General features: G+C 44.5%; 4 protein-coding genes across 9 annotated transcripts in view; 2 read left to right on the top strand and 2 right to left on the bottom strand.

Annotated features, from left to right (window-relative positions):
• Positions 1–31116: 31116 nt before the first annotated feature.
• On the bottom strand, positions 31117–35061 carry LOC129847403 (collagen alpha-2(IV) chain-like; the record flags this gene model as incomplete). Its single annotated transcript, XM_055915186.1, has 1 exon — positions 31117–35061. A coding segment is annotated over one exon (3402 nt), but the record flags the coding sequence as incomplete, so codon positions are not given.
• A 40-nt stretch (positions 35062–35101) lies between these two features.
• LOC129847406 (uncharacterized) lies at positions 35102–41355 on the top strand. Its single transcript, XM_055915194.1, has 3 exons — positions 35102–39892; positions 40013–41030; positions 41239–41355. The coding sequence occupies exons 1-3, from the start codon at positions 35907–35909 to the stop codon at positions 41353–41355; spliced, it is 5121 nt and encodes a 1706-aa protein (XP_055771169.1). The 5' UTR covers positions 35102–35906.
• A 1423-nt stretch (positions 41356–42778) lies between these two features.
• On the bottom strand, positions 42779–58026 carry LOC129847405 (endonuclease domain-containing 1 protein-like). Its single transcript, XM_055915193.1, has 4 exons — positions 57940–58026; positions 56748–57099; positions 46180–46436; positions 42779–44286 (listed from the first exon to the last, which is right to left on the bottom strand). The coding sequence occupies exons 2-4, from the start codon at positions 56755–56757 to the stop codon at positions 43597–43599; spliced, it is 957 nt and encodes a 318-aa protein (XP_055771168.1). The 5' UTR covers positions 56758–57099; positions 57940–58026; the 3' UTR covers positions 42779–43596.
• Positions 58027–67715: 9689 nt separating this feature from the next.
• Positions 67716–72089, top strand: part of LOC129847404 (endonuclease domain-containing 1 protein-like) — a 6761-nt gene continuing 2387 nt past the window's right edge. Inside the window, exons 1-3 of one of the 6 annotated variants that reach the window (XM_055915190.1) lie at positions 67716–67947; positions 69208–69576; positions 71985–72089. The exon at positions 71985–72089 is cut by the window's right edge and continues 161 nt beyond it. In XM_055915190.1, the coding sequence (XP_055771165.1) occupies positions 72026–72089 (64 nt within the window). In that variant the 5' untranslated portion in view covers positions 67716–67947; positions 69208–69576; positions 71985–72025. Of the gene's footprint in view, positions 69577–71984 lie in introns of all 6 variants that reach the window. The other 5 variants (XM_055915189.1, XM_055915188.1, XM_055915192.1 and 2 more) reach the window with 5 other exon arrangements.

Here is a 72089-nt window from a genome sequence, read left to right as displayed (position 1 = left end):
GACTACTGTACTGACCTGCTTTAGTAGACTACTGACCTGCTTTAGTAGACTATTGACCTGCTTTAGTAGACTACTGTACTGACCTGCTTTAGTAGACTACTGACCTGCTTTAGTAGACTGCCTGGGTGTGGCTGGAAGCATTGAGTGACGTATTTAAAGGGAAAGTGCATTTTGACCCCACGACCCAACCGCTCCCTGTTTCTTCAGCTGGTGGTCAGGACAGCACCATTTATATTCAACTGAAGAAGAAGGAGAGAAGATAAGAGAAGAGGGAGAGAAGAGAAGAGAAGAGAAGAGAAGAGGAGGGAGAGAAGAGAAGAGGGAGAGAAGAGAAGAGAAGAGAAGAGAAGAGGAGGGAGAGAAGAGAAGAGGGAGAGAAGAGAAGAGAAAAGAAGAGAAGAGAAGAGAAGAGAAGAGGAGGGAGAGAAGAGAAGAGGGAGAGAAGAGAAGAGAAAAGAAGAGAAGAGAAGAGGGAGAGAAGAGGGAGAGAAGAGAAGAGTAGAGAAGAGAAGAGGAGGGAGAGAAGAGAAGAGAAGAGAAGAGAAGAGAAGAGAGAGAGGGTAGAGGCAGGGGCCGCATCAAATTAGCAATTTAATTAAAAGTTAATCTTATTAAATTGACAATATTTATATAATTACTTCTGTCTATACACAAATCAATAAAATCATTGACAATAGGTTAACACACCAGCAAGCATCATTTGGCCACAGATGATCATTCGCTTATTTATAAAACATAAGACGTGGATTGTTTTAAATCACAGCCTACAGTTAGAAGGTCCTCAGTTTATGCAGCAAATACAAAACATAGATGATGGTTGAGTAGCGACTGTCAGTAGAAACCAACTTTTTTTTTTTTCTTCTTTTAGTCTTTTCAGTCTTTTCTAGGTCTATACTACCCTGTGTCAGCAGTAGACTATAGGTCTATACTACCCTGTGTCAGCAGTAGACTATAGGTCTATACTACCCTGTGTCAGCAGTAGACTATAGGTTATACTACCCTGTGTCAGCAGTAGACTATAGGTCTATACTACCCTGTGTCAGCAGTAGTCTATACTACCCTGTGTCAGCAGTAGACTATAGGTCTATACTACCCTGTATCAGCAGTAGTCTATAGGTCTATACTACCCTGTGTCAGCAGTAGACTATAGGTCTATACTACCCTGTATCAGCAGTAGACTATAGGTCTATACTACCCTGTGTCAGCAGTATACTATAGGTCTATACTACCCTGTGTCAGCAGTAGACTATAGGTCTATACTACCCTGTATCAGCAGTAGACTATAGGTCTATACTACCCTGTATCAGCAGTAGACTATAGGTCTATACTACCCTGTGTCAGAAGTATACTATAGGTCTATACTACCCTGTGTCAGCAGTAGACTATAGGTCTATACTACCCTGTGTCAGCAGTAGACTATAGGTCTATACTACCCTGTGTCAGCAGTAGTCTATAGGTCTATACTACCCTGTGTCAGCAGTAGTCTATAGCTCTATACTACCCTGTATCAGCAGTAGTCTATAGGTCTATACTACCCTGTGTCAGCAGTAGTCTATACTACCCTGTGTCAGCAGTAGTCTTTAGGTCTATACTACCCTGTGTCAGCAGTAATCTATACTACCCTGTGTCAGCAGTAGTCTATAGGTCTATACTACCCTGTGATTTTTGTTGTAATAAAAAAGATTCTTCGAATTTCTGGAGACATAAAGTGTTGTAGAAATGCATGACGTCATCATCTAATTAATTGCATGACGTGTATCTTCCAAGATGGCGTAGCAGTCGGACGTCTGTTTGTTTTGTCCCGTCCCGTCCCGTCCCATGTATATATGTATATATAATATCACTTTCCATCTACGGGCTGAATATACTCTCCTGCAACCCGCCTCACCCGATGTGGTACGGATCTGCTATTTTTATACTTAAGAATCCAGAACTCCCATCAAAAGCTAGCCAGCTTACTGGCTACCAGCTAACTGGCTACTAGCTAACCACGGCCCGCTAGCTGTCTAAAGCACATCGGACTGTTAGCTTAAGAGGCCCATCGGACAAATTCTTTGGCCACTATACCTAGTTTGCCAATTGGCCTGGTTTACCACACAGAGCCCTGCTGATCCGTCCTCCGAACCGGAACCCCAATGGAAGCTAGCCAGTTAACTAGCTATTAGCTTGTAGTAAGCTAGCCATCTAACTAGCTATTAGCTTGTAGTAAGCTAGCCAGCTAACTAGCTATTAGCTTGTAGTAAGCTAGCCACTGCTTGCGGTCCTCTTGGACAACTTTCGCCAGTCTGCACAGCACAACTCAAACCAGAGCTAATCGGACGTATTATTATTTTTTTCTTCTCCATATCAAGCTCTGAACCTTTTTGGTTTGTTCTTCACCTGGATCATCTCAATTAGCTAGCTGCTATCCAAGTGGCCACTCCTGTCTAACGTCCCTGTCCAGAAGCAATAACAAATTAGCCTGGAGCTAGCCTTGCCAGGCCCATCTGCTAAGCCAATCTCCCTGCTAGCCAAAAGAGGTCCATCAGCCATTCCCTGGGCTACAATTACCTATTTTGCCAACTGGCCCGGTCCCCCGCCGACCCATCACGACTGGACAACCGACGTGATTTGCCTGCGTCGTCCCCCTGAATGCCCATCCGTTAGCCTGTTAGCCGCAGCCTGCTAGCTGTCCAGAGCACATCGTACTGTTAGCTTAAGAGGCCCTTCGAACAAATTCTTTGGCCACCATACCTATTTTGCCAATCGGCCTGGTTTACCGAACGGAGCCCTGCTGATCCATCTGCCGACGTAATAGCACGAGGGGGCCACAACAGACTTTCGTCCTTCGCGACATCCCTCCATGGCCCTTTCTGCTAGCCCCGGCCCGCTAGCTGCCTGAAGCCATTCACTGGACTCCTATGATTCACTCGGCTATGCATGCCTCTTTGCTAACGTCAATATGCCTTGTCCATTGCTGTTTTGGTTAGTAACTATTGCCTTATTTCACTGTAGAGCCTATAGCCCCGCTCAATACGCCTTATTTAACACATCACCTGGTTTAAATTATATTTCTAGAGACAACCTCTTTCATCGTCACTCTATGCACAGGTTTACACCCACTGTATTCACATCCTACCATACCTTTGTCTGTACATTATGCCTTTAATCTACTCTACCATGCCCAGAAATCTGCTCCTTTTACTCTCTGTTCTGAATGTACTGAGCGTCCAGTTCTTTTAGCCTTTAGCCGTACCCTTAACCTACTCCTCCTCTGTTCCTCTGGTGATGTGGAGGTTAATCCAGGTCCTGCAGTGCCTAGCTCCACTCCCATTCCCCAGGTGCTCTAATTTGTTGACTTCTGTAATCGTAAAAGCATTGGTTTCATGCATGTTAACATTAGAAGCCTCCTCCCTAAGTTTGTTTTATTCACTGCTTTAGCACACTCTGCCAACCTGGATGTCCTAGCCGTGTCTGAATCCTGGCTCAGGAAGACCACCAAAAACCCTGAAATTTCCATCCCTAACTATAACATTTTCCGACAAGATAGACCTGCCAAAGGGGGCGGTGTTGCAATCTACAGCAGAGATAGACAGAACTCTGCAGGCTATCCAGGTCTGTACCCAAACAATTCAAGCTTCTACTTTTAAAAATCCACCTTTCCAGAAACAAGTCTCTCACTGTTACTGCTTGCTATAGAACACCCTCTGCCCCCAGCTATGCCCTGGACACCAAATGTGAGCTGATTGCCTCCCATCTATATTCAGAGCTCGTGCTGCTAGGTGACCTAAACTGGGACATGCTTAACACCCCGGCCATCCTACAATCTAAACTTGATGCCCTCAATCTCACACAAATGATCAATGAACCCACCAGGTACAACCCCAAATCCGTAAACACGGGCACCCTCAGATATCATCCTAACCATCTGCCCTCTAAATACACCTCTGCTGTTTTCAACCAAGATCTCAGCGATCACTGCCTCATTGCCTGCATCCGTAATGGGTCCGCGGTCAAATGACCACCCCTCATCACTGTCAAACGCTCCCTAAAACACTTCAGCGAGCTGGCCGATCTAATCGACCTGGCCCAGGTATCCTGGAAGGATTTTGACCTCATCCCGTCAGTAGAAGATGCCTGGTCATTCTTTAAAAGTGCCTTCCTCACCATCTTAAATAAGCATGCCCCTTTCAATTTCTTTTTAACAAGGAACAGATATAGCCCTTGGTTCTCTCCAGACTTGACTGCCCTTGACCAGCACAAAAACATCCTGTGGCATTCTGCATTAGCATCAAATAGCCCCCGCGAAATGCAACTTTTCAGGGAAGTTAGGGACCAATATACACAGTCAGTTAGGAAAGCTAAGGCAAGCTTTTTCAAGCAGAAATTTGCATCCTGTAGCACAAACTCAAAGTTCTGGGAAACTGTAAAGTCCATGGAGAATAAGAGCACCTCCTCCCAGCTGCCCACTGTCCTGAGGCTAGGAAACACTGTCACCACCGATAAATCCACTATAATATAGAATTTCAATAAGCATTTTTCTACGGCTGGCCATGCTTTCCACCTGGCTACCCCTACCCCGGTCAACTACCCGGCACCCTCCACAGCAACTCGCCCTAGCCTCCCTCATTTCTCCTTCACCCAAATCCAGATAGCTGATGTTCTGAAAGAGCGGCAAAATCTGGACCCCTACAAATCAGCCGGGCTAGACAATCTGGACCCTCTCTTTCTAAAATGATCGGCCGAAATTGTTGCAACCACCATCACTAGCCTGTTCAACCTCTTTCGTATTGTCTGAGATTCCCAAAGATTGGAAAGCTGCCGCGGTCATCCCCCTCTTCAAAGGGGGAGAAACTCTAGACCCAGACTGTTACACACCTTTATCTATCCTACCCTGTCTTTCTAAGGTCTTCGAAAGCCAAGTTAACAAACAGATTACCGACCATTCAGAATCCCACCGTACCTTCTCCGCTATGCAATCTGGCTTCAGAGCTGGTCATGGGTGCACCTCAGCCACGCTCAAGGTCCTAAACGATATCATAACCGCCATCGATAAGAGACATTACTGTGCAGCCGTATTCATCGACCTGGCCAAGGCTTTCGACTCTCAATCACCACATTCTTATTGGCAGACTCAACAGTCTTGGTTTCTCAAATGATTGCCTCGCCTGGTTCATCAACTAATTCTCTGATAGAGTTCAGTGTGTCAAATCGGAGGGCATGTTGTCCGGACCTCTGGCAAACTCTATGGGGGTGCCATAGGGTTCAATTCTCGGGCCGGCTCTCTTCTCTGTATGCATCAATGATGTTGCTCTTGCTACTGGTGATTCTCTGATCCACCTCTACGCAGACGACACCATTCTGTATACTTCTGGCCCTTCTTTGTACACTGTTAACTAACCTCCAGACGAGTTTCAATGCCATAACTCTCCTTCCGTGGCCTCCAACTGCTCTTAAATGCAAGAAAAACTAAATGCATGCTCTTCAACCGATCACTGCCCGCCCATCCAGCATCACTACTCTGGACGGTTCTGACTTAGAATACGTGGACAACTACAAATACCTAGGTGTCTGGTTAGACTAAACTCTCCCTCCAGACTCACATTAAGCATCTCCAATCCAAAATGAAATCTAGAATTGGCTTCCAATTTCGCAAAACAAAGCATCCTTCACTCATGCTGACAAACACCCTCGTAAAACTGACTATCCTACTGATTCTTGACTTCGGCGATGTCATTTATAAAATAGCCTCCAACACTACTCAACAAATTGGATGCAGTCTATCACAGTGCCATCCGTTTTGTCACCAAAGCCCCATACACTACCCACCTGTCACGATCGTTCTCCTCCTCTTCGTCTGAAGAGGAGAAGCATGGGTCGGACCAATACGCGTCGAGGTATGCAGTCATAATGAATTTATTTAAATGAAAGACGAACACTTAATACAAACTATACAAAACAACAAACGACCGTGAAGCTAAATAACGTTGTGCACTACACACACAGGCTACAAACGTTCTGACATAGACAATTACCCACAACCAATGAGAGCCTATGGCTATCCTAAATAAGGCTCCCAATCAGAGACAACCGAAATCAGCTGTCTCTAATTGGGAACTCATTCAGGTAACCATAGACTCTCCTATAATACTAACCACCATAGACAATGCTAAACATCTACACTCAACACAAAACCATATACTACACCCATTAACCCCTTTACCAAATAAACACCCAAAACAAACAAAACATAAACATTACCCATGTCACACCCTGACCTAACTAAAATAATAAAGAAAACCAATAATACTAAGGCCAGGGCGTGACATAACCCCCCCCCTTGAGGCGCGAACTCCGGGCGCACCATACACAGTCTAGGGGAGGGTCTGGGTGGGCTTCCATCCACGGTGGCGGCTCCGGCTCTGGTCGCGGTCCCCACGTCACCACAGTACCTAAACACCTCCTAGGCTTCCTCCAAACGACCCCCCTCCACCTTAACCCCATTGCATTCAGGGGCAGTTCCGGACTAAGGGGCAGTACCAGGGTAAGAGGCAGTACCAGGGTCAGGGGCAGTACTAGGGTCAGGGACAGTACCAGGGTCAGGGGCAGTACCAGGGTAAGGGGCAGCACCAGGGTAAGGGGCAGCACCAGGGTAAGGGGCAGCACCAGGGTAAGGGGCAGCTCCGGACTGAGGAATGGCAGCTCCGGACTGAGGGACTGCAGCTCCGGACTGAGGGACTGCAGCTCCGGACTGAGGGATGGCCCATGGCTGGCTGACGGATCTGGCTGCTCATGGCTAGCTGACGGATCTGGCTGCTCATGGCTAGCTGACGGATCTGGCTGCTCATGGCTAGCTGACGGATCTGGCTGCTCATGGCTAGCTGACGGATCTGGCTGCTCATGGCTAGCTGACGGATCTGGCTGCTCATGGCTAGCTGACGGATCTGGCTGCTCATGGCTAGCTGACGGATCTGGCTGCTCATGGCTAGCTGACGGATCTGGCTGCTCATGGCTAGCTGACGGATCTGGCTGCTCATGGCTAGCTGACTGATCTGGCAGATCCTGTCTGGTTGGCGGCTCTGGCAGATCCTGTCTGGTTGGCGGCTCTGGCAGATCCTGTCTGGTTGGCGGCTCTGGCAGATCCTGTCTGACGGACGGCTCTAGCGGCTCCTGTCTGGCTGGCGGCTCAGTGGGCTCATGGCAGACGGGCGGCTTTGCAGGCTCATGACAGACGGGCGGCTTTGCAGGCTCATTGCAGACGGATGGCTCAGATGGCGCTGGGGAGACGGATGGCTCAGATGGCGCTGGGGAGACGGATGGCTCAGATGGCGCTGGGGAGACGGGCAGTTCAGTCATTGCTGTGCAGACGGCAGACTCCTGCCGGCTGAGGCGCACTGTAGGCCTGGTGCGTGGTGCCGGGACTGGTGGCACCGGGCTGGGGACACGCATCTCAGGGCTAGTGCGGGGAGCAGGAACAGGGCATACTGGACCCTGGGGACGCACATTAGGCCTAGTGCGTGGGGCCGGAACTGGTGGTACCGGACTGGGGACACGCATCTCAGGGCTAATGCGGGGAGCAGCAACAGGATGCACAGGACTCTGGAGACGCACAAGAGGCTTAGTGCGTGGTGCCGGAATTGGTGATACCGGGCTGGAGACACGCACCATAGGACGAGTGCGTGGAGGAGGAACAGGGCTCTGGAGACACACTGGAAGCCTGTTACGTGGTGTAGGCACTGGTGGCACTGAACTGGGGCGGGGAGGTGGCGCCGGAAATACCGGACCGTGCAGGCGTATTGGCTCCCTTGAGCATTGAGCCTGACCAACCTTACCTGGTTGAATGCTCCCCGTTGCCCGACCAGTGCGGGGAGGTGGAATAACCCGCACCGGGCTATGTAGGCGAACCGGGGACACCATGCGTAAGGCTGGTGCCATGTAAACCGGCCCGAGGAGACGCACTGGTGGCCAGATATGTAGGGCCGGCTTCATGACATCCGGCTCAATACTCAATCTAGCCCTGCCAGTGCGGGGAGGTGGAATAACCCGCACCGGGCTATGCACACGTACAGGAGACACCGTGCGCTCTACTGCGTAACACGGTGTCTGCCCGTACTCTCGCTCTCCACGGTAATTACAGGGAGTAGGCGCAGGTTTCCTACCTGACTTCGCCACTCTCCCTTTAAGCCCCCCCCAAAGAAATTTTTTGGGTTTTCCCACAGGCTTCCTACCGCTTCGTCGTGCTGCCTCCATTCGCCGGTATCCCTCCTCGCACTGCGCCAGAGAATCCCAGGCGGGCTCCGGCACTCTCCCTGGGTTGATCGCCCACCTGTCGATCTCCTCCCACGTAGTGTAGCCCAGATCCTTTGTAGGTTCCTTTTCCTGTCTCCGAGCTAGCTCCTCATATCGCCGCCTCTCTGCTTTCGCTGCCTCCAGCTCAGCTTTGGGGCGGTTATATTCTCCTGGTACCTCCCGGTCTAAAATTTCCTCCCATGTCCATGAATCCTTGTATTTCTCCTGTTGCCGCTGGTCATACCGCTTGGTCCTATGGTGGGTAATTCTGTCACGATCGTTCTCCTCCTCTTCGTCTGAAGAGGAGAAGCATGGGTCGGACCAATACGCGTCGAGGTATGCAGTCATAATGAATTTATTTAAATGAAAGACGAACACTTAATACAAACTATACAAAACAACAAACGACCGTGAAGCTAAATAACGTTGTGCACTACACACACAGGCTACAAACGTTCTGACATAGACAATTACCCACAACCAATGAGAGCCTATGGCTATCCTAAATAAGGCTCCCAATCAGAGACAACCGAAATCAGCTGTCTCTAATTGGGAACTCATTCAGGTAACCATAGACTCTCCTATAATACTAACCACCATAGACAATGCTAAACATCTACACTCAACACAAAACCATATACTACACCCATTAACCCCTTTACCAAATAAACACCCAAAACAAACAAAACATAAACATTACCCATGTCACACCCTGACCTAACTAAAATAATAAAGAAAACCAATAATACTAAGGCCAGGGCGTGACACCACCACTGTGACCTGTACGCTCTTGTTGGCTGGCCCTCGATTCATACTCGTCGCCTTACCAACTGGCTCCAGGTCATCTACAAGTCTCTGCTCGGTAAAGCCCCGCCCTATCTCAGCTCACTGGTCACCATAGCAGCACCCACTCGTAGCACGCGCACCATCAGGTATATCTCACTGGTCACCCCCAAAGCCAATTCCTACTTTGGCCGCCTTTCCTTACAGTTCTCTGCTGCCAATGACTGGAACGAACTGCAAAAATCACTGAAGCTGGAGACTCATATCTCCCTCACTAGCTTTAAGCACCAGCTGTCAGAGCAGCTCACAGATCACTGCACCTGTACATAGCCCATCTGTAAACAGCCCATCTATCTACCTCATCCCCATACTGTATTTATTTATCTTGCTGTTTTTCACCCCAGTATCTCTACTTGCACATTCATCTTCTGCACATCTACCATTCCAGTGTTCAATTGCGATATTGTAATTACTTTTCCACCATGGCCTATTTACTGCCTTACCTCCCTTATCTTAACTCATTTGCACTCACCGTATATAGACTTTTTGTTTTCTTTAATCTACTGTATTATTGACTGTATGTTTTGTTAATTCCATGTGTAACTCTGTTGTATGTGTCGAACTGCTATGCTTTATCTTGACCAGGTCGCAGTTGTAAATGACAACTTGTTCTCAACTAGCTTACCTGGTTAAATAAAGGTGAAATAAAAAATAATAATAATTTAAAAAATAACACAAAACGAAAGAAGAAATGTATCTGATATAGCCTATAGCCTAGACCTGCTCTAAGAAATGTATCTGATATAGACTATAGCCTAGACCTACTCTAAGAAACGTATCTGATATAGCCTATAGTCTAGACCTGCTCTAAGAAACGTATCTGATATAGCCTTTAGCCTAGACCTGCTCTAAGAAATGTATCTGATATAGACTATAGCCTAGACCTACTCTAAGAAACGTATCTGATATAGCCTATAGCCTAGACCTACTCTAAGAAACGTATCTGATATAGACTATAGCCTAGACCTACTCTAAGAAACGTATCTGATATAGACTATAGCCTAGACCTACTCTAAGAAACGTATCTGATATAGACTATAGCCTAGACCTACTCTAAGAAACGTATCTGATATAGCCTATAGCCTAGACCTGCTCTAAGAAACGTATCTGATATAGACTATAGCCTTGACCTTCTCTAAGAAACGTATCTGATATAGACTATAGCCTTGACCTACTCTAAGAAACGTATCTGATATAGACTATAGCCTAGGCCTCCTCTAAGAAACGTATCTGATATAGACTATAGCCTAGACCTACTCTATACCACTATACGCTCAACCATGCATTGAAAACTGCAATCTGTTTTGCCAACAGTGTTTGAGTTGTTATTATTCTAAATTATGGTAATCTACTACTGGATAATCTACTACTTATCTACATCACCTTTGGAATATTGTGCTATCTTATTTAAATAAGTCTGTGCTATCTTATTTAAATAAGTCTGTGCTATCTTATTTAAATAAGTCTGAAAATATGATGATTGATGCATTTATTATAAAGGTGCATTTTTACTGTGAAAATGAGCTTCATCAAACTCACAAGCCACCTATGGGAGGAGAGGGACAGAGAGGGACAGAGAGGGACAGAGAGGGACAGAGAGGGATAGAGAGGGAGGAGAGGGACAGAGAGGGACAGAGAGGGATAGAGAGGGACAGAGAGGGATAGAGAGGGATAGAGAGGGACAGAGAGGGACAGAGAGGGACAGAGAGGGACAGAGAGGGATAGAGAGGGACAGAGAGGGACAGAGAGGGACAGAGAGGGATAGAGAGGGACAGAGAGGGACAGAGAGGGACAGAGAGGGACAGAGAGGGAGAGACCCGTCTTAACTCATACTGTCTTTCGTACAGCAAAGCGCGTGTCCAACTACAAACCCCACTACTGAATAGATTCATATCATGAGAGCACAGTTGACAGAATCATGCTGACTGTGGCCCATATATAAATATCCAATGTTTTCTCTCCCCTAATCTCTCCCCTTCCACTGTAAAGTCCACACCTATAGTATTCGGCGCATGTGACAAATAACATTTGGTTTGATTAGGGGAGAGAAAACAACAGCTGGTGCACGATATCTAAGGAAGTGTCGAGTCATTGCTCGACTGAGGTAGAGTTTCTCATGATAAGCTGTAGACCACATTACCTACTGAGAGAGATTTTATCTATATTCTTTGCAGCTGTTTACATACCACCACAGTCAGAGACTGGAACCAAGATAGGGTTGAATGAGCTGTATTCCGCCATAAGCAAACAAGAACAGGCTCACCCAGAGGCGGCGCTCCTACAGGGAAACTTAAATCCGTTTTACCTAATTTACATCAACATGTTAAATGTGCAACTAGAGGGAAAATAACTCTGGACCACCTTTACTCCACACACAGAGACGCATACAAAGCTCTCCCTCAACCTCCATTTGACAAATCTGACCATCATTCTATCCTCCTGATTCCTGTATACAAGCAAAAATTAAAGCAGGAAGCACCAGTGACTAGATCAATAAAAAAGTGGTCAGATGAAGCAGATGCTAAACTACAGGACTGTTTTGCCATCACACACTGAAATATGTTCCAGGATTCTTCCGATGGCATTGAGGAGTACACCACATCTGTTATTGGCTTCATCAATAAGTGCATCGACGACGTCGTTCCCACAGTGACTGTACGTACATACCCCAACCAGAAACCATGAATTACAGTCAACATCCGCACTGAGCTAAAGGCTAGAGATGCCGCTTTCAAGGAGCGGGACTCTAACCCAGAAGCTTATGAGATATTCCTCCAGTCCCTCCAACGAACCATCAAACAGGCAAAGCGTCAATACAGGACTAAGATTGAGTCGTACTACACCGGCTCTGACACTCGTCAGATGTTCAACGGTTGTGGCAGGGCTTGCAAACCATTACAGACTACAACGGGAAGCACAGCCTAGAGCTGCCCAGTGAAACGAGTCTACCGGACGAGCTAAACTACTTCTATGCTCGCTACGAGGCAAATAACACTGAAACATGCATGAGTGCACCAGCTGTACCAGAAGACTGTGTGATCACGCTCTCCACAGCCGATGTGAGTAAGACCTTTAGACAGGTCAACATTCACAAGGCTGCAGGGCCAGACGGATTACTAGGATGTGTACTGCGAGCATGCAATGACCAACTGGCAAGTGTCTTCACTGACATTTTCAATCTCTCCCTGTTTGAGTCTGTAATACCAACATGTTTTAAGCAGACCACCATAGTGCCTGTGCCCAAGAACACTAAGGTAACCTGCCTAAATGTCTACCGACCAGTAGCACTCACATCTGTAGCCATGAAGTGCTTTGAAAGTCTGGTCATGGCTCACATCAACACCATCATCCCAGAAACCCTGACCCACTCCAATTTGCATACTGCCCCAACAGATCCACAGATGATGCAATCTCTATTGCACTCCACACTGCCCTTTCCCACCTGGACAAAAGGAACACCTATGTGAGAATGCTGTTCATTGACTACAGCTTAGCGTTCAACACCATAGTGCCCTCAAAGCTCATCTATAAGCTAAGGACCCTGGGACTAAACACCTCCCTCTGCAACTGGATCCTGGACTTCCTGATGGGCCGCCCCCAAGTGGTAAGGGTAGGTAACAACACATCCACCATGCTGATCCTCAACACAGGGGCCCTTCAGGGGTGCGTGCTCAGCCCCCTCCTTTACTCCCTGTTCAGGCACGACTCCAACACCATCATTAAATTTGCCGATGACACAACAGTGGAAGGCTTGATCACCGACAACAATGAGACAGCCTATCGGGAGGAGGTCAGAGACCTGACCGTGTGGTGCAACAGAGGGATGTGCGTACGGCCCAGGTTTCCTGCCATCCAGGACCTCTATACCAGGCGGTGTCAGAGGAAGGCCCTACAAATTGTCAGACTCCAGCCACCCCAGTCATAGACTGTTCTCTCTGCTACCGCACGGCAAGCGGTACCGGAGTGCCAAGTCTAGGTCCAAGAGGCTTCTAAACAGCTTCTACCCCCAAGCCATAAGACTCCTGAACATCTAGTCAAATGGCTACCCAGACTATTCACATTGCCCCCCCTCCCCTCTCCACACCACTGCCGCTCTCTGTTGTCATTTACATGTATGCAGAGTCCCTTTAATTAACTCTACCTACAATGTACATACTACCTCACCTAACTGGTGCCCCCGCACATTGACTCTGTACCGGTACCTCGCTGTATATATTCTTATTTTTTACTGCTCCTCTTTTATTACTTGTGACTTTTATCTCTTATTCGTATCCATATTTTTTGAAACTGCATTGTTGGTTAGGGGCTCGTAAGTAAGCATTTCACTGTAAGGTGAAACATGTTGTTCTCGGGCGCATGTGACAAAAACATTTTGATTTGATTTGATCATTTATATCAATCATGCAACTGGTTTTAAAAATACATATATGTATAATTTATATATATATAAAACACCACAAATGATTATACCATCTCACCACCAGAGGGTGTTGCAGCAACTCCAGCTCCCCTACTTCCCTCGGCTGTAGTATATTCCATGAGAGACATGTAATTTTCTACACTGTGTTGGTGAATCGTTGGTAGGTAGGCTGCTGGCAGGCTTCAGCTGCAGCACAGCAAAGCCAAGTCAGCCCGTACTCATTGTTCTCACAAGGGAAGGGAACTGATAGGCTACAATGACTCTGCTCATGATGTACGTCACAGATGACGTAACAACGTGTACATCGGACACGAATCACCAATACAAATGTAACAATAGCACAACAAAATCGATAAACAAGTTCCTTCAATATTATTATGCTGGTGCGTGTAGTGAAGCAAGACTTTAGAGGAATGGGGTTCTCAGAGTGAAGGAATGGTAGAGGAATGGGGTTCTCAGAGGAATGGGGTTCTCAGAGTGAAGGAGTGGTAGAGGAATGGGGTTCTCAGAGTGAAGGAGTGGTAGAGGAATGGGGTTCTCAGAGTGAAGGAGTGGTAGAGGAATGGGGTTCTCAGAGTGAAGGAGTGGTAGAGGAATGGGGTTCTCAGAGTGAAGGAGTGAGAGAGGAATGGGGTTCTCAGAGTGAAGGAGTGGTAGAGGAATGGGGTTCTCAGAGTGTAGGAGTGGTAGAGGAATGGGGTTCTCAGAGTGAAGGAGTGGTAGAGGAATGGGGTTCTCAGAGTGAAGGAGTGGTAGAGGAATGGGGTTCTCAGAGTGAAGGAGTGGTAGAGGAATGGGGTTCTCAGAGGAATGGGGTTCTCAGAGTGAAGGAGTAGTAGAGGAATGGGGTTCTCAGAGTGAAGGAGTGGTAGAGGAATGGGGTTCTCAGAGTGAAGGAGTGGTAGAGGAATGGGGTTCTCAGAGTGAAGGAGTGGTAGAGGAATGGGGTTCTCAGAGGAATGGGGTTCTCAGAGTGAAGGGGTGAGAGAGGAATGGGGTTCTCAGATTGAAGTAGTGAGAGAGTGATGGAAGTAGGGAGGAGCGTTTCTCTGTCTGGAATAAGTAACCATTCTTAGTGTCTATGTCCTTAATGGCTCCCTATTCCCTATGTAGTGCAGGTATGGCCTAAAGTAGTGTCCTAAGTAGGGTTCAAATAGGCCCTGGTCTAAAGTAGTGCACTACATAGTGTAACTGCCAGTTAGACTTACAGGTTATGTCGTTGTTTTGTGTTTGAATTGTTTACGTGTCTGCTTTCCGGGAAATGATAAGAGAAGCGGAACTACGTAGCTAATAACCGTTGTAACGGGGATCCTTATTGTAGCAACACACTTTTGGAGGGAAGGCAATCCCGCGCTGTGTTAGCTAAGTTTTCATGTCATCGGGTGTAGTTCATAAAGTTTGAAGCGTATATTTTAGGATGGTAACGTTATAATAATTAAGGATGAAGCGTGAATTCATGCCAGGAATAATAAGTGTGAAGCTTGATTTCCTCCCTTCTGTAATAAGCAGCCAATGAGGTATTTTTCCTTTATTCATGTGTTTAATCTAATACTGTTATAGCGCCAGCTAAACTGTTTATGTATGTAAGCACTTCAGAGTTATACCAAGCTAATAAGTCACTCGTAAGATAAGGTTGTAAGAGTGTGCTTAACTGTATTTTCATTTACTTTATAGTTCTCACGGAAGGTGATAATTCTGACTAAATCTACAGAATAAAGCCGCCAGTTAAAATCAAGGAACGGTTGTGCTCGTGGTTACTGGAGGGAGCTACACATAGGGAATAGAGTTCAAATAGGGCCTGGTCTAAAGTAGTGCACTACATAGGGAATAGGGTTCAAACAGGCCCTGGTCTAAAGTAGTGCACTACATAGGGAATAATGGTCAAATCGGTCCTGGTCTAAAGTAGTGCACTACATAGGGAATAATGGTCAAATAGGCCCTGGTCTAAAGTAGTGCACTACATAGGGAATAATGGTTCAAATAGGCCCTGGTCTAAAGTAGTGCACTACATAGGGATTAATGGTCAAATAGGCCCTGGTCTAAAGTAGAGCACTACATAGGGAATAATGGTCAAATAGGTCCTGGTCTAAAGTAGTGCACTACATAGGGAATAATGGTCAAATAGGCCCTGGTCTAAAGTAGTGCACTACATAGGGAATAATGGTTCAAATAGGCCCTGGTCTAAAGTAGTGCACTACATAGGGATTAATGGTCAAATAGGCCCTGGTCTAAAGTAGAGCACTACATAGGGAATAATGGTCAAATAGGTCCTGGTCTAAATTAGTGCACTACATAGGGAATAATGATCAAATAGGCCCTGGTCTAAAGTAGTGCACTACATAGGGAATAATGGTCAAATAGGCCCAGGTCTAAAGTAGAGCACTACATAGGGAATAATGGTCAAATAGGCCCTGGTCTAAAGTAGTGCACTACATAGGGAATAATGGTCAAATAGGCCCTGGTCTAAAGTAGTGCACTACATAGGGAATAGGGTTCAAATAGGTCCTGGTCTAAAGTAGTGCACTACATAGGGAATAGGGTTCAAATAGGCCCTGGTCTAAAGTAATGCACTACATAGGGAATAGGGTTCAAATAGGTCCTGGTCTAAAGTAGTGCACTACATAGGGAATAATGGTCAAATAGGTCCTGGTCTAAAGTAGTGCACTACATAGGGAATAATGGTCAAATAGGTCCTGGTCTAAAGTAGTGCACTACATAGGGAATAGGGTTTAAATAGGCCCTGGTCTAAAGTAGTGGACTACATAGGGAATAGGGTTCAAATAGGTCCTGGTCTAAAGTAGTGCACTACATAGGGAATAATGGTCAAATAGGCCCTGGTCTAAAGTAGTGCACTACATAGGGAATAATGGTCAAATAGGCCCTGGTCTAAAGTAGTGCACTACATAGGGAATAATGGTCAAATAGGCCCTGGTCTAAAGTAGTGCACTACATAGGGAATAGGGTTCCATTTGGGATGGAGCAATACATCACTGACCTGGGAGAAAACATGGAGAACCCTGTACTCACCATGTTACCAATCTGTCACCAATCACTTGGCTGATCCATCAGAAACCAATAAATATCTCCAGGTCTGTTGAACAAAGTGATTTTCATTGTAACTGGGGTCATACACACACACACACACACACACACACACACACACACACACACACACACACACACACACTTTCTGCAGTGATTGTCATTATAATGTAATTTATTTATGTATTTATTTTCTGTTGTACAGAGTTGTCTACTGTGGTCTGTCGCCCCCCAGTGGTTCTTTGTTGTAAGAACGAACTTATAGCCGTCCCAAATGGTACCCTATTGTAGTGCACTATAAAGGGAATAGGGGGCCATTAGGGACGTTTCTAACTGTAATTGTTGTTGCACTACGTCCTAATGATTAGCTCTGGTCCAGGGTTTGACGTGCATCTTGATGGTGCTGAACCGTCTTGATGGATATAACACCCTGGACCAGAGCTACCTAACAATACACAGCTGGATAATAAGTCCTGTTATCTGATATTCTGAATAATGTTGTATTTTATACGTTGTTAAACTGATAAAAAAGGAGAAACCCGCACACTGCTCTTGCTAGTATCACTGCTCTTTATTCAGCTTTCCGTATCGGCCTCAAGGCCTTCGTCAGAGCTTTGTGAGTGTTAGTCGTTTGCACCCTTATGTAGACATTGCATCGAATGGGGTTGGAGTCGAGGGGATATAAACATGTGTTACCAAATATAACAATGTGCATTTCATAAGTATTCTAATAAAGTGTGTACATAAAATGTATTAAACACGTCCAGGACCGGACCTGGACGTTCTGCCCCGGACCTGGACGTTCTGCCCCGGAGGTATTTAATCAGAACCAAACACACCAAGCCCTTCCCAGACACGGAGGTATTAAATCAGAACCAAACACACCAAGCCCTTCCCAGACACGGAGGTATTTAATCAGAACCAAACACACCAAGCCCTTCCCAGACACGGAGGTATTTAATCAGAACCAAACACACCAAGCCCTTCCCAGACACGGAGGTATTTAATCAGAACCAAACACACCAAGCCCTTCCCAGACACGGAGGTATTTAATCAGAACCAAACACACCAAGCCCTTCCCAGACACGGAGGTATTTAATCAGAACCAAACACACCAAGCCCTTCCCAGACACGGAGGTATTTAATCAGAACCAAACACACCAAGCCCTTCCCAGACACGGAGGTATTTAATCAGAACCAAACACACCAAGCCCTTCCCAGACACGGAGGTATTTAATCAGAACCAAACACACCAAGCCCTTCCCAGACACGGAGGTATTTAATCAGAACCAAACACACCAAACAGGGAGTCTTACCACTTATTTATTGGAGGATGAAGAAATAATCTCCAATGATCTGTGTAATTGTGTGTTTCTGACCGTTAACATGTTGGGTGGACGCGTGTACATATAGGAGGTTCCTTACCAGACAGAAGGGAGTTTCACTTTAACCGCTGCATCGGAGAGTTACAATGTTGCTGTCACTATGTAACCTACTACCTACAGTAGGAAAACGAGTTTCTGATTAATAATATCCCACCTGTTATCACACATGGTACGACCCCATAATTGTTACAATTACAATAAAAATAACACTTTTATATAACATATTTAACATATATTTTAATATTCCTGTAGAACTGTAAAACACAGTAAGATCATTTGAGCTTTGGAAACAAGCGCTTTCACAAATGCATGTTGGGCCTCGTTATAAATGGGTGGGCCTCGTTATAAATGGGTGGGCCTCGTTATAAATGGGTGGGCCTCGTTATAAATGGGTGGGCCTCGTTATAAATGGGTGGGCCTGGTTATAAATGGGTGGGCCTCATTATAAATGCATGGTGGGCCTCGTTATAAATGGGTGGGCCTCGTTATAAATGGGTGGGCCTCGTTATAAATGGGTGGGCCTCGTTATAAATGGGTGGGCCTGGTTATAAATGGGTGGGCCTCGTTATAAATGGGTGGGCCTCGTTATAAAGGCATGGTGGGCCTCGTTATAAATGGGTGGGCCTCGTTATAAATGGGTGGGCCTCGTTATAAATGGGTGGGCCTCGTTATAAATGGGTGGGCCTGGTTATAAATGGGTGGGCCTCATTATAAATGCATGGTGGGCCTCGTTATAAATGGGTGGGCCTCGTTATAAATGCATGGTGGGCCTCGTTATAAATGGGTGGGCCTTGTTATAAATGGGTGGGCCTCGTTATAAATGGGTGGGCCTCGTTATAAATGGGTGGGCCTGGTTATAAATGGGTGGGCCTCGTTATAAATGGGTGGGCCTCGTTATAAATGCATGGTGGGCCTCGTTATAAATGGGTGGGCCTCGTTATAAATGGGTGGGCCTCGTTATAAATGGGTGGGCCTCGTTATAAATGGGTGGGCCTCGTTATAAATGGGTGGGCCTCGTTATAAATGGGTGGGCCTTCGTTATAAATGGGTGGGCCTCGTTATAAATGGGTGGGCCTCGTTATAAATGGGTGGGCCTCGTTATAAATGCATGGTGGGCCTCGTTATAAATGGGTGGGCCTCGTTATAAATGGGTGGGCCTCGTTATAAATGGGTGGGCCTCGTTATAAATGGGTGGGCCTCGTTATAAATGGGTGGCCCTCGTTATAAATGGGTGGCCCTCGTTATAAATGGGTGGGCCTCGTTATAAATGGGTGGGCCTCGTTATAAATGGGTGGGCCTCGTTATAAATGCATGGTGGGCCTCGTTATAAATGGGTGGGCCTCTTTATAAATGCATGGTGGGCCTCGTTATAAATGCATGGTGGGCCTCGTTATAAATGGGTGGGCCTCTTTATAAATGCATGGTGGGCCTCGTTATAAATGCATGGTGGGCCTCGTTATAAATGGGTGGGCCTCGTTATAAATGGGTGGGCCTGGTTATAAATGGGTGAGCCTCATTATAAATGGGTGGGCCTGGTTATAAATGGGTGGGCCTCGTTATAAATGGGTGGGCCTCGTTATAAATGGGTGGGCCTCATTATAAATGGGTGGGCCTCGTTATAAATGGGTGGGCCTCGTTATAAATGCATGGTGGGCCTCGTTATAAATGGGTGGGCCTCTTTATAAATGCATGGTGGGCCTCGTTATAAATGCATGGTGGGCCTCGTTATAAATGGGTGGGCCTCTTTATAAATGCATGGTGGGCCTCGTTATAAATGCATGGTGGGCCTCGTTATAAATGGGTGGGCCTCGTTATAAATGGGTGGGCCTGGTTATAAATGGGTGAGCCTCATTATAAATGGGTGGGCCTGGTTATAAATGGGTGGGCCTCGTTATAAATGGGTGGGCCTCGTTATAAATGGGTGGGCCTCATTATAAATGCATGGTGGGCCTCTTTATAAATGGGTGGGCCTCGTTATAAATGGGTGGGCCTCGTTATAAATGGGTGGGCCTCGTTATAAATGCATGACGAGCCTCGTTATGAATGCATGGCGGTCTCGTTTCGCTGGAGCAGTGTAAAATACGCTTTCTGTCAATGACCCAGCCTTAACGAATTTGGTTTATTTCCATATTGAATGTGATTGTCCAACATCATCATGTATTTATTGTGTAGAGTGGCCTCTTTCCTCTGCTGTGGTGCTGCATTGCAGTCAGCGATGTTTTCTCTCGGTAGCTGTCCAGGGTCCTGAAATCAAATCATGTGAGTTTGCTTGGACTCCAGCCTGATCTCCAGCTCCCTCCAACTCTGGAAACTATCTGGGTGGTCATGTGACTTCTCATGAGATGCTGAGGAGGTGACACTGATTCTTCCAGTCCCTGGTTCCATCCCTTACCAGCGCAGATTTGGACTTGTGTGAAAAAAGTTTGCAGCAAAAACAGAAGTCTGCATCGTTTTGCTTGGAATAGACAAGCCTTGGTCTCTCCACTCTCTCCCCGTTCGCCATCCTCCTATTGTAGTTAGCCACCGAAAACGTTCGTTGCCCCTCATCTCTTGGTAAATTCCCCTCCTTATCCTGATGTGGCACAGCCTGCACTAACATATCCCGTAAAGATCCATTCATATATTCTGGCCATTCACCGGGATCTTCTATGTTTTTGTCTGTGAGTTGGATTTAGCAGCAGCACCACCACTGTCAAAGGGGACGGGGAGCGACGAATCTGAGTCTGTGTCCAAGATAGTAGGGTCTTCCCCGGCATTGTTTGTAGGTGTAACTAGGCCTGGTGCGACCACCTGTTCTTGTCCAGACAGAGAGCTGTCATCATCGGTGGAAGTGCATGGCTCGGACTCCTCCGGTTTGTCCTCTTCGCTGCTAGAATCAGCTAACGGGGGCTCGTCGTTCTCGGCGACTGAATGGCCTGTCCTCGTAGGCTTGTAATTCTCCAAACTGACTGATGGACATTGCTGCACACTGATACATTTCACCAGCGAATTTCTTTGGTTTAGAGATTGTGCCTCTTTTGTCATTGTTTAAAAAAAAAAAATAGCTTTGTGATATTTTTTGTCTATCAGACATGGTAGCAAATTATTTGAAATGTCTATAGATTACTTTTATCTAAAATTATATCCACTAGTAGTAGATAGCTAACGTTAACAGGTTAGGTTAGGCTACTGCCTTAATCACTAATCGTCTTCCTCACACACACACTTAAGCAAAAATACAATCATTTATTTGGCAGATTAATTTATTAATGTTTCTCATTTGGATAATCCCATATAAAGACACACCTCACCATTCCTACCAAGGATAGTGTGAGTGAACTTCGGGAGAAGGGGGAATGGGGTGGGGGAGGGAACTGTAGCAGCACTATGAGCTGGTGGCTGGGGCACCGCGGGCTGTGTAGTGACCGAACAGGGGCACCGCGGGCGGTGTAGTGACCGAACAGGGGCGACGGAGGGCGGTGTAGTGACCTAACAGGGGCGACGGGAGGGTGGTGTAGTGACCGAACAGGGGCGCCGCGGGCGGTGTAGTGACCGAACAGGGGCACCGCGGGCGGTGTAGTGACCGAACAGGTGCGCCGCGGGCGGTGTAGTGACCGAACAGGGGCGACGGAGGGCGGTGTAGTGACCGAACAGGGGCGACGGAGGGCGGCAGACAATTGTCAAAATATCGTCTCAAATTCAGGTGCTGCCATAGGCGACGGTCTAATGGGAGGGCTGGCCCTGAACACGTCTGTTAACCCACAATGAGGACATCAAGTAAGTTTTCATAAATCATTGGGTTCCGTTCAAGAAGAAACGTCAGAGTAGTCTGAAGTGGAGGCATTAATTCATGTTGACATTTACAACATAACATGCATGGACATTTCATCATTAAGACCTTTAGGGAATCATGTCTGGAGGGTGAAAATCCCCAAACATTCTCATTAGCTCAGTGTTATATCACCTCCCCTGTCTGATATCTTGACTTTCTCTCTGTCACACAACCTAAAGGTATTACTGTCATGTTGTAGGTCATTACAATGTACTGCGACTGGATAATCCCTGTCTTTACTCCTGATTCAACTTTTATGTTCACTAATTCTCTGAGATAACGAGAGGTTTTACCTACATAACACAACCCACATGGACATTTAGTCATGTAGATAACATGGGTGGTGTTTACCTACATAACACAGCCCACATGGACATTTAATCATGTAGATAACATGGGTGGTGTTTACCTCCATAACACAACCCACATGGACATTTAATCATGTAGATAACATGGGTGGTGTTTACCTACATAACACAGCCCACATGGACATTTAATCATGTAGATAACATGGGTGGTGTTTACCTACATAACACAACCCACATGGACATTTAATCATGTAGATAACATGGGTGGTGTTTACCTACATAACACAACCCACATGGACATTTAATCATGTAGATAACATGGGTGGTGTTTACCTACATAACACAACCCACATGGACATTTAATCATGTAGATAACATGGGTGGTGTTTACCTACATAACACAGCCCACATGGACATTTAATCATGTAGATAACATGGGTGGTGTTTACCTACATAACACAACCCACATGGACATTTAATCATGTAGATAACATGGGTGGTGTTTACCTACATAACACAACCCACATGGACATTTAATCATGTAGATAACATGGGTGGTGTTTACCTACATAACACAGCCCACATGGACATTTAATCATGTAGATAACATGGGTGGTGTTTACCTACCTACCTACCTACCCAATTTACCCCTCTCCTATATACAATACGGGTGGGTTCTTCAATTTACCCAACCTCTCCTATATACAATACGGGTGGGTTCTTCAATTTACCCGACCTCTCCTATATACAATACGGGTGGGTTCTTCAATTTACCCGACCTCTCCTATATACAATAAGTGGTCGGTTCTTCAATGTACCCGACCTCTCCTATATACAATACGGGTGGGTTCTTCAACTTACCCGACCTCTCCTATATACAATACGGGTGGGTTCTTCAATTTACCCGACCTCTCCTATACACAATACGGGTGGGTTCTTAAATTTACCCGACCTCTCCTATATCCAATACGGGTGGGTTCTTCAATGTACCCGACCTCTCCTATATTCAATACGGGTGGGTTCTTCAATGTACCCGACCTCTCCTATATACAATACGGGTGGGTTCTTCAATTTACCCGACCTCTCCTATATACAATATGGGTGGGTTCTTAAATTTACCCGACCTCTCCTATATACAATACGGGTGGGTTCTTCAACTTACCCGACCTCTCCTATATACAATACGGGTGGGTTCTTCAATGTACCCGACCTCTCCTATATACAATACGGGTGGGTTCTTCAATTTACCCAACCTCTCCTATATACAATACGGGTGGGTTCTTCAATTTTCCCGACCTCTCCTATATACAATACGGGTGGGTTCTTCAATTTAACCCACCTCTCCTATATACAATACGGGTGGGTTCTTCAATTTAACCCACCTCTCCTATATACAATACGGGTGGGTTCTTCAATTTACCCACCTCTCCTATATACAATACGGGTGGGTTCTTCAATTTAACCCACCTCTCCTATATACAATACGGGTGGGTTCTTCAATTTACCCACCTCTCCTATATACAATACGGGTGGGTTCTTCAATTTAACCCACCTCTCCTATACACAATACGGGTGGGTTCTTAAATTTACCCGACCTCTCCTATATACAATATGGGTGGGTTCTTCAATTTAACCCACCTCTCCTATATACAATACGGGTGGGTTCTTCAATTTAAGCTGGCAATGCAGGGTCCAATGATAAAACATGACAATGGTTCTTGACAGCATCTCCCACTTTGTGCGAGTTCAAAGTCTATGGTGGTGAACTTTACAGAGTTCTTTACCTCTAGTGGCTCTTTGTTGTAGCAGTTCATCTGGTGTTTCCCCTAATGCCACATTAAGAGCTTCATCCACACATTGTGGAGAGGAGCCTCTTAGAAACATATTGTGGAGAGGAGCCTCTTAGAAACATATTGTGGAGAGGAGCCTCTTAGAAACACATTGTGGAGAGGAGCCTCTTAGAAACACATTGTGGAGAGGAGCCTCTTAGAAACACATTGTGGAGAGGAGCCTCTTAGAAACACATTGTGGAGAGGAGCCTCTTAGAAACACATTGTGGAGAGGAGCCTCTTAGAAACACATTGTGGAGAGGAGCCTCTTAGAAACACATTGTGGAGAGGAGCCTCTTAGAAACACATTGTGGAGAGGAGCCTCTTAGAAACACATTGCACATCTCAGCTGCTGTTTCTACAGAGTCCTCTGTGGAGTGACATATACCACGCAGTCTGAAACACTGGCTTCTTGGAAGTTCTCTTTTTAATGTCTCAGGGTGGAATCTGTCTCCCTGTAATAGAGTATTGTCTCAGGGTGGAATCTGTCTCCCTGTAATATAGTATTGTCTCAGGGTGGAATCTGTCTCCCTGTAATAGAGTATTGTCTCAGGGTGGAATCTGTCTCCCTGTAATAGAGTATTGTCTCAGGGTGGAATCTGCCTCCCTGTAATAGAGTATTGTCTCAGGGTGGAATCTGTCTCCCTGTAATATAGTATTGTCTCAGGGTGGAATCTGTCTCCCTGTAATAGAGTATTGTCTCAGGGTGGAATCTGCCTCCCTGTAATATAGTAATATCTCAGGGTGGAATCTGTCTCCCTGTAATAGAGTATTGTCTCAGGGTGGAATCTGTCTCCCTGTAATAGAGTATTGTCTCAGGGTGGAATCTGTCTCCCTGTGATATAGTATTGTCTCAGGGTGGAATCTGTCTCCCTGTAATATAGTATTGTCTCAGGGTGGAATCTGTCTCCCTGTAATAGAGTATTGTCTCAGGGTGGAATCTGTCTCCCTGTAATATAGTATTGTCTCAGGGTGGAATCTGTCTCCCTGTAATAGAGTATTGTCTCAGGGTGGAATCTGTCTCCCTGTAATATAGTATTGTCTCAGGGTGGAATCTGTCTCCCTGTAATATAGTATTGTCTCAGGGTGGAATCTGTCTCCCTGTAATAGAGTATTGTCTCAGGGTGGAATCTGTCTCCCTGTAATATAGTATTGTCTCAGGGTGGAATCTGTCTCCCTGTAATATAGTATTGTCTCAGGGTGGAATCTGTCTCCCTGTAATAGAGTATTGTCTCAGGGTGGAATCTGTCTCCCTGTAATATAGTATTGTCTCAGGGTGGAATCTGTCTCCCTGTAATAGAGTATTGTCTCAGGGTGGAATCTGTCTCCCTGTAATATAGTAATGTCTCAGGGTGGAATCTGTCTCCCTGTAATATAGTATTGTCTCAGGGTGGAATCTGTCTCCCTGTAATAGAGTATTGTCTCAGGGAGGAATCTGTCTCCCTGTAATATAGTATTGTCTCAGGGAGGAATCTGTCTCCCTGTAATATAGTATTGTCTCAGGGTGGAATCTGTCTCCCTGTAATATAGTATTGTCTCAGGGTGGAATCTGTCTCCCTGTAATATAGTATTGTCTCAGGGTGGAATCTGTCTCCCTGTAATATAGTATTGTCTCAGGGTGGAATCTGTCTCCCTGTAATAGAGTATTGTCTCAGGGTGGAATCTGTCTCCCTGTAATATAGTATTGTCTCAGGGTGGAATCTGTCTCCCTGTAATATAGTATTGTCTCAGGGTGGAATCTGTCTCCCTGTAATAGAGTATTGTCTCAGGGTGGAATCTGTCTCCCTGTAATATAGTATTGTCTCAGGGTGGAATCTGTCTCCCTGTAATAGAGTATTGTCTCAGGGTGGAATCTGTCTCCCTGTAATATAGTAATGTCTCAGGGTGGAATCTGTCTCCCTGTAATATAGTATTGTCTCAGGGTGGAATCTGTCTCCCTGTAATAGAGTATTGTCTCAGGGAGGAATCTGTCTCCCTGTAATATAGTATTGTCTCAGGGAGGAATCTGTCTCCCTGTAATAGAGTATTGTCTCAGGGAGGAATCTGTCTCCCTGTAATATAGTATTGTCTCAGGGAGGAATCTGTCTCCCTGTAATATAGTATTGTCTCAGGGAGGAATCTGTCTCCCTGTAATATAGTATTGTCTCAGGGAGGAATCTGTCTCCATGTAATATAGTATTGTCTCAGGGTGGAATCTGTCTCCCTGTAATAGAGTATTGTCTCAGGGTGGAATCTGTCTCCCTGTAATAGAGTATTGTCTCAGGGTGGAATCTGTCTCCCTGTAATAGAGTATTGTCTCAGGGTGGAATCTGTCTCCCTGTAATAGAGTATTGTCTCAGGGTGGAATCTGTCTCCCTGTAATAGAGTATTGTCTCAGGGTGGAATCTGTCTCCCTGTAATATAGTATTGTCTCAGGGTGGAATCTGTCTCCCTGTAATATAGTATTGTCTCAGGGTGGAATCTTTCTCCCTGTAATATAGTATTGTCTCAGGGTGGAATCTGTCTCCCTGTAATATAGTATTGTCTCAGGGTGGAATCTGTCTCCCTGTAATATAGTATTGTCTCAGGGTGGAATCTGTCTCCCTGTAATATAGTATTGTCTCAGGGTGGAATCTGTCTCCCTGTAATATAGTATTGTCTCAGGGTGGAATCTGTCTCCCTGTAATATAGTATTGTCTCAGGGTGGAATCTGTCTCCCTGTAATATAGTATTGTCTCAGGGTGGAATCTGTCTCCCTGTAATAGAGTATTGTCTCAGGGTGGAATCTGTCTCCCTGTAATAGAGTATTGTCTCAGGGTGGAATCTGTCTCCCTGTAATAGAGTATTGTCTCAGGGTGGAATCTGTCTCCCTGTAATAGAGTATTGTCTCAGGGTGGAATCTGTCTCCCTGTAATAGAGTATTGTCTCAGGGTGGAATCTGTCTCCCTGTAATATAGTATTGTCTCAGGGTGGAATCTGTCTCCCTGTAATATAGTATTGTCTCAGGGTGGAATCTGTCTCCCTGTAATAGAGTATTGTCTCAGGGTGGAATCTGTCTCCCTGTAATAGAGTATTGTCTCAGGGTGGAATCTGTCTCCCTGTAATAGAGTATTGTCTCAGGGTGGAATCTGTCTCCCTGTAATAGAGTATTGTCTCAGGGTGGAATCTGTCTCCCTGTAATAGAGTATAACTGTCCGTTTGTTTTCTATAAAGAGTTGTAAACAGAGATGCTGGTTTCATTAACTAGTGGAACCAAAAGAGATGCTGGTTTTATTAACTAGTGGAACCAAAAGAGATGCTGGTTTTACTAACTAGTGGAACCAAAAGAGATGCTGGTTTTATTAACTAGTGGAACCAAAAGTGATGCTGGTTTTCATTAACTGGTGGAACCAAAAGTGATGCTGGTTTTATTAACTAGTGGAAGCAAAAGTGATGCTGGTTTTCATTAACTAGTGGAACCAAAAGAGATGCTGGTTTTCATTAACTAGTGGAACCAAAAGAGATGCTGGTTTTCATTAACTAGTGGAATCAAAAGTGATGCTGGTTTTATTAACTAGTGGAACCAAAAGTGATGCTGGTTTTCATTAACTAGTGGAACCACAAGAGATGCTGGTTTTCATTAACTAGTGGAACCAAAAGAGATGCTGGTTTTATTAACTAGTGGAACCAAAAGTGATGCTGGTTTTCATTAACTAGTGGAACCAAAAGAGATGCTGGTTTTATTAACTAGTGGAACCAAAAGAGATGCTGGTTTTATTAACTAGTGGAACCAAAAGTGATGCTGGTTTTCATTAACTAGTGGAACCACAAGAGATGCTGGTTTTCATTAACTAGTGGAACCAAAAGAGATGCTGGTTTTATTAACTAGTGGAACCAAAAGTGATGCTGGTTTTCATTAACTAGTGAAACCAAAAGAGATGCTGGTTTCATTAACAATTGGAACCAAAATAGATGCTGGTTTTCATTAACTAGTGGAACCAAAAGAGATGCTGGTTTTATTAACTAGTGGAACCAAAAGAGATGCTGGATTCATTAACTAGTGGAACCAAAATAGAAGTGTTAATGGTTTTCATTGGCCTTCACTGACTCGTAGTATACCGTGTCACAAACTACCCTTGAAGTGTTAACAGTATGAAGGAGTGAGCTAACCTCTGTGGCAAGCAGAGAGAGACCAGAAGATGTTGACCCGGATTGCTCCTACAGACAGTGAGTCACGTGTCCGTGGCTTGCCATATAAAGCAGGCAGACAGGCATCGAGGCATTCAGTTACTGTTCAGTTGAACATTAGAAGGATCAAAACGAGTTGCCTAAGTGACGTAGAGCGTGGTGTGATTGTCGGTGGCAGGTGCAACGGTTCCAGTATCTCAGAAACGGACGGCTTTTCATGCACGTCAGTGTCTAGGGTTTACCGAGAACGGTGCTACAAACAGAAAACATCAAGTCAGCGGCAGTCCTGTGCTGGAGAACAGCTTGATGAGAGAGGTCCAAGGAGAATGCCAAGAATCCTGCAAGCTAACAGGCGTGCCACAAACAGGCAAATAACCACGCAGTACAACAGTGGTGTGTAGAACGACATCTTGGAACGCACAACTCGTCGGTCTTCATCACAGATGGGTTTGTAGCAGATGACCAAACCGGGTTCCTATCAGCTTAAAACAAGAAGAAGCTGCTCCAGTGGGACACGATCACCAACACTGGACATTTGAGGAGTGGAAAAACATTGCCTGGTCCGACAAATCCTGGTTCATGTTGCGTCATGCTGATGGCAGAGTCAGGATTTGGCGTAAGCAGAATGAGTCCATGGCCCCATCCTGCCTGGTGTCAATCTAGGCAATCTAGGCAGAGGTAAATTAATCCAAAAACAAAATATTTATTTTATTTTTATATAAATTTAGATATATCAATCAATCAATTGAAACCCATCCTCTGTTCACAGAGCTCACGGAGTGGAAGTTTGAAAACTGAAACAAGGCTGCCACCTGCTGGTGAGATGAGTGTTGAACACTACTTTAACACGGAGAGATGAGAGAGGAGAGAGAGATGAGAGGCGGAAGAGATGAGAGAGGAGGGAGAGAGATGAGAGGAGGGAGAGATGAGAGGCGGGAGAGATGAGAGAGGAGGGAGAGAGATGAGAGGAGGGAGAGATGAGAGGAGGGAGAGAGAGATGAGAGGAGGGAGAGAGAGATGAGAGGGAGAGAGCAGGGAGAGAGATGAGAGAGAGATGAGAGGAGGGAGATGAGAGGAGGGAGAGAGAGATGAGAGGGAGAGAGATGAGAGAGGAGGGAGAGATGAGAGAGGAGGGAGAGATGAGAGGAGGGAGATGAGAGATGAGAGGGAGAGAGCAGGGAGAGAGGGAGTGATGGAGTGAGATGTATATTTTTAGACATGGTATCTTCTTGACCAGCTCCAGGTATGTTTAGAGACATGGTAGCTTCTTGACCAGCTCCAGGTATGTTTAGAGACATGGTATCTTCTTGACCAGCTCCAGGTATGTTTAGAGACATGGTAGCTTCTTGACCAGCTCCAGGTATGTTTAGAGACATGGTAGCTTCTTGACCAGCTCCAGGTATGTTTAGAGACATGGTAGCTTCTTGACCAGCTCCAGGTATATTTAGAGACATGGTAGCTTCTTGACCAGCTCCAGGTATGTTTAGAGACATGGTAGCTTCTTGACCAGCTCCAGGTATGTTTAGAGACATGGTAGCTTCTTGACCAGCTCCGGGTATGTTTAGAGACATGGTAGCTTCTTCACCAGCTCCAGGTATGTTTAGAGACATGGTAGCTTCTTGACCAGCTCCAGGTATGTTTTGAGACATGGTAAATCTTGACCAGCTCCAGGTATGTTTAGAGACATGGTAGCTTCTTGACCAGCTCCAGGTATGTTTAGAGACATGGTAGCTTCTTGACCAGCTCCAGGTATGTTTAGAGACATGGTAGCTTCTTGACCAGCTCCGGGTATGTTTAGAGACATGGTAGCTTCTTGACCAGCTCCAGGTATGTTTAGAGACATGGTAGCTTCTTGACCAGCTCCGGGTATGTTTAGAGACATGGTAGCTTCTTGACCAGCTCCAGGTATGTTTAGAGACATGGTAGCTTCTTGACCAGCTCCGGGTATGTTTAGAGACATGGTAGCTTCTTCACCAGCTCCAGGTATGTTTAGAGACATGGTAGCTTCTTGACCAGCTCCAGGTATGTTTATAGACATGGTAGCTTCTTGACCAGCTCCAGGTATGTTTAGAGACATGGTAGCTTCTTGACCAGCTCCAGGTATGTTTAGAGACATGGTAGCTTCTTGACCAGCTCCAGGTATGTTTAGAGACATGGTAGCTTCTTGACCAGCTCCAGGTATGTTTAGAGACATGGTGGCTTCTTGACCAGCTCCAGGTATGTTTATAGACATGGTAGCTTCTTGACCAGCTCCAGGTATGTTTTGAGACATGGTAGCTTCTTGACCAGCTCCAGGTATGTTTAGAGACATGGTAGCTTCTTGACCAGCTCCAGGTATGTTTAGAGACATGGTAGCTTCTTCACCAGCTCCAGGTATGTTTAGAGACATGGTAGCTTCTTGACCAGCTCCAGGTATGTTTAGAGACATGGTAGCTTCTTGACCAGCTCCAGGTATGTTTAGAGACATGGTAGCTTCTTGACCAGCTCCAGGTATGTTTAGAGACATGGTAGCTTCTTGACCAGCTCCAGGTATGTTTAGAGACATGGTAGCTTCTTGACCAGCTCCAGGTATGTTTAGAGACATGGTAGCTTCTTGACCAGCTCCAGGTATGTTTAGAGACATGGTAGCTTCTTGACCAGCTCCAGGTATGTTTAGAGACATGGTAGCTTCTTGACCATCTCCAGGTATGTTTAGAGACATGGTAGCTTCTTGACCAGCTCCAGGTATGTTTAGAGACATGGTAGCTTCTTGACAAGCTCCAGGTATGTTTTGAGACATGGTAGCTTCTTGACCAGCTCCAGGTATGTTTAGAGACATGGTAGCTTCTTGACCAGCTCCAGGTATGTTTAGAGACATGGTAGCTAGCTGGTATGCTGGACCATAGCTGGTTGGAAACGTAGTTAAGGCAAAGTTTGAATGAATAACTGACAACTAAAATAGTACTACATTCAATAATTTATATTTTTAGCTGAAATAACGTGGTTTAATGTTGAATTGGAGCATTTTGGAGTCACATGGTTACATTTAAACAGCATGAGAACAAAACACCAGACTCTCACAGGCTTCATTCATTATAAATGTTTATTCCTTCAGATGGGAAGAAGATGGATACATACAGTGATAGAATTACATTCAGAATATATAATAGTATCTCTATGGTAACAGTGATAGAATTACATTCAGAACATATAATAGTATCTCTATGGTAACAGTGATAGAATTACATTCAGAACATATAATAGTATCTCCATGGTAACAGTCATAAGGAAGTCACAACCTGACAAACTGTAGGCCAGGGTTGGGGTTAATTCCATTTCAATTCCAAATGTTCCTCATTGAAAAGCATTGAAGAGAAATGGATTTCCAGTGTACTTCTAGAACTGACTGGAATTGAAATGGAATTGATCTCAACCCTGCTGGAAGCCTAATTATTAACATTAACAAGAGTAATGGCAGCACATCATCAAGGAATTAAACTGTATTTTATTCATTAAAATAGAATTCTGTTCCCTTACATACTTTTTATATTTGATATAAACAGAGAAGAGTATAGACTATAGATATATATAGACATAGAAGAGAATAGAGGGGAGAGAAGAGTATATACTATAGATATATATAGACATAGAAGAGATGGACAGAGAGGGAAGATACGAGACTATAGATATATAGACATAGAAGAGTTGGGTATATACACGTATCAGTGGGTACCATTATAACCACTACCATTATAACCCTATAACCCTCATTACCCGTATTACCACTATAACACTTATAACAATTATTACCACTACAACCCTTATAACCACTATAACCCTTATAACCCCTATAACCCGTATTACCACTATAACCCCTATAACCCTTATAACCACTATAACCCTTATAACCACTATAACCCGTATAACCACTATAACCCTTATAACCCCTATAACCCGTATAACCCCTATAACCCGTATAACCACTATAACCCTTATAACCCCTATAACCACTATAACCCGTATAACCACTATAACCCCTATAACCCTTATAACCACTATAACCCTTATAACCACTATAACCCGTATAACCACTATAACCCTTATAACCACTATAACCCTTATAACCCCTATAACCCGTATAACCACTATAACCCGTATTACCACTATAACCCTTATAACCCCTATAACCCCTATAACCACTATAACCCGTATAACCCTTATAACCCCTATAACCCCTATAACCCCTATAACCCGTATAACCACTATAACCCGTATTACCACTATAACCACTATAACCCTTATTACCCCTATAACCCTTATTACCACTATAACCATTATAACCCGTATTACAACTATAACCCTTATTACCACTATAACCCATATTACCACTATAACCCATATTACCACTATAACCCCTATAACCCCTATTACCACTATAACCCGTATTACCACTATAACCCGTATTACCCCTATAACCCTTATTACCACTATAACCCGTATTACCACTATAACCCTTATAACCCCTATAACCCTTACTACCACTATAACCCTTATAACCCCTATAACCCTTATTACCACTATAACCCGTATTACCACTATAACCCTTATAACCCCTATAACCCTTATTACCCCTATAACCCTTATAACCACTATAACCACTATAACCACTATAACCACTATAACCACTATAACCACTATAACCACTATAACCCTTATTACCACTATAACCCTTATTACCACTATAACCCTTATTACCTCTATAACCCTCATTACCCCTATAACCCCTATAACCCGTATTACCACTATAACCCGTATTGCCCCTATAACCCCTATAACCCCTATAACCACTATAACCACTATAACCCATATTACCACTATAACCCGTATTACCCCTATAACCCCTATTACCTCTATAACCCTTATTACCACTATAACCCTTATAACCCCTATAACCCCTATTACCACTATAACCCTTATTACCCCTATAACCCTTATTACCACTATAACCCGTATTACCCCTATAACCACTATAACCACTATAACCCGTATTACCACTATAACCCGTATTACCACTATAACCCTTATTACCCCTATAACCCTTATTACCACTATAACCCTTATTACCACTATAACCCTTATTACCACTATAACCCGTATTACCCCTATAACCCTTATCACCCCTATAACCCTTATCACCCCTATAACCCGTATTACCACTATAACCCGTATAACCCCTATAACCCTTATTACCCCAATAACCACTATAACCCGTATTACCACTATAACCCGTATTACCACTATAACCCGTATTACCCCTATAACCCTTATTACCACTATAACCACTATTACCCGTATTACCACTATAACCACTATTACCCGTATTACCACTATAACCAATATAACCCTTATTACCCCTATAACCCCTATAACCCGTATTACCACTATAACCCTTATTACCCCTATAACCCTTATAACCCTTATTACCACTATAACCCTTATTACCCCTATAACCCCTATAACCCTTATTACCACTATAACCACTATAACCCGTATTACCACTATAACCACTATAACCACTATAACCCGTATTACCACTATAACCCATATTACCCCTATAACCCCTATAACCCCTATAACCCGCATTACCACTATAACCCTTATTACCACTATAACCACTATAACCCTTATTACCCCTATAACCACTATAACCCTTATTACCCCTATAACCCGTATTACCCTTATAACCACTATAACCCTTATTACCCTTATAACCACTATAACCCGTATTACCCTTATAACCACTATAACCCTTATTACCCCTATAACCCGTATTACCCTTATAACCACTATAACCCTTATTACCCCTATAACCACTATAACCACTATAACCCTTATAACCACTATAACCCGTATTACCCTTATAACCCTTATTACCCTTATAACCACTATAACCCGTATTACCCTTATAACCACTATAACCCTTATTACCCCTATAACCCGTATTACCCCTATAACCCTTATAACCCTTATAACCACTATAACCCTTATTACCCCTATAACCCTTATTACCCCTATAACCCTTATTACCCCTATAACCCTTATAACCCCTATAACCCTTATAACCCCTATAACCCTTATTACCACTATAACCCTTATAACCACTATAACCCTTATAACCACTATAACCCTTATAACCACTATAACCCTTATTACCCTTATAACCACTATAACCACTATAACCACTATAACCACTATAACCACTATAACCACTATTACCACCATAACCCTTATTACCACTATAACCACTATAACCACTATAACCACTATAACCACTATAACCACTATAACCACTATAACCCTTATTACCACCATAACCCTTATTACCACTATAACCACTATAACCACTATAACCACAATAACCACTATAACCACTATAACCCGCATTACCACCATAACCCTTATTACCATTATAACCCTTATTACCACTATAACCCTTATAACCACTATAACCCGTATAACCCCTATAACCCTTATTACCCCTATAACCCCTATAACCACTATAACCCTTATAAACACTATAACCACTATAACCCCTATAACCACTATAACCACTATAACCACTATAACCCTTATTACCACCATAACCCTTATTACCCCTATAACCACTATAACCACTATAACCCTTATTACCACTATAACCACTATAACCACTATAACCACTATAACCACTATAACCACTATAACCACTATAACCACTATAACCCGCATTACCACCATAACCCTTATTACCATTATAACCCTTATAACCACTATAACCCTTATTACCCCTATAACCCGCATTACCACCATAACCCTTATTACCACTATAACCCTTATAACCACTATAACCCTTATAACCACTATAACCCTTATTACCCCTATAACCCGCATTACCACCATAACCCTTATTACCACTATAACCCTTATAACCACTATAACCCTTATTACCCCCTATAACCCTTATTACCACTATAACCCTTATAACCCCTATTACCCTTTGTTGCGTCAAAACAGAACACTCAAAACAGAACACTCAAAACATGAGCACAATGGCAGCTCTTCCTTTAAAGACCTCCAGGCCTCAAGAGGGCAGATAACCCAAAAAACACAGGTGGAACTAAAAAATTGAGCCAGGATTTCTGGAGGGACTACTTTTACATGCGCACCTGTCAGATAAGCATGGGTATAAAATGTTTGGTCCTCAACATACACACAGCTCATTGTTCAACCCTAAAGACGCAACTGGTATGTAATGTTTGGAATTATTTATTATGTTGCATCCAGTGCTTAGCAATTTACATGTTTAACTCTGGTAGGAATTTTGACTTTTGTTGTGGATATTTTCTGACCTCAGAAGTAATTGCTAGAAGTGCTAGATTAAATTGTTTAAACGTTTACTTTATTCAAAGCCATGCTTTGTTGCTGTGTCATGCATTGTTTAGTGTAAAATAATGCATGTTTATTCTCTGTTTGTTTAAGGTTATCAACCTATTCCTAGTGCTATTCCTAGTGCTAGTGCTATTCCTATTGCTATTGCTATTCCTATTCCCTATTCCTCTGTGATTCAACTACTCTATTCAACAAATCAACTATTTCAACATATTCAACAAATGGCATCAAAACCATAATAAAACACTGGAAAGGAATTGAGTTGTCCCTTTGCATCCTTCACGGGTTGAGCAAGCCGTTTTCAAGTTTGGGCAGAGCTGAAAATAATTATAACACCTAGACAACTTGACAGTTGATAACCACGCGTGGCAGTGAAGACGAAAGGATTAACGGCCTGAAGTCAGGAAAGCTGTCGTCGCAGAGAGGAGTATTGGCTTACATCTCAAAATGGCGGCGGAGACTCTTGGGAAAACCGTGAAGGAGCTGAAGCAAGAAAGAACTTTGGCTAAGAGTGCTTTTACCAAGCAAGCAAACTTCCTTAGCAGAGGTGCAAAACACATGACTAAGAGCGAACTGCGAGAGGAGTTCAAGAAGCTCACGTCGGAGGCAAGGAAGGTCAGTGAGACAAATGATGAATACAGGGCTGGACTTCTGGCAGACATTGAAGCTGAAACCGATGAGGGTGAAGAAGCTGACCTGAGCAAGCAGCAGCAGACTGAACTTGAGAAGACATTCCAAGAATGCGAAGTACGATTGGATGAGGTCAGGGGGATGATCCAGTCCAACCTATGGCCTAGATACGGGGAGGACGAGGTGAAGTCTGCAATCAAAGAAGCTGAGACCGCCTGTGATGGAGTTGCTCAAATACCTGTTATGGCTGTAAATAGAGATGGCTTCGAGCTACGGTGGGATGGTGCGAAGGCACAAGTCCAAGATGCAATCACAAGCCTAGCAGAGTGGGAGATGTGGATTCCAGTAGCAGAAAAAGAACGGCTGGAAGCCAGAGTAAAGGATCTGAAAGCATTCAGAAACAACCTTGAAGCAAGGAGGGCAGGATTTCTCACAGCGCAAAGAATTGCGGAAGAGGATAAAGACAGAGGGAGAGTGCTGCAGATGCCCATGCCAGCTCCACAGCCGACACTGAGAATAAAACCAACCTGTTTACCCAAGTTCAGTGGGTATAAAAGGAATTTCCATCGATGGAGGAGAGACTGGGAGAGTCTACAGAAGCAGGGGGAACCAACAGGCTCAGTCGAAGTAAAGAAAATCCAACTCATTGACAGTGTAGATGAGAGAATGTGCAGAGACCTCCATTTGTCTACTTACAATACTGCTGAGGACATGTTCAGGGTGCTTGAGAACAGGTATGGAAACAAGTCTACAATTGCCTTGGAGATAATTGAGGATCTGGAGAAAATTCCTGCTTTAAGAGCAAATCAGCCAAGGAAAGTTATCGACATGATCCAAACTATAGAGAAGGCACTGGATGATCTCACAGAGCTTGGAGGCACAGGAGCCATCAACAACCCTCTAGTGATTAGATCCATAGAAAGCAAGTTACCTGACAACATCAAGCGGGATTGGCTTGTCTTCATGGTTAACCCGAGGAATAATGTCACGCCGGACAATCACTTTGAAAACCTTCTTAAATTCCTGAAAACACAGGAGGAAATTCTTGAAAAATTAGAGCAGCTGGGAGTGAGTGAAAAGCCAGAAAATAAATATGCTTGTGTGGAGAGAAGATATGCGTCCACACGTTCCACAAGGAAAGGCGGCTGTGTTGTCTGTGGAGATGAAAAGCATAGAGAAAAGATCTTCTTTTGCAAGCGTTTCAAAGAACTGAAGCCGGTGGAAAAGTTGGATGCTGTAGAAAAGCTGGGGGCCTGCAAGAGGTGCTTGGTCTGTCATGGAGAAGATGATGAATGCAAAGACACTTACCTGTGCAGGAAAAGAGACTGTAAGAAAGACCATCATTTCTTTCTTTGTCTGAAGGGAGATTTCAAGAGAAGTGACTCAGACAGAAGACAATCCAATGTGAGAAGGTATACGCTTACAGAGGAGCAGGAGGAATTGGTGTCTAAGCTCTCCCCAGAGATGGCAGAGAAATTCAAGAAAGCATTCACCAACGCCACTGCGAAAACAAACTGTGTCAAAAATAATCAGCTGGGAGTGACTGAGTCAAGTGCAGTAGAAGAATTGCCAGTTATTCTAATGCTGCTCAAGGTAACTGCCAATGCAGGACAAAGAATTGGAACCCTGATCGACTTGGCATCGGACACAAACTACATCACTCACAGAGCTGCCAGAAGATTAAATCTTCGAAGTGAAAACATCACTTTAGTCGTTCATGGAGTCGGAGGAATGGCCATGAAGGTTAGAACCAGAAGATATCTCCTCAGAGTGAGGGTCAAAACGCCCATAGGCACGGAAAGAGCTCATGAGCTTATCTGCTATGGTTTGAATGAAATTGCCAACGTCCACAGAGTCATCAAACCTGAGCAACTCAAGAAGTTCTTCCCAGAAGTCAATCTAGGAGATCTGAGTAGACCGGAGAGTATTGAGCTACTGATAAGCCACCGCGAAGGAAGACTTGCTCCGCAAAGAGTGAAGGTGATTGGAGACCTTGTCTTGTGGGAAGGTCCGCTAGGAAAGATTGTTGGTGGAGCACATCCAGATCTGTTTGAAGAAGTGGATATAGCCGCACACAGGTCTGAAACACACTTTGCTCGATCCATGAAAGCAACTGCTGTCAAGTATCAAGAGATAGCTAAGCTGTTCACAGCTGAAACCAAAGGAACAGTTGCTCACAGAGAGTTCTTGGATTGGTGGAAGTGGGACAGCATTGGAGCAGCTTGCGACCCAAAGTGTGGAGGATGCCGGTGCGGCAACTGTCAACCAGGAGGCAAAGAAATGACTCTGAGTGAGGAAAGAGAGCTGGAGATCATAAGGAAAGGCCTCACCTACATCAAAGCAGATGCTCACAGTGATGAACCCCACTGGGACACAAAATACCCCTGGATTCAAGATCCAAGTTCCCTTCCTGACAACAGGATTGGGGTGGAAGCCACCTTCTTGAGAACAGAAAAGCAACTCAAAAAAGAGCCAGAGTGGAGAATAGCATACACAGCTCAAGTCCATGAAATGGTCGAGAGAAGAGCAGCGAAGAAACTCACCAAAGAGCTCATTGCCAGCTGGAAGGGGCCAGTATGGTATGTCAGCCACTTGGTGGCAGCAAACCCGCACTCTCTCACAACACCTGTGAGACTGGTATGGAACAGCAGCCAGAAGTTTAGAGGGGTCAGCATGAATGACCTTCTGCTGAAAGGGCCTGATGTCCTCAATCCCATCCGAGCAGTACTACTCAGGTTCAGGAGAGGCGTCAATGCTGCCCTCGGCGACATTAAGAAAATGTACAATTCTGTGTGGTTGGAAGACCTGGAGATGCACCTCCACAGATTTCTCTGGAGAGACACTGAGGAGGAAGAGATTGAAGAGTATGCGATCACCAGAGTCAACATTGGCGATCGACCAGCAGGGTGCATTGCGCAATTGGCTATGAGAGAGACAAGCAAACTGCCCATGTTTGCTCACCTGGAGGAGGAACGTAGGATCCTTGAAGAGGATACCTATGTCGATGACATACTGACTTCCCATAATGACTTGCAAAAGCTGGACCAGAACACCAAAAGTGTTGAAGAGATCCTGAAGGCAGGCGGCTTCGTCCTCAAGCCCTGGGTCCGGTCAGATCAAAGTGGGAGGCAGGAGATCGTACCAGGAGAACAAGGAGCGCAGTCAAGCACAGCACTCATTCTCCCAAACCAAATGAGGGAAGGATACAATAAAGCCCTTGGAGTCGGATACCTTGTTGAGGAGGATAGACTGTACCTCATGACTTCAATCAATTTCTCAAAGAGGAAAGGGAAAATGAGAGTCGGCCAAAATCTCCTTGATGAAGAGGTGAGAGGGAAAACTCCAAACCCACTGACGAGAAGAGAACTGCTGAGCCAGGTAGCTAGCCTGTATGACCCAATAGGCCTCGTCACAGCTGCCAAACAAAAGGGCGCCATTCTTGTCAGAAAGGCGTTTCAGGAAGCTGGAGGCAAAACTCTGACCCGAGACACTTGGGAAAAACCTTTGTCTGAAAATTTGAGGGAAGAAGCCATCCAATTCTTTGAGGAATACACACGTCTTGGCCAAATCACCTTTCACAGAAGCCTCACACCAGCCAACTGGATTGGAAAACCATGGGGAATAACATTCTCTGATGGAAGTGACAAGAGCTATGGAGCCGTAGTGTACTTAAGATGGGAGACCCAGCAAGGCATCAAAGTCAGACTGGTTGAATCCAAAGCAAAGCTCACACCATTGGACCAAAAGGGAGAACCAGTAAAAGCTGAAATCTGCGGTGCTGTCTATGCAGCACGACTTCGAAAGTACGTTGAAAAGCATAGTCGAATAGAAATTGAACGATGGCTCCATCTACTGGACAGTCAAACTGTGTTGGGAGCAATCCAGAGAGACAGCTATGGATATCAAACTTTCTTTGCAAATAGAGTTGGAGAGATCCAGAAATCCACATCCATAGAAGACTGGTGGTGGATCCCAGGAAGCCTGAACAGTGCTGACATCATAACAAGAGGGGCAGCCCCAGAAGACCTCCAGGAAGATTCCATGTGGCAGGATGGACCAGCATTCCTGAGGAAACCTGTGAAAGAGTGGCCACATAAGTCAGCCAAAGAAATCGCTGCGTATGGCAAGGAAGGTATAAACAAACTTCGAAGGAAAGCTTTCTCAGCAGCACTGACCAGAGCGCAGGTCAAGAGAAACCAGAGTGATACACAGCAAAATAAATCAGATGAACCTAAGACTCGGATCCGAAGATCACCAGCCGGCTCTGCGGTAACAAAACTGATTGACATCAGGAAATTCAGCAATCTGACCAGGCTGATCCGAGTCATTGCCTGGGTTTGGAGAGCCGCAACGAGATGGAAAGAAATATTGACCAAGAATTCAGCCTCAGATAAACCAAAGTGGGAGGACGCTCTTTCAACAAACTGGAGGTACAGAGCCAAACAAGCTGTACTCACTGTCGGGGAGTGTGAGGATGCACTAAGAGACTGGTTCCTTGCAGCTCAAGAAGGTATAACCTTTCAAGATGCCACTCTCAACAGACTCGCTGTTTACAGAGATAAAGAGACTGGGCTCTTAGTTTGTGGAGGAAGGTTCCAGATCTTTGATGAGGACGAAACTGCCGTACCAATTCTACCATATGAGGCATGGATATCCACTCTCCTAGCTCAAGAGGCCCATGGTGCAAATCATGAAGAAATAGCAGGCACACTCCTCCGGATGAGGAAGAAAGCCTGGGTGATAAAAGGCCGGAAGCTGGCTAAAAAGAGAGTTGACAATTGTGTGGTGTGCAGAAAGGCCAGGGCCAGAAAGTGCCAACAGATCATGAGTGACCTTCCATCCGAGCGGATAACACCAGCCAGACCATTTGAGTACACAACAGTGGACTTATTTGGACCGTATGAAGTCAAGGACGAGGTGAAAAAGAAAACCAAGCTCAAGGTGTGGGGTATTGTCTTCTGTTGCATGGTATCCAGAGCTATACACACAGATGTTGTCAGTGACCAGTCGACGGAAGGCTTCCTACTGGCTTACCAAAGATTCACGGCACTGAGAGGGCACCCAAAGAAATTGTGGTCAGATCCTGGAAAGAACTTTGTGGGTGCCAGACCTGCCCTCAAAGAACTCTACATCTTCTTGGATCAACTAGGTAAATCTGAGCTTGAAAATGAAGCTTCCAAGCATGGGACAGAATGGAGCTGGAAAATCCACCCAGCAGACTCCCCTCACAGGAATGGAGCTGCAGAAGCAGCTGTTCGTACTGTGAAGCGGGCTTTGCACAACCTGGGAGGAGAAGGACTCTTCACATGGAGTGAGTTTCAAACATTTCTCTACACGGCTGCTAACCTTGCCAATGAAAGGCCCATAGATGCAAGAACTCAAAGCCGGGAGGACTGCATAGAATACATCAGCCCAAATTCCCTTCTGCTTGGACGGATTGGACCCAGAGGAGATCTTGGATGCTTTGATTTTGAAAGCTACCCATACAAAAGATTGAGAGCTATCCAAACAGAAGTTGACCGGTTCTGGAGGAAGTGGAGTCAGTTAGCTGGGCCCAATCTATTCGTGAGGAGTAAATGGCACACAACACATAGGAATGTGGCTGTTGGAGATGTTGTCTGGCTGGCTGACCAAAATGCCTGGAGGGGTCACTACAAACTAGCCAGAGTCATCAGTGTCAACATTGACAAGAAGGGCATCGTCAGAGATGTGCATGTCAGAACTTTTCCCAGCTACCCAGTCTCAACTGTGAAGCCTGCTCAAGAGAAGTCAAAGACACTCTCAACTAAAATACCTGCTACAGTTCTTCATAGGGATGTCAGACGCATCATTGTTATACTTCCTGTTGAAGAAGGAAGAGCCTGATAGCTGAAATCGAACATGCCCAACACAGAGGTTCGTGTGACCTCCTTCGGTTCAAGAACCAGGAGGTCAAGTGGGAGGTGTTGCGTCAAAACAGAACACTCAAAACAGAACACTCAAAACATGAGCACAATGGCAGCTCTTCCTTTAAAGACCTCCAGGCCTCAAGAGGGCAGATAACCCAAAAAACACAGGTGGAACTAAAAAATTGAGCCAGGATTTCTGGAGGGACTACTTTTACATGCGCACCTGTCAGATAAGCATGGGTATAAAATGTTTGGTCCTCAACATACACACAGCTCATTGTTCAACCCTAAAGACGCAACTGGTATGTAATGTTTGGAATTATTTATTATGTTGCATCCAGTGCTTAGCAATTTACATGTTTAACTCTGGTAGGAATTTTGACTTTTGTTGTGGATATTTTCTGACCTCAGAAGTAATTGCTAGAAGTGCTAGATTAAATTGTTTAAACGTTTACTTTATTCAAAGCCATGCTTTGTTGCTGTGTCATGCATTGTTTAGTGTAAAATAATGCATGTTTATTCTCTGTTTGTTTAAGGTTATCAACCTATTCCTAGTGCTATTCCTAGTGCTAGTGCTATTCCTATTGCTATTGCTATTCCTATTCCCTATTCCTCTGTGATTCAACTACTCTATTCAACAAATCAACTATTTCAACATATTCAACAAATGGCATCAAAACCATAATAAAACACTGGAAAGGAATTGAGTTGTCCCTTTGCATCCTTCACGGGTTGAGCAAGCCGTTTTCAAGTTTGGGCAGAGCTGAAAATAATTATAACACCTAGACAACTTGACACCCTTATTACCACTATAACCCTTATTACCCCTATAACCCTTATTACCACTATAACCCTTATTACCCCCTATAACCCTTATTACCACTATAACCCTTATTACCCCTATTACCCTTATTACCACTATAACCCTTATTACCCCTATAACCCTTATTACCACTATAACCCTTATAACCCCCTATAACCACTATAACCACTATAACCCTTATAACCACTATAACCACTATAACCCTTATAACCACTATAACCCTTATAACCACTATAACCCTTATTACCCCCTATAACCCTTATTACCACTATAACCCTTATAACCCCTATTACCCTTATTACCACTATAACCCTTATTACCCCTATAACCCTTATTACCCCTATAACCCTTATAACCCCCTATAACCACTATAACCACTATAACCCTTATAACCACTATAACCCTTATAACCACTATAACCCTTATTACCCCTATAACCCTTATTACCCCTATAACCCGCATTACCACCATAACCCTTATTACCACTATAACCCTTATTACCACTATAACCCTTATTACCACTATAACCCTTATTACCCCTATAACCCTTATAACCCTTATAACCCTTATTACCACTATAACCACTATAACCCTTATTACCACTATAACCCCTATAACCCTTATTACCACTATAACCCTTATTACCACTATAACCCTTATAACCCCTATTACCCGTATTACCCCCTATAACCACTATAATCATTACTCTAACCGTAACAAGTGGTTGCATATCAACATCATTTCAACAGAGTTTAGTTGATAGTTTGTTGATATAGTCTGAGCATCTGTACCTTGATCATCCAATTCTATTCATCATGGAATTGTAAAGATTCCTGACTGTGGAAGAAATGATTTGAAGAGAATTCTTCCAACTGGGTGGGTTAGAGGTAATGGTCGGTTTAGGACCTCTTGGACAATCCTTGGGGAACACCTGGACACGACCACCATGGTGAAATTGGTTCAACATCTTTTCGAGTGCTCCCAAGGTTTCTGGTTTCAATGTTTTCCTCTTTACCTTCTTGTTCCACCCCCAGTGTGCTTCGGCCATCCACTTTTTCTTCTTGTTCAAACAGCAGTAGGCTGTCCACATGAGATCTGGGATGTTCACTCGGTCGTTCAGTGCGTTCTTCAGTGTGTTGTTCAATGCGTTCTTCATTGTGTTGCTCTTACTGGGCACCGCTCCAGTCACCACATAGGCCTTTATCTTCCTGTTGTTACTAAAACAGTCCGTCATCAGCTTTTCTCTGACATTTCTCTCCATTTCCTTCCAGCTGCCATCGTTGAAGGACACCACCTGGGGAACGATGTTGGTCAGGGTAAAGGTGGACTTCTGAGTATCAAGGTCATGAGCATGTGAATTTGGGAAGAGGTGACCTCTGTTCACCCCTTTATTTTGTATTGAGTTACTATAGTCGTAGTTCCCAGCCTGGTGTTGATAGTGTTCTCCCATCATCTTCATTTCAGGGCTGTTGTTTACCCCGTTGAGCTGCAGGAAACAATCATACATCCATTCATTCACAACCTTTCTGTACAATAAACCCTCTTTTCTGTACAATAAACCCTCTTTTCTGTACAATAAACCCTCTTTTCTGTACAATAAACCCTCTTTTCTGTACAATAAACCCTCTTTTCTGTACAATAAACCCTATTTTCTGTACAATAAACCCCCTTTTCTGTACAATAAACCCTCTTTTCTGTACAATAAACCCTATTTTCCGGGGGAGGAGGTTCACAATCAAGACAATCAATCAAGTCTCTACACCCTCCATAGTGGTAGTTTTATATTCTGTAACATAACTGTCTGTGATATACAGTTGAAGTCGGAAGTTTACATACACCTTAGCCAAATAGATTTAAACTCAATGTTTCACAATTCCTGACATTTAATCCTAGTACAAATTCCCTGGTAGGTCAGGTAGGATCACCACTTCATTTAAAGAATGTGAAATGTCAGAATAATAGTAGAGAGAATGATTTATTTCAGCTTTTACATACACGTTTACATACACTCAATTAGTATTTGGTAGCATTGCCTTTAAATTGTTAACTTGGGTCAAACATTTCAGGTAGCCTTCCACAAGATTCGCACAATAAGTTGGGAGCATTTCGGCCCATTCCTCCTGACAGAGCTGGTGTAACTGAGCCAGGTTTTTAGGCCTCCTTGCTCGCCCACGCTTTTTCAGTTCTGCCCACAAATGTTCTATAGGATTGAGGTCAGGGCTTTGTGATGGCCACTCCAATACCTTGACTTTGTTGTCCTTAAGCCATTTTGCCACAACTTTGGAAGTATTCTTGGGGTAATTATTCGTTTGGAAGACCCATTTGCGACCAAGTTTTAACTTCCTGACTGATGTCTTGAGATGTTGCCTCAATATATCCACATAATTTTCCTTCCTCATGATGCCATCTATTTTATGAAGTGCACCAGTCCCTCCTGCAGCAAAGCACCCCCATCAGACCAGAGGACATTTCTCCAAAAAGTACGATCTTTGTCCCCATGTGCAGTTGCAAACCGTGGTCTGGCTTTTTTATGGCGGTTTTGGAGCAGTGGCTTCTTCCTTGCTGAGCGGCCTTTCAGGTTATGTCGATATAGGACTCGTTTTACTGTGGATATAGATACCTTTGTACCTGTTTCCTCCAGCATCTTCACAAGGTCCTTTGCTGTTGTTCTCGGATTGATTTGCACTTTTCGCACCAAAGTGCGTTCAGCTCTAGAAGACAGAACGCGTCTCATTCGCGAGCGGTATGACGGCTGCGTGTTCCCATGGTGTTTATACTTGCATACTATTGTTTGTATAGATGAACGTGGTACCTTCAGGTGTTTGGAAATTGCTCCCAAGGATGAACCAGACTTGGAGGTCTACAATTTTGTTTCTGAAGTCTTGGCTGATTTCTTTAGATTTTCCCATTATGTCATGCGAAGAGGCACTGAGTCTGAAGGTAGGCCTTGAAATACATCCACAGGTACACCTCCAATTGACTCAAATGATGTCAATTAGCCATTTCAGAAGCTTCTAAAGCTATGACATAATTTTCTGGAATTTTCCAAGCTGTTTAAAGGCACAGTCAACTTAGTGTATGTAAACTTCTGACCCACTGGAATTATGATACAATTAATATTCTGACACAAATCGGTGATACAATAAATTATAAAAGTGAAATAATCTGTCTGTTAACAATTGTTGGAAAAATTACTTGTGTCATGCAAAGTAGATGTCCTAACCGACTTGCCAAAACTATAGTTTGTCAACAAGAAATGTGTGGAGTGGTTGAAAAATGAGTTTTAATGACTCCAACCTAAGTGTCTGTAAACTTCTGACTTGAACTGTATAGCAGTAAACAAATCATGTCATGTTATATGAAAAAACATTAGTCCTACCTGGGGCTCTATCATCCAGGGTTGATTTGGTCTGGGGTCTGTAGGAGGACCAGTGAAGGTGTAGGCTGAGAACACAGGGATCCTGTTGGTCGTGTCGTAGAGAGTTGCAAACCTGTAGATGTTGTTGAACAACTGGCAGATCGGCTTGTAGCGGTTCTGGTCCTGGACTTTCCCACCAACCAAAATACCTGGGAGATTTGGAGTTGTCTCCTCCAGGAAGAACTTCTGGCACTGTGGAACATCACTGAACTTCTTCACTACACGAGAGAGAGCAGGAGGAAGGAGAGAGAGAAGGAGGAGAGTAGAGAGATGATTCAATACCCCCATCATCACCTGAAGACTGTACACCACAGAGACAAAGATGAAGTTACAGAGACCAGTTGGTAGACTGGAGACTGTTGAGCTGAGTCAGGACAGACTGCTTTAAATAGTTATTTCAGAGACCAGTTGGTAGACTGGAGACTGTTGAGCTGAGTCAGGACAGACTGCTTTAAATAGGTTTTCAGAGACTCCTCCTTCAGATGTCAAGACAGAAAGGGTTGATTTGCATAAACCCCTCTGTATGTTTCCATGGAAACTGCTGTAACAAATAACATGTGACTCACCTGTAGTTTCTAACACGTATGGACCCAGAACTTAATCACACAAGATTATAGTTCTGGGTTAACGAGATTAGACTGCTCAAATAGTGACTGAATCCACACTTTGGTTCTGGTAGAAAAAGGTTTTAGGATAAAAACATGACTTTACTCAGCATAGTCTGTCAGAAGATACACATCACACTATTACAACAGTGGGACTGTTCTGGAATTACGGTTGCTGAGTTCACATTCATTAATAACTTCTTAAGACTAGGGGGCGGTATTTTCGTTTTTGTCTAAAAAACGTACCCATTTGAAACTGCCTATTTCTCAGCCCCCGAAACTAGAATATGCATATAATTGTCAGATTAGGATAGAAAACACTCTAAAGTTTCCAAAACTGTCTTAATATTGTCTGTGAGTTAAACAGAACTGATATTGTAGGCGAAAACCGGAGGAAAATCCAATCAGGAAGTGCCCCTGTTTTTGAAACCTCTCTGTTCCTATGCATCCCTATTGCCCATTTAAAGGGATATCAACCAGACATCTTTTTCTATGGCTTCCCTAAGGTGTCAACAGCCTTTAGACATAGTTTCAGGCTTTTATTTTGAAGAATGAGCGTGAACGACCACATTGCGTAAGTGGATATGTGGGGGCTCTCAAAGTGAGTTGTGCGCAAAAGGGAAAGGCAGCCATTGATACTCCCGGTCCTAGTGAAAAGCCAACTGTCCCGGTTGATATATTATCGAATAGACATTTGAAAAACACCCTGAGGATGGGATATAAAAAACGTTTGACATGTTTCTGTGGACATTATGGATATAATTTGGAATTTTTGTCTGCGTTGTCGTGACCGCTCTTTCCGGTGGATTCCTGGGCATAACGCAGCAAACTAATGGAGGTATTTGGATATAAAAAATATCTTTAAGGAACAAAAGGAACATTTGTTGTCTAACTGGGAGTCTCGTGAGTGAAAACATCCGAAGATCATCAAAGGTAAACGATTAATTTGATTGCTTTTCTGATTTTCGTGACCAAGTTACCTGATGCTAAGTGTACTTATTGTTTCGTCCAGCGATCGATAAACTTACACAAACGCTTGTATTGCTTTCGCTGTAAAGACGACAGGTGGATTAACAAAAGGCTAAGCTGTGTTTTGCAATATTGCACTTGTGATTTCATGAATATGAATATTTTCTAGTAATATTATTTACCTGTGGCGCTATGCTACGCTATGCTAGTCAGCGTTTCTGATGACAATTATCCCGGATCCGGGATGGGTGGTTATCCCACAAGGCTTAACACTTCTAACTCAGCAACTCAAAGAAGTAAACTTGCATTTCCCTTGACCAGCAAGTCAACATATTTAGTATGATGTCTCAAAGGCCTCACATACAGTCGTGGCCAAAAGTTTTTAAAATGACACAAATATTAATTTTCACAAAGTCTGCTGCCTCAGTTTGTATCATGGCAATTTGCATATACTCCAGAATGTTATGAAGAGTGATCAGATGAATTGCATTTAATTGCAAAGTCCCTCTTTGCCATGCAAATTAATTGAATCCCCCAAAAACATTTCCACTGCATTTCAGCCCTGCCACAAAAGGACCAGCTGACATCATGTCATTGATTCTCTCGTTAACACAGGTGTAAGTGTTGACGAGGACAATGCTGGAGATCACTCTGTCATGCTGATTGAGTTTGAATAACAGACTGGAAGCTTCAAAAGGAGGGTGGTGCTTGGAATCATTGTTCTTTCTCTGTCAACCATGGTTACCTGCAAGGAAACATGCGCCGTCATCATTGCTTTGCACAAAAAGGGCTTCACAGGCAAGGATATTGTCACGCCCTGACCATAGTTTGCTTTGTATGTTTCTATGTTTTGTTTGGTCAGGGTGTGATCTGAGTGGGCATTCTATGTTGTATGTCTAGTTTGTCTGTTTCTGTGTTTGGCCTGATATGGTTCTCAATCAGAGGCAGGTGTTAGTCGTTGTCTCTGATTGGGAACCATATTTAGGTAGCCTGTTTTGTATTGTGGGTTGTGGGTGATTGTTTCCTGTTTCTGTGTCTTTGTGTATGTCACCATACGGGACTGTTGCGTTTTCGTTCGTTTGTCCGTTTATTGTTTTGTATGGTTATTCAGTGTTATTCGTTAATAAAAGTAACGATGTATTCATATCACGCTGCGCATTGGTCCTCCGATCCTTCTTACTACTCATCCTCAGATGAGGAGGACGACGAAGATGACAGATATTGCTGCCAGTAAGATTGCACCTAAATCAACCATTTATCGGATCATCAAGAACTTCAAGGAGAGCGGTTCAATTGTTGTGAAGAAGGCTTCAGGGCGCCCAAGGAAGTCCAGCAAGCGCCAGGACCATCTTCTAAAGTTGATTCAGCTGCGGGATCGGGGCACCACCAGTACAGAGCTTGCTCAGGAATGGCAGCAGGCAGGTGTGAGTGCATCTGCACACACAGTGAAGTGAAGACTTTTGGAGGATGGCCTGGTGTCAAGAAGGGCAGCAAAGAAGCCACTTCTCTCCTGGAAAAACATCGGGGACAGACTGATATTCTGCAAAAGGTACAGGGATTGGACTGCTGAGGACTGGGGTAAAGTGATTTTCTCTGATGAATCCCCTTTCCGATTGTTTGGGGAATCCGGACAAAAGCTTGTCTGGAGAAGACAAGGTGAGCGCTACCATCAGTCCTGTGTCATGCCAGCCAACAGTAAAGCATCCTGAGACCATTCATGTGTGGGGTTGCTTCTCAGCCAAGGGAGTGGACTCACTCACAATTTTGCCTAAGAACACAGCCATGAATAAAGAATGGTACCAACACATCCTCCGATAGCAACTTCTCCCAACCATCCAGGAACAGTTTGGTGATGAACAATGCCTTTTCCAGCATGATGGAGCACCTTGCCATAAGGCAAAAGTGATAACTGAGTGGCTCGGGGAACAAAACATCGATATTTTGGGTCCATGGCCAGGAAACTCCCCAGACCTTTATCCCACTAAGAATTTGTGGTCAATCCTCAAGAGGCGGGTGGACAAACAAAAACCCACAAATTCTGACAAACTCCAAGCATTGATTATGCAATAATGGGATGTCAAATGGGTGATGATACACGTTTTTTTTTTTTTTTTTTTTTAGTAGACAATTCAATGTTAGTCCCCGTCCCCATGGTAACCTCTCAAACAATTTATTCCGACCAGGTGTTTGAAATGTGTGCTCTCACCCAGCTATTAAAAGGCGGCTATTTAAGAGACTGGTGGGTGATTCTGTAACGGCGGTCCTCCTCCTCTTCTACCGAAAAGGAGGAGTAGTGATCGAACCAAGGCGCAGTGGAGTTTAACGACATAATTTATTTAACAAAACACGAAAATGACTAAACTAACAAAAACAACAAACGGTGTAGACAGACCTATACGACGAACTCACATAAAACAAGAAGAACGCACGAATAGGACAATTAGACTACACAAACCGAACAAACCGTAACAGTCCCGTATGGTGCAAACAATTACACAGACACGGAAGACAATCACCCACAACGAACACTGTGACAACGCCTACCTAAATATGACTCTTAATTAGAGGAACGCCAAACACCTGCCTCTAATTAAGAGCCATACCAGGCAACCCAAAACCAACACAGAAACAGAAAACATAGAATGCCCACCCAACCTCACGTCCTGACCAACTAACACACATAACAAACTAACATAAATAGGTCAGGAACGTGACATTACCCCCCCCATAAGGTGCGAACTCCGGGCGCACCAGCACAAAGTCTAGGGGAGGGTCTGGGTGGGCATCTAACCACGGTGGTGGCTCAGGCTCCGGGCGAGGTCCCCACCCCACCATAGTCAATCCTAGCCTCCCTCTCCCTCTACAAATGTCCACCCTCAATTTACCCCCACAAAATCCTCTTCGTAACATCAATGACATGAACAGCACCGGGACAGAGAGATTAATCAAGACAGAGGGATAGATAAGAATAAAGAGGTAGATCAAGATAGAGAGGGAGATCATAATAGAGGGGCAACTCCGGACTGAAAGGCAGCTCCGGACAGAGAGACAGCTCTGGACTGAGGGGCAGTTCTGGGTATATAGCCATTTCTGGCTGAAGGGCAGCTCCTGGCTGACTGACGAATCTGGACGCTCATGGCAGGCTGACGGCTCTCGACGCTCATGGCTGGCTGACGGCTCTCGACGCTCATGGCAGGCTGACGGCTCTCGACACTCATGGCAGGCTGACGGCTCTCGACGCTCATGGCAGGCTGACGGCTCTCGACGCTCATGGCTGGCTGACGGCTCTCGACGCTCATGGCAGGCTGACGGCTCTCGACGCTCATGGCAGGCTGACGGCTCTCGACGCTCATGGCAGGCTGACGGCTCTGGCAGATCCTGTCTGGTTGGCGGCTCTGGCAGATCCTGTCTGGTTGGCGGCTCTGGCAGATCCTGTCTGGTTGGCGGCTCTGTTAGATCCTGTCTGGTTGGCGGCTCTGGCAGATCCTGTCTGACGGACGGCCCTAGCGGCTCCTGTCTGGCGGGCGGCTCTAGCGGCTCCTGTCTGGCGGACGGCTCTGTAGGCTCATGGCAGACGGGCGGCTTTGCAGGCTCATGGCAGACGGGCGGCTTTGCAGGCTCATTGCAGACGGCTGGCTCAGACGGCGCTGGGGAGACGGATGGCTCAGATGGCGCTGGGGAGACGGATGGCTCAGATGGCGCTGGGGAGACGGATGGCTCAGATGGCGCTGGTGAGACGGATGACTCTGGCCGGATAAGGCGCACTGTAGACCTGGTGCGTGGTGCCGGAACTGGAGGCACCGGGCTAAGGACACGCACCCTCACACTAGTGCGGGGAGCAGGGACAGGGCACACTGTACTCTCAAAGCCCACTCTATACCTGATGCGTGGTACCGGCACTGGTGACACCGGGCTGAGGACAAGCACATCAGGATTAGTAGGGGGAGAAGATACAGTGTGTACAGGGCTCTGGAGACGCACAGGAGGCTTAGTGCGTGGTGCCGGAACTGGAGGCACCGAACTGGATACACGCACTACAGGGAGAGTAAGTGGAGGAGGAACAGGGCTCAGGAGACGCACTGGTAGCCTAGTGCGTAGTGTAGGCACTGTAGGTACTAGGCTGGGGCGGGGAGGTGGCGCCGGAAATACCGGACCGTGGAGACGTACTGGCACTCTTGAGCATTGAGCCTGCCCAACCTTACCTGGTTGAATGCTCCCGGTAGCCCGACCAGTGCGGGGAGGTGGAATAACCCGCACCGGGCTATGTAGGCGAACCGGGGAAACCATGCGTAAGGCAGGTGCCATGTATGCCGGCCCGAGGAGACGCACTGGAGACCAGACGCGTTGAGCCGGCCTCATGACACCTGGCTCAATACCCAATCTAGCCCTACCAGTGCGGGGAGGTGGAATAACCCGCACTGGGCTATGCACTCGTACAGGAGACACCGTGCGCTCTACTGCGTAACACGGCGCCTGCCCGTACTCCCGCTCTCCACGGTAAGCCTGGGAAGTGGGCGCAGGTCTCCTACCTGCCCTTGGCCCACTACCTCTTAGCCACCCCCCAAGAAATTTTTGGGTGTTACTCACGGGCTTTTTGGGCTTCCGTGCCAGACGTGTTCCCTCATAACTCCGGTTCCTCTCTCCGGTTGCCTCTGCTCTCCTCAGTGCCTCCAGCTGTTCCCATGGGAGGCGATCCCTACCAGCCAGGATCTCCTCCCATGTGTAGCAACCTTTCCCGTCCAATATATCGTCCCAAGTCCATTCCTCCTTCTTTTCCTGTCCCTTCCTCCTTTTACTCCGCTGCTTGGTTCTGGCTTCATTCTGGTGGGTGATTCTGTAACGGCGGTCCTCCTCCTCTTCAACCGAAAAGGAGGAGTAGTGATCGAACCAAGGCGCAGTGGAGTTTAACGACATAATTTATTTAACAAAACACGAAAATGACTAAACTAACAAAAACAACAAACGGTGTAGACAGACCTATACGACGAACTCACATAAAACAAGAAGAACGCACGAATAGGACAATTAGACTACACAAACCGAACAAACCGTAACAGTCCCGTATGGTGCAAACAATTACACAGACACGGAAGACAATCACCCACAACGAACACTGTGACAACGCCTACCTAAATATGACTCTTAATTAGAGGAACGCCAAACACCTGCCTCTAATTAAGAGCCATACCAGGCAACCCAAAACCAACACAGAAACAGAAAACATAGAATGCCCACCCAACCTCACGTCCTGACCAACTAACACACATAACAAACTAACATAAATAGGTCAGGAACGTGACAGATTATGCAATAATGGGATGCCATCAGTCAGGATGTGGCCCAGAAGTTAACTGACAGCATGCCAGGGCAGATTGCAGAGGTCTTGAAAAAAAGGGTCAAATATTGCAAATATTGACACTTTGCATCAACTTCATGTAATTGTCAATAAAAGCCTTTGACACTTATGAAATGCTTGTAATTATTCTTCAGTATTCCATAGTAACATCTGACAAAAATATCTAAAGAGCCTGAAGCAGCAAACTTTGTGGAAATTAATATTTGTGTCATTCCCAAAACATTTGGCCAAGACTGTATACTACCACAGGAGAAACCATGTCTGTGTCTAATGCAGCTGGTTTGACCCTCTGGGAAGAATAAACTTGGTTTGGTTCAAGTTGTCACTCTAGTAATAGAACCTAACAGCATATTCTGTGGTCTGACCACTGCTGAGTTTATTTCCAGTAACTGAAGTAGGTCACAGTAAGAGTTGACACAAGGCTGTGTATGTAGAGTTAGAACATGTGGTTCCTAACAACACTGTGGTCAGAGCAGCACTGGACTGATTAACACCTCAGACTCAGCAGCTGTAGATTCTTCAGTTGAGGCCTTTTCTCAGTAAGAGTAGAGGAGACTGGGGAACAAACTAACACTTTTAGACTTTAGTTTATTATGAAAATATTATTTAAGTTAGATTAATAATATTTTTATACTAACAACATATCTCAGCTACCATTACACACTAAGTATGCTCCTTGGACATACTACCAGTCATTTACAATTCAACCAAAGGTGGAGGGAATTAAATGTTACAATTGACCCAGTAGGTGAATGTTCCACAGGTCAATAATTTAACAAAAAGAGAGGAGGCAAGTATATTTACTCAAGTGTCTCAAAAACCTTTTTTTATTGAAGAAAAAACTTAAATAAAACTAAAAGTAATCAATGGATTTAAACAAAACCTCTTGGTCATGTAGCGACTAGAGCGATATGGCCAAAAGATCATATTATATTTTTCACATTTTTGACGGTATTTAATGTTTTTGATTAATAAAAGTTGTCAATTTTCTTTATGAGTAGTGTGTGATCCTACGGTGGCAACACATATATTCTGAATTATTTCAATGTCAATTATTTCAAAGTCTTTCTCCATTCTGATTGGCTTATTCTGTTCAATTCAACTTCAACCTAAAATCATTTCCTGCATTTCCATCTTTGTCTGCATTTCCTGCACTCATTTCAGATCATTTCCACAGGGCCACGATATGGGCAAAAATACTAGGCCTTATTTTAACCAAATGTTGCAATTGCGATTTAGATCAAAACACTTGGGTGAACTTTTGGAATCATGGAAATAGAATGTTTATTATAATTCTATAGTTAGAATATAAATAATAGTGGGTACTTTGAATACAGTGGTGTTTGACATGACAACGAATGAAAATGCCATGGATGAGTTATTGTGACAGGGTAGGAACCAAAGGGATGTTCAGTGTTTCCTAGGGGACCCTATAATCTTTGGCTACATTACATATGCATGCTTTGCCTCTTTCCTCTTTGATTTAGAAGTTGAACAAACAACATGCTGATTTAGCCAGCTAACTAGCGTGTTAGCCATTAGTGGCAAACACGATTTAGCTTAACTTGCTAAGAAAATCCAAACGAGCTGCTTGCAGATGTAAGAAACACAAAGTAATATCGTAATTATAGATGTGGATTATTATATTATTATATTATATTAAGATCAAAGTGGAAACAACATCGTTGTCATCAACATTGTTGCATGTGCTGCATTGACCAATCAGACTGAACGAAAGTGTCTGTTGTCAAGCAACAACACATGTTCTCCTTGAGTGACAGGGGGCGGGACTAGGTCTGTGTGGAAAGTGGCGTGGAGAGAGAGAAAGAGAGAGAGAGCGGAGAGGGATGGCTCAAGTAGCAGAGTAAACTATAAAAATGGACGTTACACACAGCGTATCACATTTAACAAACCAAACATTCAAATACCGTTCTAGAAAGTAAAGTAAAAACTCAAACCGGTCCTTGTATCAACACTGGTATATAGTAAAATACAGTATACCGCCCAGCCCTAGTAGAGACACTAACCAACCATTATCACATTGAAAAAGAGCTTTCTACCTGGTTACTAATTGGACTTATTTATCTGTTACAACTGACCCTGTGTTACTTTGTTCCCCAGTCTACCCTACCTTCATGTATAACATTTAAAATGACTGCTTCACTTAAGTAAAACATGTTTAACTTCTTCACCTACATACAAATGTTAAACAGCTGAAGCAGGTCACACAGTTTTACTTCCTGTAAAGGTGTGGACGTTTATTTGTTAAGTGTTCACATCAAATGTTGACTTAAATGTTGGTCTTGTATGAAATACTATTGTTGGGGGTTACCCTGGGGGTCGGAGGTGGGGCTACACCAATGCCATGATTAATAAAATGCTAATTAATTCCTTAAAAATCATACAATGTTATTTTCAGGATTTTTGTTTTAGATTCCGTCTCTCACAGTTGAAGTGTACCTATGATAAAAATTACAGACCTTTGTAAGTAGGAAAACCTGCAAAATCGGCAGTGTATCAAATACTTGTTCTCCCCACTGTATGTGATAACCTTTGTGTGCTTGCAATGTGCAACGATGTAAAAGTACTGGGTGATGGAGATGTCCTGCATTAGTTCTCAGGCTGAGAACTGTCTGCTCCTGCTGATAGTCACTCAGCCGCAAGGCCAAGATGTTCTGAAAGTAGCAAAGGGCCTGAGACCACACAGGTGTGGTTGATGGCTCATAGCAGAGTGACAAACCACAGTCATGCTTTTCTCATCTTAGATACCTTGTATCTAATCCAATGCAACAATGTTAAGGTATGATTGACGTATGCATTTGACATAGGTTGTCCACACCACCTGGTATAAAGAGTGTTGTCCACACCACCTGGTATAAAGAGTGTCGTCTCCTGTTTTACCACACAGATCTTTACTATAGACTACTGAGGTATTCTGGATGTGAATCTCTGTCTGCAATTACATTTTATTACTAAAGAGTTTTATACCAAGGTTCCTGTGTCATCTATCTGGAAGACTGATTGTTGAAGGAAACTCACATCACCCCAGACAAAGGACACTATGAATACATTTCTTATTTCATGAAACTACAGGAATCCTTTGTTTCAGGGAAATATTATATTTGTTCAACATGCGTGTGGGGAGGAGTTCCCCTTTCTGTCCAATGAGGTCATTTCTGGACAATATTTCAGCAAGTAAAATGATGGTTCTACTTTAGAATGTGGAACACACAGCCAATAGGGAGGTTTGATTGTTACACATGATAAATAGTCACACCTGTTCCACATACAGAGGAGTTTATACAACCCTCCTTGTCCAGTCTTGACCACTAATTATACCAGACAGGACTCATCTTCATACAGAGGAGTTTATCCAACCCTCCTTGTCCAGTCTTGACCACTAATTATACCAGACAGGACTAACTCTAGGCCAGTTCCTCTGTTTACTTCAGACACATCTTCTTCCACATATCATCACAGAAAAGTTAATCAGTTAGATAATGTTTACCCAGTGGCATCCTGAGGCATTGATAGATCATGAGAGAAGAAAATATTAAATGACCATTTCTAAGCTGCTCATTTATTATGGAAAAACTCACCCCAGCACATTCTGAGACAGGAAGGACATCACCCTCTTCTGGTCTTCACCCCACCAGGGACAGTGATGAACTGTGAGCTCTGTAGGAGGCTCCTGGTAAACAGCATCCGGTCAATCCACTGCTGCTTCTTGTTGAGAGATGCCCGCCGGCTCTCTGGAATCACCAGCTGCATTTAAGGGAGAGAGAGAGAGAGGCAGGAAGGACATCACCCTCTTCTGGTCTTCACCCCACTGGGGCAAGTTCAGAAGCCTGGGGTGGATACAAGGGGGCCTGGGGTAGATCACCAGGGACAGGGGCCGAACGTGAGGCAGGAGGGAGCGCTGGAGGTACCTGTACGTCCATGGGTTCATACCTAATACATACAGAGAATACATAAGTGACAGATACAGTACTAAGCATTCTGAGCACCATGACAGCAGATCTACAGCATGAAAGGTAAGTGACAGATACTAGATTTAGTTGTGTAACTAAAGGACAAAGAATGCATAGGCCTTTATGACAGATACAGGAAGGAGTGTCATAATGGAAGGGGTTTCATCTGTAAAAAGTCCACACTGCATTTATGGAAAGCTGTGTATCATTCAATACATGGACAAATAGTAAGATTAACACAATGCATATCTTCCATTATTGTAAAGTATTCATGCTTGCAGAATGCCAAGGGACTTGAATAGCCTACCTAACATTGCAATACATTGCAGAACCATATTCATGTGTAGATTGAAATGCAAGGCAAATATCCCGAATATCACACCATTAAACTAGATAACATAATACATGTATTAGCTAATCCATGACTGATACATGTTGAATAAAACTGTTATACACTGGAACCGAAAATAAACTACTGTACAGTAGCATGCTAAAGTTACTGAACTGTAGCCTGCATCACGTAAACACTATTTCACAACTTCACAGACGTCTTACACCATACAACAAAGCACGAATATAAGCGATAGTATGCATTAAAATAGCTACGATTGTAAAAATAGTATTGAAAATGCAGACAAGTGACCGCTGATTGTACCGGTAGTTACAGATACCAAACCAATGCTACGGGTATCATAGGTAGATGACTGCAGAGATTGAACTGTATAATGTTTTCAATTCGCTTTTCCATTCTTCTTACAACTTCACAGATGTAACAATAAGATGACAATCCATTTCATCCAACCTTATTAAAGATACTTACTCTGTAACTCTCCTTGTGATTTAAACAATGATCCGATGAAGGGAAAGTGTCTTCTTCTTCGATGGAGTTTAACGGCGGTTGACATCCAATGTTAAGGTGCATTACCGCCACCAGCTGGACGAGGTATTAAATAAGAAACGTAAAAACAATATCCCGGATAAGAGGTAAAACGATATCATATAAAATAAAACACGTCAACTAAAAAAAGCATCATACGTCTTCAATCACAGTCCACTCCAAAATACATCCCTACACCGGCTCAGGGGCCTGTGATGGGGCTACATTCACCGACAGGATTTCTGGCACCGAGGAAATCAGGAAGACCCCCAAAAACGTTCAGCTGCATTCACAATGATTCCAATGTTCTTAGACTTCTTCTCTGCTTGTGTTGTACAGTTTATAACCATTGTATTATTTATGCCATTTCCCACCTGGACAAAATGAACACCTGTGTGATAATGCTGTTTGTTGACTACAGCTCGGCGTTCAACTCCATAGGGCCCTCAAAGATCATCAATAAGCTTAGGACCCTGGGACTAAACACCTCCCACCGCAACTGGATCCTGGAATTCCCGACGGGCTGCCCCCTGGTGGTAAGGGTAGGTAACAACACATCCGCCACGCTGATCCTCAACACGGGGCGCCTCAGGGGTGTGTGCTCAGTCACCTCCTGTTCACTCATGACTGCATGGCCAGGCACGACTCCAACCCCATCATTACGTTTGCAGACGACACAACAGTGGTAGGCCTGATCACCGTCAAAGATGAGACAGCCTATAGGGAGGAGGTCAGAGACCTGGCCGGGTGGTGCCAGGACAACAACCTCTCCCCCAACATGATCAAGACAAAGGAGATGATTGTGGACTATAGGAAAAGGAAGAACGAGCACGCCCCCATTCTCATCGACAGGGCTGTAGTGGAGCAGGTTGAGAGCTTCAAGTTCCTTGATGTTTACATCACCAACAAACTATCATGGTCCAACCACACCAAGACAGTCGTGAAGAGGGCAAGACAAAGCCTATTCCCCCTCAGGAGACTGAACATATTTGGCGTGGGTCCCCAGGTCCTCAAAATGTTCTACAGCTGCACCATCGAGAGCATCCTGACGGGTTGCATCACTGCCTGGTATGGCAACTGCTTGGCCTCCGACCGCAAGGCACAACAGAGGGATGTGTGTACGGTCCAGGTTTCCTGCCCCAGGACCTCTATGCCAGACAGTGTCAGAGGAAGGCCCTACAAATTGTCAAAGACTCCAGCCACCCCAGTCATAGACTGTTCGTTCTGCTACCACATGGCAAGCGGTACCGGAGCACCAAGTTTAGGTCCAAGAGGCTTCTAAACAGCTTCTACCCCCAAGCCATAAGACTCCTGAACATCTAATCAAATAGCTACCCAGACTATTTGCATTGTCCCCCTTCTATGCTGCTCTTGTTATTTACTGCTGCTCTTTAATTATTTTAATTAAATAAAGGTAAATACATTTAATTTGTGTCTTTGTCTTTGATTTGATAGCCTTCACATGCCCCACAGGGCTCAAACTGTTTGAATCAATGTTGTTTTCTGCGCATTAACTTAGCTAGCCAACGTTGCCATGACATCGCCTGGAAGTGTGATCGGGGATTTCTATTGGACAGTTTCTATACATCTTTATACTTGTTGCGAGATGTCGCCACTAGATGGCGCTGCTGTTCTGTGTATCTGAGTGTGATACTATTTAGTACTAGTGAGCCAAGTTAGGCATGACTTACTACGCGCTGAATGGAGCTGTATGCGTACTACAGAGTTATGCGGAAGTAAAGACTAACTAATCAACATTACCTTGCTCTTGTATAGAATAAACACCGTACAAAACAATACTAAACCATCTTTGGAATAACTGACAACTAAAAGAGAGCTTTCAATAATCACTATTTTTAGCTCAAATACATTTCTCCAATGTTGAATTGTCTCATATGGGAATCACTTGTCTACATTTACAAGCCATACGTACAAAACACCAGACTTTCAAATGCTTCATTACAGATATTTTATTCCTTCCAAGAAGAAGATTGATCACATTTGGAAAATATAGTTACAGTTATAAAACAAACAGAACCTGACATACCGATAAGGGGAATAAGGGAAACCTAGTCAGTTGAAGGAATTTACCCCAAATGTATTTTCTGCATCTAACCCAAGCCCTCTGAATCAGAGAGGTGGGGGGGACGGCCTTAATCAACATCCACGGCACCCAGGGAACTGTAACTGTTGTTGGGGGTTAAATTCCTTGCTCAAGGGCAGAACGGCAGATGTTTCCACCTTGCCTTCTCAGGGACTAGAACAAGCAACCTATCAGTTACTGTCACAACGTTCTAACCTCTAGACAACCTACAGTATACAGGGGCAATATGCAGCTCAAACAATAACACATTGTCTCACCCCGTCACTGTTTGGGTTAACAGCTGAGGGATAAGGGCTGGAGAAATGTAAACACTCTCAAATTCATAGACAGAGCTTCTGATGCAATGACTGACAATCCATGATATCAAAATTATAGTTTCAACCATGTTTTGAGGGTATACAATGTTTGTTTACAACTAATACAGCTGTCTACTACAGCAGGTCAGGTCAGTAGTCTACTACAGCAGGTCAGGTCAGTAGTCTACTAAAGCAGGTCAGTAGTCTACTAAAGCAGGTCAGGTCAGTAGTCTACTAAAGCAGGTCAGGTCAGTAGTCTACTAAAGTAGGTCAGGTCAGTAGTCTACTAAAGCAGGTCAGGTCAGTAGTCTACTACAGCAGGTCAGGTCAGTAGTCTACCAAAGCAGGTCAGGTCAGTGGTCTACTAAAGCAGGTCAGGACAGTAGTCTACTAACGCAGGTCAGGTCAGTAGTCTACTAAAGCAGGTCAGTAGTCTACTAACGCAGGTCAGGTCAGTAGTCTTCTAAAGCAGGTCAGGTCAGTGGTCTACTACAGCAGGTCAGGTCAGTAGTCTACTGAAGCAGGTCAGGTCAGTAGTCTACTAAAGCAGGTCAGGTCAGTAGTCTTCTAAAGCAGGTCAGTAGTCTACTAAAGCAGGTCAGGTCAGTAGTCTACTGAAGCAGGTCAGGTCAGTAGTCTACTAAAGCAGGTCAGGTCAGTAGTCTTCTAAAGCAGGTCAGTAGTCTACTAAAGCAGGTCAGGTCAGTAGTCTACTAAAGCAGGTCAGGTCAGTAGTCTATTAAAGCAGGTCAGGTCAGTAGTCTACTAAAGCAGGTCAGTAGTCTACTACAGCAGGTCAGGTCAGTAGCCTACTAAAGCAGGTCAGGTCAGTAGTCTACTAAAGCAGGTCAGGTCAGTAGTCTACTAAAGCAGGTCAGGTCAGTAGTCTACTACAGCAGGTCAGGTCAGTAGTCTACCAAAGCAGGTCAGGTCAGTGGTCTACTAAAGCAGGTCAGGACAGTAGTCTACTAACGCAGGTCAGGTCAGTAGTCTACTAAAGCAGGTCAGTAGTCTACTAACGCAGGTCAGGTCAGTAGTCTTCTAAAGCAGGTCAGGTCAGTGGTCTACTACAGCAGGTCAGGTCAGTAGTCTACTGAAGCAGGTCAGGTCAGTAGTCTACTAAAGCAGGTCAGGTCAGTAGTCTTCTAAAGCAGGTCAGTAGTCTACTAAAGCAGGTCAGGTCAGTAGTCTACTAAAGCAGGTCAGGTCAGTAGTCTATTAAAGCAGGTCAGGTCAGTAGTCTACTAAAGCAGGTCAGTAGTCTACTACAGCAGGTCAGGTCAGTAGCCTACTAAAGCAGGTCAGGTCAGTAGTCTACTAAAGCAGGTCAGGTCAGTAGTCTACTAAAGCAGGTCAGTAGTCTACTACAGCAGGTCAGGTCAGTAGCCTACTAAAGCAGGTCAGGTCAGTAGTCTACTAAAGCAGGTCAGGTCAGTAGTCTACTAAAACAGGTCAGGTCAGTAGTCTACTAAAGCAGGTCAGGTCAGTAGTCTACTAAAGCAGGTCAGTAGTCTACTACAGCAGGTCAGTACAGTAGTCTACTAAAGCAGGTCAGGTCAGTAGTCTACTAAAGCAGGTCAGGTCAGTAGTCTACTAAAGCAGGTCAGTAGGCTACTACAGCAGGTCAGTAGTCTACTACAGCAGGTCAGTACAGTAGTCTACTAAAGCAGGGCAGGTCAGTAGTCTACTAAAGCAGGGCAGGTCAGTAGTCTATTAAAGCAGGTCAGGTCAGTAGTCTACTAAAGCAGGTCAGGTCAGTAGTCTACTAAAGCAGGTCAGTACAGTAGTCTTCTAAAGCAGGTCAGGTCAGTAGTCTACTAAAGCAGGTCAGTAGTCTACTAAAGCAGGTCAGAGCAGTAGTCTACTAAAGCAGGTCAGGTCAGTAGTCTACTAAAGCAGGTCAGGTCAGTAGTCTACTAAAGCAGGTCAGTAGTCTACTAAAGCAGGTCAGTACAGTAGTCTACTAAAGCAGGTCAGGTCAGTAGTCTACTAAAGCAGGTCAGGTCAGTTGTCTACTAAAGCAGGTCAGTAGGCTACTACAGCAGGTCAGTAGTCTACTACAGCAGGTCAGAACAGTAGTCTACTAAAGCAGGGCAGGTCAGTAGTCTACTAAAGCAGGGCAGGTCAGTAGTCTATTAAAGCAGGTCAGGTCAGTAGTCTACTAAAGCAGGTCAGGTCAGTAGTCTACTAAAGCAGGTCAGGTCAGTAGTCTACTAAAGCAGGTCAGTAGTCTACTAAAGCAGGTCAGTACAGTAGTCTACTAAAGCAGGTCAGGTCAGTAGTCTACTAAAGCAGGTCAGGTCAGTTGTCTACTAAAGCAGGTCAGTAGGCTACTACAGCAGGTCAGTAGTCTACTACAGCAGGTCAGTACAGTAGTCTACTAAAGCAGGGCAGGTCAGTAGTCTACTAAAGCAGGGCAGGTCAGTAGTCTATTAAAGCAGGTCAGGTCAGTAGTCTACTAAAGCAGGTCAGGTCAGTAGTCTACTAAAGCAGGTCAGTACAGTAGTCTTCTAAAGCAGGTCAGGTCAGTAGTCTACTAAAGCAGGTCAGGTCAGTAGTCTACTAAAGCAGGTCAGGTCAGTAGTCTACTAAAGCAGGTCAGGTCAGTAGTCTACTAAAGCAGGTCAGGTCAGTAGTCTACTAAAGCAGGTCAGGTCAGTAGTCTACTAAAGCAGGTCAGGTCAGTAGTCTACTAAAGCAGGTCAGGTCAGTAGTCTACTAAAGCAGGTCACGTCAGTAGTCTATTAAAGCAGGTCAGGTCAGTACAGTAGTCTACTAAAGCAGGTCAGGTCAGTAGTCTACTAAAGCAGGTCAGGTCAGTAGTCTACTAAAGCAGGTCAGGTCAGTAGTCTACTAAAGCAGGTCAGGTCAGTAGTCTGCTAAAGCATGTCAGGTCAGTAGTCTACTGTGCTGATAGTTCAGAAAGTATTGTCATTAATAGTGAATGTTGATCACAGCGTGAAACTCAGGTCAGACTAAACCAGGTCCATTATTACCTGCTTGACCTGATGATGTCACAGGTTCCTGGTGGTTATGTCACTACATCATCATCACCAGCACAGAAACAAATACAACAGGTAGGTAATAACCTTTGACCCCAACAGAGACACAGTCATCATCATAGACACAACGATCACGTACATCCCGATCCTTGAGGAGAAGCGCTCTCGGAATTTCACCTTTTGGACACTGATCTGGGGGGTTAGGGGTTAGTGGTAGGGAGTAGGGGGTAGTGGTAGGGGTTAGTGGTAGGGTTAGGGGTTAGGGGTTAGTGGTAGGGTTAAGGGTTAGTGGTAGGGAGTAGGGGGTAGTGGTAGGGTTAGGGGGTAGTGGTAGGGTTAGGGGTTAGTGGTAGGGTTATGGGTTAGTGGTAGGGTTAGGGGTTAGTGGTAGGGTTAGGGGTTAGTGGTAGGGTTAGGGGTAGTGGTAGGGAGTAGGGGGTAGTGGTAGGGTTAGGGGGTAGTGGTAGGGTTAGGGGTTAGTGGTAGGGTTAGGGGTTAGTGGTAGGGAGTAGGGGGTAGTGGTAGGGTTAGGGGGTAGTGGTAGGGAGTAGCGGTTAGTGGTAGGGAGTAGGGGGTAGTGGTAGGGTTAGGGGTTAGTGGTAGGGTTAGGTGTTAGTGGTAGGGGTTAGTGGTAGGGTTAGGGGTTAGTGGTAGGGAGTAGGGGGTAGTGGTAGGGTTAGGGGTTAGTGGTAGGGTTAGGGGTTAGTGGTAGGGTTAGGGGTTAGTGGTAGGGAGTAGGGGGTAGTGGTAGGGTTAGGGGGTAGTGGTAGGGTTAGGGGTTTGTGGTAGGGTTAGGGGTTAGTGGTAGGGTTAGGGGTTAGTGGTAGGGAGTAGGCGTTAGTGGTAGGGAGTAGGCGTTAGTGGTAGGGTTAGGGGGTAGTGGTAGGGAGTAGGGGTTAGTGGTAGGGTTAGGGGTTAGTGGTAGGGAGTAGGGGGTAGTGGTAGGGTTAGGGGGTAGTGGTAGGGAGTAGGCGTTAGTGGTAGGGTTAGGGGTAGTGGTAGGGAGTAGGGGTTAGTGGTAGGGAGTAGGGGTTAGTGGTATGGTTAGGGGATAGTGGTAGGGAGTAGGGGTTAGTGGTAGGGAGTAGGGGTTAGTGGTAGGGAGTAGGGGTTAGTGGTAGGGTTAGGGGTTAGTGGTAGGGAGTAGTGGTAGGGTTAGGGGTTAGTGGTAGGGAGTAGGGGTTAGTGGTAGGGAGTAGGGGTTAGTGGTAGGGTTATGGGTTAGTGGTAGGGTTAGGGGTTAGTGGTAGGGTTAGGGGTTAGTGGTAGGGTTAGGGAGTAGGGGGTAGTGGTAGGGAGTAGGGGGTAGTGGTAGGGTTAGGGGTTAGGGTTAGGGTTAGCGGTTAGTGGTAGGGAGTAGGGGGTAGTGGTAGGGGTGGACTGGACACCCCCACCATAATGATGGTTCAGCATGTTATTCAGGCTGTCCACAGGAGATCTGAGACTCTGTTGTTCAGATCGTTGTTGATGTTGTTGAGAACTGCTCCAGTCACCATAGACTGTTGTCTGGTCGTTAGCATCCTTACAGTTCTTCACAAGAGCTTCTCTGACTCTCCATTTTACACCATCTGCCTCGGTTGAAGGATCTTTCCTGTGGGGAACGGCGTTTGTCATGGTGAACGTGGACTTCTTGGTATCATCATCATGTACTAACATGGGAAAAGGTGACCTCTGTCCATATCCATGTTGTTTTATTGTAGTCTGCATCCGCTGCCTGGTGGTCGACTCTTACACCTTTATAATCTACCTCCATGTCACGTTGACTCTTACACCTTTATAATCTACCTCCATGTCACGTTGACTCTTACACCTTTATAATCTACCTCCATGTCACGTTGACTCTTACACCTTTATAATCTACCTCCATGTCACGTTGACTCTTACACCTTTATAATCTACCTCCATGTCACGTTGACTCTTACACCTTTATAATCTACCTCCATGTCACGTTGGGCATTTATATCTTCAAGTTGCAGAAACATCAGTCAGACATTACAACTTTTTGGGGGGGGGTTGATGACTGTCAATCATCACCTTCCAAAATATTCCAATATCACGAATGAGTAGAATTAGACGAGAATGGATGAGAAACACTCTTGGACAGATGGAAGCAAATGTATCCGACACCAAGACACTCATGATGTGGTCTGGAGACGGAACTGGAGTCCTACAACACTGCTTCATCACAATGTAAGCTAAATATGTTGGATACGAAACAAACCCTGGCATATTATAAAGGAGAACATGTTCAAATTAATTATATGCATGCATATCAAACAGGAATATATATTAAATTAATACATTATGTGGTAAAACCGTGTTGTGTTTGTGTGCACAGAGACAGAACCTCCCTATCAGAAAACACCTTTACTTGACATCATAAAATAAACATGACAACATAACTTAGGGTCGGCTCGATCCTTCTTCAGGGCCGCATCCTCGTATTCGGTTCCGTTCCCCGGGAGCTTCTCGCCCTCCTCTCTTTTCCTCCCCCGCAGCGCTCCATTTAGGCGGCCTGCACGGCTGGTTGGTACTCTCCCCTAATTGGTGCCATCAGCGTCTCCATTCCGGGTTCTCCCAGCAGAGGGAGCCAACGTCACGGCACGTACCTCCCCTCTATCACCAACCCCCGGGGCAGGAAAGAACACTTGTACACAGTGCAGTACCCACATCTGTATTTTACAATGAGCTTTATGAGTTATAATGAGCGGACAATTCTGCATGATAGAGAACAATGTGTGGATCTACTTCCATCTAACCACAGTGATGCTGCTGAATAAACTCCTAACTAACTCCTGGGAGAGGGTGATGTTCCTGTTGGGCCGGAGGTTCCCAACTTCTTTACATCTGTCTGGGTGATGGGGTGGGATGTGCTTCAACCTAAGGAGAACAGGGCAGAACCATAAGGGGGGGAATTAACCTCACTGCTCAAATGTCAGTGTTGGTTCAAGTTGCTGAGAACCTCCAACTACGTTTATTAATGTGCAATGGTTTCGGAAACAGTTTTGTATATTCATAGGCTTGATCAAGTTGTAGGCATTGTATGCAATCAGCTATACACTCGTGGTGGTGGAAAACGGTGTTTCATAAAGTAGGCATATCTTTCCGTTTTTATCCGCCTTCGATATTAAATCGAGTTCTGTAGAAAATTGACGCCTTGCAGCAGAATGTTTTCACGTATGAACCGGTCCACGGGGAATACGAATATAGCCGGCTGCATGCAATGCCTTTGGGTGGTAAGATGAAACAACTATATCGCCATCTGTATTGACTGATCATGTAATAATGTACAAATAACTTGGCTGGCTAACATGCCTAGATTGAACAGCTGTACAGCTGGTTAGCTGCATTTCCAACGTTTTCAAATCATATGTGAAATGAACACATCAGTTGCCATCTTTAGTCTCTGAATTGTTTATAGATTTGCTACATTTGTCATTAGCTGACCAGCAAGTTCCTCAATTCAGGGTTAAGAAATGTCTGGGTCTTCACAATTGCCACATTGCTGACTTTACACTTGGTTAGTTTAGTTCATCTCTTAACAGCTGATATGCAGGAAGATATCGCCTGCTAGCTAGTTTTTGGATTCGATGCCAACTTAGCTTGGCTAGCGGGCTGATAAAAAGCACTGACTCAACATTTGAATAGAAAATTCACATGAAAGTAATTTGTTGAGCTTTTAAACAATTTGGTGAATAAATACAGGTACATTTCACAAAGTTATTCGCTATGCCTCTGGAACATTTTTCTCCCAACCGGTGACTTTGTCCGCCATTAATTCAGACATTTTGTTTTATTATTTCCGCTACCTGTCGCAAGGTGTTATGGGATACCCCCCCCCCGGCGAAGGAAACGTCGACGAGGCCTTCAAAATCAATCAAATAACGACACCTTAAATCAGCAGTTTAATTGGGATTAAAACACGCCAATTCTGACATATTGCCTTGAAATTCTGCCTGTTATCGTTGTCGATTGGGACACAGTGTGTGACTTGATTTAGGTTTAGTTCAGCCGTCCTGTTGCACTTATCCAACATGACACTACAGGGCAGCGGACATCCACATAAGTCCCTGTTTTCTCCACCACAGTAAACTAAGTTTTAGGTCTAAAAAAAACAGGGGAGGGACAAAATAAGGATGCTTCACGAATTTGCTATAATCTTTTGCGCATTATTTTCCTGTTTAAGGCCAACCGGATGTCTAGCCAGTCTCAACTAGCGATAATCCACCAATGGCAATGCGAGAAAGTCGCAAAAAACCGTATCCAACCACGTGTGGTCCAATCATAATCGCCCTTTGACCTTAGCTCCGCCCCAAAAGCAAACGGCGGCCATGACACTTTCTCCTCATCAAATCATTGTTTACATCAAACGGAGAGTTACAGAGGAAGTATCTTTAATAAGGTTGAATGAAATGGATTGTAATCTTATTGCTACATCTGTGAAGTTGTAAGAAGAATGGAAAAGTGAATTGAAAACATTATACAGTTCAATCTCTGCAGTCATCTACCTATGATACCCGTAGCATTGGTTTGGTATCGGTAACTACCGGTACAATCAGCGGCCACTTGTCTGCATTTTCAATACTATTTTTACAATCGTAGCTATTTTAATGCATACTATCGCTTATATTCGTGCTTTGTTGTATGTTGTAAGACGTCTGTGAAGTTGTGAAATAGTGTTTACGTGATGCAGGCTACAGTACAGTAACTTTAACATGCTACTGTACAATAGTTTATTTTCGGTTCCAGTGTATAACACAGTTTTATCCAACATGCATCAGTCATGGATTAGTTTATACATGTATTATGTTATCTAGTTTAATGGCGTAGAAATCGTGATATTTTCTGTTACGTACGTCTCTTGGAGGAGGGAACGCAACACCCTGCTACAACTCAACTCCCCGTGGAGTGAAAAAGGTATGTGATCGTAGGTGCGGGGAAGGACGGCAGGGAAAAATACCGTTTACAGGGAATCTAATTCTTCCTTAAACACGTTAAGGTGGGGAAACTGGGCTGGACCGAACCAAAGCAAAGTATAAGTCCCCTCTCCTACCTTACCTGCCTTCCCACAGCTTACCTAACCTTTAGCACCAACTGGCGGCTAACCAAAATACAGGAGGTGATCCGCCCAGGTCTTACCTAGTGTGCATAGACAGATTCAATACTACGGGTTATGTATGCCCGCAGGCCTCTTGCCTAAACACTCCCAAGGTGCCTTCCCCTTCCCCTCTGGGAACAAATGAAACAGAATAATTCAAACTTAGTGAACAATTTCAATAACCCCAAAACACTCAGTCCTATGGCATACACATACCTCTGCAGGAGAGGCTACAAAATACTTTCAACAACTTTTACAGACCAACAGCCAACACAGGACGCCATTTAATGAAATACACACAAACCCACAACAACACAGAAACTGTGGAACGTAACATTTGCCTTGCATTTCAATCTACACATGAATATAGTTCTGCAATGTTAGGTAGGCTATTCAATTCCCTTGGCATTCTGCAAGCATGAATACTTTACAATAATGGAAGATATGCATTGTGTTAATCTTACTATTTGTCCATGTATTGAATGATACACAGCTTTCCATAAATGCAGTGTGGACTTTTTACAGATGAAACCCCTTCCATTATGACACTCCTTCCTGTATCTGTCATAAAGACCTATGCATTCTTTGTCCTTTAGTTACACAACTAAATCTAGTATCTGTCACTTACCTTTCATGCTGTAGATCTGCTGTCATGGTGCTGAGAATGCTTAGTACTGTATCTGTCACTTATGTATTCTCTGTATGTATTAGGTATGAACCCTTGGACATACAGGTACCTCCAGCGCTCCCTCCTGCCTCACGTTCGGCCCCTGTCCCTGGTGATCTACCCCAGGCCCCCTTGTATCCACCCCAGGCTTCTGAACTTGCCCCCGTGGGGTGAAGACCAGAAGAGGGTGATGTCCTTCCTGCCTCTCTCTCTCTCTCTCTCCCTTAAATGCAGCTGGTGATTCCAGAGAGCCGGCGGGCATCTCTCAACAAGAAGCAGCAGTGGATTGACCAGACGCTGTTTACCAGGAGCCTCCTACAGAGCTCACAGTTCATCACTGTCCCTGGTGGGGTGAAGACCAGAAGAGGGTGATGTCCTTCCTGTCTCCAAGGCCTGCCTCAGAGTGTGCTGGGGTGACTTTTTCCATAATAAATGAGCAGCTTAGAAATTGTAATTTTAATATTTTCTTCTCTCATGATCTATCAATGCCTCAGGATGCCACTGGGTAAACATTATCTAACTGATTAACTTTTCTGTGATGATATGTGTAAGAAGATGTGTCTGAAGTAAACAGAGGAACTGGCCTAGAGTTAGTCCTGTCTGGTATAATTAGTGGTCAAGACTGGACAAGGAGGGTTGGATAAACTCCTCTGTATGTGGAACAGGTGTGACTATTTATCATGTGTAACAATCAAACCTCCCTATTGGCTGTGTGTTCCACATTCTAAAGTAGAACCATCATTTTACTTGCTGAAATATTGTCCAGAAATGACCTCATTGGACAGAAATGGGAACTCCTCCCCACACGCATGTTGAACAAATATAATGTTTCCCTGAAACAAAGGATTCTGTTACGGCTGTCGTCTTCCTCCTCTTCCTCGGACGAGGAGAGGAGAGAAGGATCGGTGGACCAATACGCAGCGAGGTAATTAGACATAAATAATATTTATTGAAACTCGAAGACGAAATACGAAAACACTTGGAAATTACAAAATAACAAACACGACGTAGACAGACCTGAACATGGAACTTACATAACTACACGCAGAACTCACGAACAGGAACAGACTACACCAAACGAACGAACAGCCAAGACAGTCCCGTGTGGTACACAGACACAGGAGACAATCACCCACAAACAAACATTGAGAACAACCTACCTTAATATGACTCTCAATCAGAGGAAATGCCAAACACCTGCCTCTAATTGAGAGCCATACCAGGCAACCCTTTAACCCAACATAGAAACACAACACATAGAAATGCCCACCCCGCTCACGCCCTGACCAATAAACACATACAAAACAAGAGAAAACAGGTCAGGAACGTGACAGATTCCTGTAGTTTCATGAAATGAGAAATTGATTCATAGTATATCATACATCATACAAGCCAACGTTCAATAGCAACACTGGTCCTGCTTGTTTAGTTTCTCAACATTCCCAAGAGGTTTTGTTTAAATCCATTGATGACTTTTAGTTTTATTGAAGAAGAAAAAGGGTTTTGAGTCCCTGAAGTAAATATACTTGCTGCTTCTCTTTTTGTTAAATTATTGACCTGTGGAACATTCACCTACTGGGTCAATTGTAACATTTAATATCCGCCACTCGGTTGAATTGTAAATGACTGGTACGTCCTAGGAACATACATAGTGTGTAATGGTAGCTGAGATATGTATGTTTGCACAAAAATATAATGAATAAACTAAAGCCTAAAATTGTTAGTCTGTTCCCCAGTCTCCTCTACTCTTACTGAGAAAAGGCCTCAACTGAAGAATCTACAGCTGCTGAGTCTGAGGTGTTAAACAGTCCAGTGCTGCTCTGACCACAGTGTTGTTAGGAACCACATTTTCTAACTCTACATACACAGCCTTGTGTCAACTCTTACTGTGAACTACTTCAGTTACTGGAAATAAACTCAGCAGTGGTCAGACCACAATACATCAACATAAACAACACCAATAAATGAAACCATTATTGACATCTTCTGGTTTCCAATAATGAGAACTGAGTTCTGGTTAGTGACGTCTCCACCCTCACAAAGTTACAAGTTAACAGGATAGAGGGGGGGGTTGCTGAGTTAAGTGTTAAGCCTTGTGGGATATTAATGAATGTGAACTCAGCAACCGTAATTTCAGAACAGTCCCACTGTTGTAATAGTGTAATGAGTATCTTCTGACAGACTCTATGCTGAGTAAAGTCATGTTTTTATCCTAAAACGTTGTTCTACCAGAACCAAAGTGTGGATGCAGTCACTATTTAGAGCAGTCTAATCTCGTTAACCCAGAACTATAATCTTGTGTGATTAAGTTCTGGGTCCATACGTGTTAGAAACTACAGGTGAGTCACATGTTATTTGTTAAGGCAGTTTCCATGGAAACACACAGAGGAATTTATGCAAATCAACCCTTTCTGTCTTGACACATGAAGGAGGAGTCTCTGAAAACCTATTTAAAGCAGTCTGTCCTGACTCAGCTCAACAGTCTCCAGTCTACCAGCTGGTCTCTGTAATAACTATTTAAAGCAGTCTGTCCTGACTCAGATCAACAGTCTCCAGTCTACCAGCTGGTCTCTGTAATAACTATTTAAATCAGTCTGTCCTGACTCAGATCAACAGTCTCCAGTCTACCAGCTGGTCTCTGTAATAACTATTTAAATCAGTCTGTCCTGACTCAGATCAACAGTCTCCAGTCTACCAACTGGTCTCTGTAACTTCATCTTTGTCTCTGTGGTGTACAGTCTTCAGGTGATGATGGGGGTATTGAATCATCTCTCTACTCTCCTCCTTCTCTCTCTCCTTCCTCCTGCTCTCTCTCATGTAGTGGCGAACTTCAGTGTTGTTCCACAGTGCAAGGAGTTCTTCATGCAGGGGATAACTCCAAATCTCCCAGGTATTTTGGTTAATGGGACAGTCCAGAACCTGGGCC

Source organism: Salvelinus fontinalis, unplaced genomic scaffold (genome assembly GCF_029448725.1).
Source record: "Salvelinus fontinalis isolate EN_2023a unplaced genomic scaffold, ASM2944872v1 scaffold_0827, whole genome shotgun sequence".
Lineage (NCBI taxonomy): Eukaryota > Metazoa > Chordata > Actinopteri > Salmoniformes > Salmonidae > Salvelinus > Salvelinus fontinalis.
Note: the sequence above shows the minus strand (reverse complement) of the source record. Positions and strands in the feature narration are given on the sequence as shown.

Coding starts and splice junctions, on each gene's coding strand:
- LOC129847406 (XM_055915194.1), top strand. CDS start 35,907: ATGGCGGCGGAGACTCTTGGGAAAACCGTGAAGGAGCTGAAGCAAGAA. Junction 39,893..40,012: donor TATGCAGCACGACTTCGAAA/GTACGTTGAAAA, acceptor CTTTGCAAATAG/AGTTGGAGAGATCCAGAAAT. Junction 41,031..41,238: donor AAAAGAAAACCAAGCTCAAG/GTGTGGGGTATT, acceptor TGGATCAACTAG/GTAAATCTGAGCTTGAAAAT.
- LOC129847405 (XM_055915193.1), bottom strand. Junction 44,287..46,179: donor CCTGGATGATAGAGCCCCAG/GTAGGACTAATG, acceptor TGTTTCCTGCAG/CTCAACGGGGTAAACAACAG.